Here is a 60948-nt window from a genome sequence, read left to right on the forward strand (position 1 = left end):
TTTATCTAACCTACTCTTAAATATCTCCAGAGATGGAGATTCCACAACTTCCCTAGGCAATCTATTCCAGTGTTTAACTACCCTGACAGTTAGGAACTTTTTCCTAATGTCCAACCTAAATCTCCCTTGCTGCAGTTTAAGCCCATTGCTTCTTGTTCTATCATTGGAGGCTAAGGTGAACAAGTTTTCTCCCTCCTCCTGATGACACCCTTTTAGATACCTGAAAACTGCTATCATGTCCCCTCTCAGTCTTCTCTTTTCCAAACTAAACAAACCCAATTCCTTCAGCCTTCCTTCATAGGTCATGTTCTCAAGACCTTTAATCATTCTTGTTGCTCTTCTCTGGACCCTCTCCAATTTCTCCACATCTTTCTTGAAATGCGGTGCCCAGAACTGGACACAATACTCCAGTTGAGGCCTAACCAGCGCAGAGTAAAGCGGAAGAATGACTTCTCGTGTCTTGTTTACAACACACCTGTTAATGCATCCCAGAATCACGTTTGCTTTTTTTGCAACAGTATCACACTGTTGACTCATATTAAGCTTGTGGTCCACTACGACCCCTAGATCTCTTTCTGCCATACTCCTTCCTAGACAGTCTCTTCCCATTCTGTATGTGTGAAACTGATTGTTCCTTCCTAAGTGGAGCACTTTGCATTTATCTTTATTGAACTTCATCCTGTTTACCTCAGACCATTTCTCCAACTTGTCCAGATCATTTTGAATTTTGACCCTGTCCTCCAAAGCAGTTGCAATCCCTCCCAGTTTGGTATCGTCCGCAAACTTAATAAGCGTACTTTCTATGCCAACATCTAAATCGTTGATGAAGATATTGAACAGAACCGGTCCCAAAACAGAACCCTGCGGAACCCCACTTGTTATACCTTTCCAGCAGGATTGGGAGCCATTAACAACTACTCTCTGAGTACGGTTATCCAGCCAGTTATGCACCCACCTTATAGTAGCCCCATCTAAATTGTACTTTCCTAGCTTATCTATAAGAATATCATGCGAGACCGTATCAAATGCCTTACTGAAGTCTAGATATATCACATCCACTGCTTCTCCCTTATCCACAAGGCTCGTTATCCTATCAAAGAACGTTATCAGATTAGTTTGACACGATTTGTTCTTTACAAATCCATGCTGGCTATTCCCTATCACCTTACCACCTTCCAAGTGTTTGCAGATGATTTCTTTGATTACCTGCTCCATTATCTTCCCTGGCACAGAAGTTAAACTAACTGGTCTGTAGTTTCCTGGGTTGTTTTTATTTCCCTTTTTATAGATGGGCACTATATTTGCCCCCTTCCAGTCTTCTGGAATCTCCCCCGTCTCCCATGATTTCCCAAAGATAATAGCTAGAGGCTCAGATACCTCTTCTATTAACTCCTTGAGTATTCTAGGATGCATTTCATCAGGCCCTGGTGACTTGCAGGCATCTAACTTTTCTAAGTGATATTTAACTTGCTCTTTCCTTATTTTCTCTTCTAAATCTACCCTCTTCCCGTAAGCATTCACTATACTAGACATTCCTTCAGACTTCTCAGTGAAGACCGAAACAAAGGTTTATGTTTATTTCTTTGCAACCTGTCTTATACAATTAGAGGTAGAATCAAATTGGGTATTTGGGTATTTTTTTGTGTAACTAAACTTGTGCCCAGGGAAACATCCTCTGTGTTTTGAATCTGTTGACTGTGAGAGTAGCTGGTATGCTAATCTCTCCCAGAGGGTTTTCTTTTACCTTTCTTTTCTTTAATTAAAAGCCTTTTTCTTAATATCTGATTGATTTTTCCTTGTTTTTAGATCCAAGGGGATTGGATCTGGACTCACCAGGGATTGGTGGGGGAAAGGATGGGGGATGGTTAATGTCTCCTTGTTTTAAGATCCAAGGGATTGGATCTGGACTCACCAGGGAATTGGTGAAGGAGTCTCTCAAGGCTACACAGGGAGGGGAAGATTTTGGGGGGAAAGGGAGTGATCCAGACACTGAAAATTCTGGATGGTGGCAGCGATACCAGATCTAAGCCAGTAATTAAGCTTAGAAGTGTCCATGCAGGTCCCCACATCTGTACTCTAAAGTTCAGAGTGGGGAAGGAACCTTGACATGGTGAGCAGCGGTGGGGGATTTTTAGGAACCAAAAGCCAGATTTTTTTTTCCTCCTTTGAGATGCTGGGGAAGCAGTGAAGGAAAGAGACCCTGAAGGCAAACAGATAAAGGTTTTTCTAACAAGGCTTTGTTAGAAAGGATTTCCAGCTGGGCTTAGCTGGAGGGTAATTAACAGTTTGCAAAAGACAAGTTACAAACCAGTTTTTCTGGTTTCTTCTCATTCTGAGAAGTCCAGTTAAAAACTGTCGGGTTTTTTTTTAACCTCATGAACCAAGATAGCTCAGGCAGAGGAAGGAAACATGTCAAGCAAGGGAAAAACAAACATACTGCAGGAGCTCGAACTAGCCAAACTCCAGGCTGAGGAGAACCAAAAGGAACATGACAGACAGATGGCCAGAGATGAAGCTGCCCACAAAAGAGCTATGGAGGAGAAACAAAAAGAGATGGAGGTGAGAGAAAGACAAGAGAAAGCCAAAGAGGCTGACCACCAGAGGGCTATGGGATCCAGAGGGAGGCCCACAAGCGTGCCCTGGAATTAGCAAGGGCTAAGCTGGAGTTACCAGTCAACGCTAACAACCCTTCTCCAGGTACTGTTTCCCATCCCAGGAAATTCCCCACCTACAAGGCAGGTGATGATACTGAGGCCTTCTTAGAAAATTTCGAAAGGGCCTGCCATGGGTACAACATCCCTATAGACCAGTACATGACAGATCTGAGGCCACAGCTCAGTGGACCCTTAGCAGAGATGGCGGCTGAAATGCCTAAGGAACACATGAAAAATTATAAACTTTTTCAAACCAAGTCCAGAATCAGAATGGGGCTAACACCTGAGCATGCCCGTTGGCGGTTCAGAGCCCTAAGGTGGAAACCAGATGTGTCATTTACCTGACACACCTACCACATTGGAAAGAATTGGGATGCCTGGATATCAGGAGCAAGTGCTAACTCTCTGAAAGAGTTGTCCTTCCTAATGCAAATGGAGCAGTTCTTAGAGGGTGTTCCTGAGGAAATAGAAAGATACATCTTAGATGGGAAGGCCAAAACTGCAACCGAGGTGGGGGAGATTGGAGTCAAATGGGTGGAAGTGGCAGAAAAGAAAAAAACTACCAGCAGTTGGAGCGAAATATCAGAGAGGGCAAACCGAAACTAAACCCTATCACCGGGGACAACCCACGGCCCCATCTACAACCCAAGGAAAGCCCCAGACCCCTTATTGTCCCACCTCACCAGTCTCCAGCAACCCACCTCGTCCCAGTGCCCAGTCAACTGGGTGATGTTTTAAATGTAATGAACTGGGACACATAAAGGCCCACTGCCCCAAGAACCCCAACCGATTACAGTTTATTACACCACAATCACACCAAAGATCTCCAGGCCCAGATGCCTCTCAAATACCCTCGAAGCGAAGGGAAACCTTGAGAGTGGGCAGAAAGAAGGTTATTGCATGGAGAGACACTGGAGCACAAGTGTCAGCTATCCACCAGTCCTTAGTGGATCCCAAATTCATCAACCTGGAGGCCCAAGTCACAATTCATCCATTCATGTCAAAATCGTTAAACTTGCCTACAGCTGAGTTGCCTGTCCAGTACAAGGGCTGGTCAGGAATGTGGACTTTTGCAGTCGATTACAATTATCCCATCCCCATGCTACTGGGGGAAGACTTGGCCAACCATGTGAAGCTGGCCAAGAGGGTGGGAATGGTCACACACATCCAGGCCAAGCAAGCTTCCACATCCATCCCTGTTCCTGAGCCGTCCACCAGTGCCCCGTTTGTGTTACCAGAGACCCAGACAGAAGTGGTGGAACCAGATCTTCTACCCATGAATGCTACAGCCATAGTGAATCCAGTCCCGGAACCGGAACTGGCAAAGAAACCAGCACCAGAACCGTTGCCAGCACTGATGCCAGCGCTTGCAAACCCATCTACAACTCCAAAGCCAGAGGGCACCAGCAGGCCTGAACTGGCAGAACCAGCGGACAACCCTACCCAAGAGACTCAGCCAGAGCCTGAAATATCACATAGTGCACCAGCGGAAAGCGGTTCACAATCAACGAAAACAACCCCATCACCTACACTGCTTCCAGAGGGACCAAGCCCAAGTCCACAGTCTAAGGAGGAACTGATGTATCCAGCCTCAAGGGAACAGTTCCAGGCTGAGCAGGAAGCAGATGACAGCCTTCAGAAAGCTTGGGGGCAGCACGGAGCACCCCACCGCCTCTCAGCTCTTCTAACCGATCCCAGTTTGTTGTAGAACAAGGTCCCGGTTTGTTGTAGAACTCTTATACAAGGAGACTCTTTCCGGTGGACACCAGGAAGACTGGCGTCCTTAAAGACAGTTGGTAGTTCCAACTAAGTACCAGGTAAAGCTCTTGAGCTTATCCCATGATCATCCTAGTGGTCATTGCGGGGTGAACAGAACCAAGGACTGGTTTGGGAAGTATTTCCACTGGGAGGGAAGGGCCAGGACGTTGCTAATTATGTCCGGTCTTGTGAGGTATGCCAACGAGTGGGAAAGCCCCAAGACCAGGTCAAAACCCCTCTCCAACCACTCCCCATAATTGAGGTCCCATTTCAGTGAGTAGCTGTGGTTATTCTGGGTCCTTTCCCAAAAAATACCCCCAGAGGAAAGCAGTACATACTGACTTTCATGGATTTTGCTACCCGATGGCTGGAAGCAGTAGCTCTAAGCAACACCAGGGCTAAAACTGTGTGCCAGGCCTTAGCAGACATTTTTGCCAGGGTAGGTTGGCTCTCCGACATTCTTACAGATTCGGGAACTAATTTCCTGGCAGAGATCATGAAAAATCTGTGGGAAGCTCTTGGTGAATCACTTGGTTGCCACCCCTTACCACCATCAAACCAATGGCCTAGTGGAGAGGTTTAATGGAACTTTGGGGGCCATGATACGTAAATTCGTAAATGAACACTCCAATGATTGGGACCTGGTGTTGCAGCAGTTGCTTTTTGCCTACAGGGCTGTACCACATCCCAGTTTAGGGTTTTCACCATTCGAACTTGTGTATGTCCACAAGGTTAAGGGGCCATTACAGTTGATGAAGCAGCAATGGGAGGGGTTTACGCCTTCTCCAGGAACTAACATTCTAGGCTTTGTAAGCAACCTACAAAGCACCCTCCGACACTCTTTAGCCCTTGCTAAAGAAAACCTAAAGGATGCTCAGGAAGAGCAAAAGGCCTGGTATGATAAACATACCAGAGAGCGTTCCTTCAAAGTAGGTGACCAGGTTATGGTCTTGAAGGCGCAGCAGGCCCATAAGATGGAAGCATCATGGGAAGTGACATTCACGGTCCAAGAGCGTCTGGGAGCTGTTAACTATCTCATAGCATTCCCCACCTCAACCCTAAAGCCTAAAGTGTAGCATGTTAATTCTCTCAAGCCCTTTTATTCCAGAGAATTAAAGATTTGTCAGTTTACAGCCCAGGGAGGAGATGACGCTGAGTGGCCTAAAGGTGTCTACTACGACGGAAAAAATGATGGTGGGGTGGAAGAGGTGAACCTCTCCGAGACCCTTGGACGTCTGCAGCAACAGCAGATCAAGAAGCTGTGCACTAGCTTTGCACCAATGTTCTCAGCCACCCCAGGACGGACTGAACGGGCATACCACTCCTTTGACACAGGTAATGCTCACTCAATTAGAACCCCGCCCTACCGGGTGTCTCCTCATGCCTAAGCTGCTATAGAATGGGAGATCCAAAGCATGCTACAGATGGGTTTAATCCACCCCTCTAACAGTGCATGGGCATCTCCAGTGGTTCTAGTTCCCAAACCAGATGGCGAAATACACTTTTGCGTAGACTGCCATAAGCTAAATGTTGTAACTTGTCCCGACAACTATCCAATGCCACGCACTGATGAGCTATTGGAAAAATTGGGACGTGCCCAGTTCATCTCTACATTAGACTTAACCAAGGGGTACTGGCAAGTACGACTAGATGAACCCGCCAAGGAAAGGTCAGCCTTCATCACCCATGCAGAGATGTATGAATTTAATGTGCTTCCCTTCAGGCTGTGAAATGTGCCCTCCACCTTCCAAAGACTTGTAGATGGTCTCCTAGCAGGATTGGGACAATCTGCAGTTGCCTACTTCGATGATGTGGCCATTTTTTCTGATTCATGGGTAGAACACCTGGAACACCTGGAAAAAGTCTTTGAGCGCATCAGGCAGGCCGGACTAACTGTTAAGGCTAAAAAGTGCCAAATAGGCCAAATCAGAGTGACTTACCTGGGACACCAGGTGGGTCGAGGAACCATAAACCCCCTACAGGACAAGGTGGATGCTATCCAAAAGTGGCCTGTCCCAAGGTCCAAGAAACAGGTCCAATCCTTCTTAGGCTTGGCCGGATATTACAGGCGATTTGTACCACACTACAGCCAAATCGCTGCCCCACTGACCGACCTGACCAGAAAGACACAGCCAAATGCAGTTAAGTGGATGATGAGTGTCAGAAGGCCTTTAACAAGCTTAAGGCAACACTCATGTCTGACCCTGTGCTAAGGGCCCCAGACTTTGACAAACCATTCCTAATAACCACAGATGCATCTGAGAATGGTGTAGGAACAGTCTTAATGCAGGAAGGACCAGATGAAGAATTTCATCCTGTCGTGTTTCTCAGCAAGAAACTGTCTGAGAGGGAAAGCCACTCATCAATCAGTGAAAAGGAATGCTATACCATTGTGTATGCCCTGGAAAAGCTACGCCCATACGTTTGGGGACGGTGTTTCCAGCTACAAACCGACCATGCTGCGCTAAAGCGGCTTCATACTGCCAAGGGGAACAACAAAAAACTTCTTCGATGGAGTTTAGCTCTCCAAGATTTTGATTTTGAAATTCAACACAAGCTTCAAACAAAGTAGCTGATGCACTCTCCCATGAAAGTTTCCTGGAGTTAACTGGTTAAATTGTCCTTGGAATATGAAAAATCTTGTAGTTTTACATAATTAGTAGTATATGTAAAGGTGCATGTGTTTTATTTATTTATTTTATTTATTTTTATCTGTTTATTCTAAAATTCTAGGAAGAAATCACCGCCAGTGTGGTTCCACACTGTCTGAGATTTGGGGGGCGTGTCATAAACAGATGGTTACGGGTTAATGCCTCTTTTATCTGTAAAGGGTTAAAAAGTTCACCTAGCCTAGCTAACACCTGACCAGAGGGACCAATGGGAGAACAAGATGTTTCAAAAGGAAGGAGGGAAGTTTTTCCTTTGTTTAGAGTTTTAGTTAAAGCCGGAGTGAAAAAGATCAAGGAACCAGCCTCTTATCAGAGTAGTAAGTTTTAGAAAGGGATAAATAGGTTTATGTTTATTTCTTTGCAACCTGTCTTATACAATTAGAGGTAGAATCAAATTGGGTATTTGGGTATTTTTTTGTGTAACTAAATTTGTGCCCAGGGAACATCCCCTGTGTTTTGAATCTGTTGACTGTGAGAGTAGCTGGTATGCTAATCTCTCCCAGAGGGTTTTCTTTTACCTTTCTTTTCTTTAATTAAAAGCCTTTTTCCTAATACCTGATTGATTTTTCTTTGTTTTTAGATTGGATTGGATCTGGACTCACCAGGGATTGGTGGGGGAAAGGAGGGAGGATGGTTAATGTCTCCTTGTTTTAAGATCCAAGGGATTGGATCTGGACTCACCAGGGAATTGGTGAAGGAGTCTCTCAAGGCTACACAGGGAGGGGAAGGTTTTGCGGGGAAAGGGAGTGATCCAGACACTGAAAATTCTGGATAGTGGCAGCGATACCAGATCTAAGCTAGTAATTAAGCTTAGAAGTGTCCATGAAGGTCCCCACATCTGTACCCTAAAGTTCAGAGTGGGGAAGGAACCTTGACACTGAACTAAATATTTTTATTATTATAATTAATTTTTACATAAGAATGGCCATACTGGGTCAGACCAATGGTCCATATAGCCCAGTATCCTGTCTTCTGACAGGGGTCAAGGCCAGGCACTTCAGAGGGAATGAACAGAACAGGTAATCATCAAGAGATCCATCCTCTGTTGCCCATTTCCAGCTTCTGGCAAACAGGCTAGGGACACTCAGAGCATAGCGGTGCATCCCTCCCCATCCTAGCTAATAGCCACTGACTGACCTATTCTCCAGTGAGCCCCTTAAAAAAAACACCTAGACCTTTGACCCATCTTGAGGCTCCCCTCCCACCCTACGCCGAATTCACCATGTTTAGGGCATTCGCCGAGCTCTGTGTTTGCCTAGGGACAGTGAGAAACAGATTCATATATAAAAAGGAGTGTATTTTACCATAATGATTTAATGCTATAAGTGCTCTCACAAACATGCTTCTGTTTATTGTTTCTTGTGCTTCTGCATATGTGACTTTCAGGGGAACCCCCTACACACCAGTGGAGAAGCTCCACCAGATAAGGACGCAACTGAGGAGGAGCAAGGAGGACATGTTTCGAGAGGTACTCCAGTCCTTGGAGGGCAATAAACAAGAATGTGGGGTGTGGAGAGAGACTTTAAGAGAAAATTATAAAATAGACAGGCAAGATGGAAAGAAGAGCCAGGAGTGAATTTTATTGGTCTAAGAGTGGATGATAAAAGTGACAGAGGACTATATGGAGATGTTAAAGTCCCTAATCACACTGTAGGCAGAATTTATGTGTGCTCCCTCCCACCCACCGTCCCTTCGAGCTGATACAGAACTTCTTACTATGCTCTCCCCAGACTCCTCCCACTCATTCCTTCCAGCCTCTCAGCCCATCTTGGTACCCTGTTAGCTCCACTCCTTTGGACAGCTTCCAAAATGATACCTGGACTTACACACAGCTATGAGAGTCTACCCTGCCCTTCACTGTTATCTCCCTTCCCACCAAGTCTTTTGTGTGCTTTGTTAATTGGTATTTAACAAAAATATACTTTCTGAAAGATAATCTTTATATGTCTTCTATACATGGTGGTTGCTGCTGAAATTAATACACAGTGGCGATTGGATCATTTGCAGATTACAAATCACAGTCAGGAATCATTAAAATTTTCATGCAAGGTGCCACGTTAAAACATGGCAGAGAGATGTACAGAAAGACACCATTACTGGTGGTCATTGTCAAAATGCTGCCTCAAGGCCTCTCTGATGCAAATAGTCCCCCATTGTACCCATCTAATAACCCTGGTATCTGACTGTTCAAAATCAGCCGCCAGGCGATCTGCCTCTGCGTTCCATGCCAGGGGAAACTTTTCACCTTTAGACACACAAATATTATGCAATGCACAGCAGCTGCTATGATCATTTAGGTCTAACCTGTCATAAAGGCAGTGCCAGCGCACTTTTAATCTGCCAAATGCACATTCTATAGTCATTCTGCACCTGCTCAGTCTATTGTCGAAGCACTCCTTGCTGCTGTTCAGGTTTTCCATGTAAGGCTTCATGAGCCATGGAAGTAAGGGGTACGCTGGGTCTCCTAGGATCACTATGGGCATTTCAACATCCTCCACTGGAATGTTCTGGTCTGGAAGGAAAGTCTCAGCCGCAGCTTTCTGAACAGGCCAGTGTTCCTGAAGGTGCATGCGTCATGCACCTTCCCTAACCACCTCGCGTTGATGTCAGTGAAATGCTCACAGTGATCCACAAGCATCTGCAATACCATAGAGAAGTACCCCTTTCTATTGATATACTCTGTCGCAAGATGGTCCAAGGCCAAAATTGGGAATTAAGGAATACCATTGCCGCAAAGCCATCTACTATTTTATGCACATTTCCAAGAGTCGCAGTCCTTCTTAGAAGAATGTGATTAATGGCCCTGTACACTTGCATTAACACAGCTCCAACAGTGCACTTCCCAACTCCAAACTGATTCATGCCCGATCAGTAACAGTCTGGAGTTGCCAGCTTCCACACTGTGATTGCCACATGCTTCTCCACTGAGAGGGCAACTCTCATTTGAGTGTCCCTGTGCCACAGGCTTGGGCAAGCTCAGCACACAGTTCCAGGAAGGTGGCTTTCTGCATCCAAAAATTCTGCAGCCACTGTGTGTCATCCCAGGGCTGCATAACTATACAAACACACCACTCAGTGCTTGTTTCCTGAGCCTAAAAGCGATGGTTCACCAAGTGTAGCTGCTCTGTGAATGCCAAAAGTAACATGGTGATGTTTCTTTCCATGGCATGCAGCAGGTCAGGCAACTCTGATTCCTGTTCATATTGGGTGTGCATGATATACTGCATGGCCAGCCGTGATGTGTTCATAACAGTGACCACAGCAGGGGAGAGCGCACAGTAAATAAGGGCCATTGAAAAATACTGTAAGAAACCCATGGAATGATAGGATGTAAAAAAATGCATCATGGGATGCTGAGCCCACACCCAAGATGCACTGCTATCCATTTTGCCTTCCCGCAAGTCCTAGCTACAGAAAATGGCAAGTTGCACAGTTGGATAGCTACTCACAGTGCACTGCTTTGACTTTCAATGCTAGAACACCAACTGTGGATGCACTCTACCAATAGAAAGAGCATTGTGCAAACCTGCACAAGTGATGTAATTTATAGCACTTTTTTATCGCTGGCATAAATAAAATTGACAAAACTCTGTAATGTAGACAGGCCTAGTATTTACTTTTGTTTCAAGAGGGACTGTTGTCAGATTAAACGCTGCCCTAAGACTTTAACCTCTTCCTAATGACTTAGTTTTACATGTGGGAAATTAGTTTCTTTCCATCGACTTCAGAAGTGTTTATCCAAATGATAATACGTTTACCCTTTCAGATGGGACTCTGGTTCTTGTTGATTTTTTGTTGTTGTTGTTGTTGTTTTTTAATGAATACAAAACCATTTTAGTTTGATCTGTTTTGTTTTCTTAATTTCTCTAAACTGGAAAAGCTGCCCTGGGCAAAGTCATTCACTGTCCATTAAGATTTTGTTTTCCTTTCTTTCATGCCCAGATAGATCATTTCTGTTCATCTTAAACTGAACACATTGTAATGCATTTATAAGTCATATCCTGCTTCTCTGTGTATCTTCACTGCAGAGTTAACCCAGTCTCTTATTCAGCTAGTGCTCCAACCTCGTTCCCAAAACCTCTCATCTGAATTTACTGATTCTTTCAGCCTGAGCTAGCTGGCCATCCTGGGGCATAGGCAAAGCCTTGGTTCAGCTTTCACATGGACTGGTAACCTGCACACTTTGCAGCAAAGATGCAGGCTAAACCGCTGAAGTGTTGATAGTCCTCCAGTGCCTGCCCACTATTTCCCCTGTGTCTCCTGCTTAATCCTAACCCCAGTCTCTTCATTGTGTTCCTGTGCCATACACTGAATGTGCCACTTCTCAGCTCCCTCCCCCATCTCAGCACTGTGGGCCTGTGCCATGTACTGAATATACCCATTCCCAGCTCCTCAGCCCAGTCTGAGCACTGTGTATCTCTATGCCGTACACCAAGCACGCCTGAACTCAGTGTCCAGCACAGACCTAGGCTATGGCTACACTTACATTTGTGCAGCGCTGGGAGTTACAGCTTTGTTCGTACAGCTGTGTAGGGCCAGCGCTGCAGTGTGGCCACACTGACAGCTACCAGCGCTGCAGTGTGGCCACATTTGCAGCATTTGCAGCGCTGTTGGGAGTGGTGCATTGTGGGCAGCTATCCCACAGAGCACCTCGTCCCATTTTGGCGCTGTGGCTTGTGGGAAGGGGACGGAAGGATGCGGGTCTTTCCGCTTCCTGTTCCAAAGCCCAATGGTGCTTTGCTACACATTCCAAGCTGTTTGGCAGCATTGTGAGTCTGCAGCGCGATTTCTGTTACAAATGGAGCCCGAGCTGCTGAGGACCTTGCTGATGAATGTTGCCAGCACATCACGCATGGCAGTGGAGCTATTCCTTCAGCTCCAAAGTGACAGTGAGGAGTCAGACGATGATATTGACGCTAAATTGCTTGTAGCAGTAGCAGTAACGGAAGTGCTCAGCACCGTGGAACGCCGCCTTTGGGCTCGGGAAACGAGCACTGAGTGGTGGGATCACATCGTCCTGCAAGCCTGGGATGACGAGCAGTGGCTGCAGAACTTTCGGATGAGAAAAGCCACTTTCATGGGACTGTGTGCTGAGCTCGCCCCTACCCTGTGGCGCAGGGACACGAGATTGAGAGCTGCCCTGCCAGTGGAGAAGCAGGTGGCTATTGCAATCTGGAAGCTGGCAACTCCAGACAGCTACCGATTGGTGGCGAACCAGTTTGGAGTGGGAAAGTCAACCGTTGGAATAGTGTTGATGCAAGTTTGCACAGCCATTAATCGCACCCTGCTAAGAAGAACTGTGACTCTGGGGAACATGCAGGACATTGTGGATGGCTTTGCACAAATGGGTTTCCCTAACTGTGGAGGGGCAATAGATGAGACGCATATTCCTATTCTGGCACCACCCCACCTGGCATCAGAGTACATTAATCACAAGAGGTATTTCTCTGTGGTTCTCCAAGCGCTTGTGGATCACCGTGGGTGTTTCACTGACATTTACTCAGGATGGCCTGGAAAGGTGCATGATGCACGCAGCTTTCGGAACAGTGCCCTGTTCAGGAAGCTGATGGCCGGGACTTTTTTTTCCCAGACAGCAAGATCACAGTAGGGGACGTCGAAATGCCCACTGTGATCCTTGGAGACCCCGCTTACCCCTTAATGCCATGGCTCATGAAACCGTATACAGGGAAGCTTGACAGGAGCAAGGACCGGTTCAACTACAGGCTGAGCCGGTGCAGAATGACTGTGGAGTGTGCTTTTGGCTGTTTAAAGGCGCGCTGGAGGTGTCTGTACGGGAAGCTAGATTTGGGGGAAAGCAGCATCTCCACTGTTATATCCGCGTACTGTACCCTCCATAATATTTGTGAAGGGAAGGGTGAAACATTCAGTGAGGAATGGGCCTCCGAGGTTCGACGCCTAGAGGCTGAATTTGCACAGCCAGAGAGCAGGGCTACTAGAGAGGCCCAGCAAAGGGCTTCAAGGATTAGGGATGCCTTAAGGGAGCAATTTGAGGCTGAAAGCCAACAGTAATGTTTGGTGCCTTTGCTGTGCCCGTTTTTCCCTTGGGGTACAGTATTTATCACTTTCTTCAATATAAAAAATGTTTTATAAGCCAAGAAATCATTTATTCAAAATACAGTACATAAAAGGGCAGGGGGGTAGGGTGGTGGACTGTACATTCAGAGGTATGAATATGTCCTGCTTGGATTGCTGTTCAATGCCTGCTGCACTTCAGGATTACTATGCTGCATCGTGATGGGGGTTGAGTGCATAGGGTAAGGGTTGCAGTTATCAGGGCTGGTTGAGGTACAGTATTTATCACTTTCTGCAATAATAAAAAATGTTTTAAAAGCCATGAAATCATTTATTCAAAATACAGTACATAAAAGGGCAGGGGGGTAGGGTGGTGGACTGTACATTCAGAGGTTTGAATATGTCCTGCTTGGATTGCTGTTCAATGCCTGCTGCACTTCAGGATTAATATGCTGCATCGTGATGGGGGTTGAGTGCATACGGTAAGGGTTGTAGTTATCAGGGCTGGTAGGTGATCGTACAGTGTTGGGGGCAGCTGGGGGTGGTAAGAAACAGGCTGCTGGAGAAAGGTGTTTTGTGCAAATACTGGGGAACAAGAGAGAGAGCTTTGGGAGGGGTGGGAGTTACCACGGTACTGATCTGCCTGCATGGCTATGAGAGACTGCATACAGTCAGTTTGGCGAGCCAGGAGGCTTATCAGCTGCTTCGTGCTTTTCTTGGTAGCCAATTCCTTTCTCCTGCTTTGTGTTTGCCTCCACTCATGCATTTTCTCTCTCCATTCCTGCATCTTCTTACTCTCTCTGGCGTACTGATTCATAACTGCTTTGATCAAATCTTCTTTTGATTTTCTAGGATTTTTCCTCAAGTTCTTTAACCGTCGGGCAGGCGGTGATAGTGCTGGATTATTCAAGGTCATTTAAAAAAACATAAATAGAAACATTTAATACAGAGGCTACATTGTTTATTATCACAGTGAAGGAGTTTGTAGACTTTTTGTAGCATCATTCCCACATACCCAACATAGCACAGAGAGGCCACGGCAGCGAAGGCATGGCGAGCAATGGGGTGAGTGTTTCTGCTGCGACTTCACCTGGGAAGAGGAACTGCCTGAGGGCTCACTGGGGTTTCTGCGCACTGGGGAAAGCAGAGAGCAGGGACCTGCACTGGGGAAAGCAGAGAGCAGGGACCTGGGGACCTCACTGGGGAAAGCAGACAGCAGGAACCTGCACTGGGGAAAGCAGAGAGCAGGGACCTGGGGACCTGCACTGGGGAAAGCAGAGAGCAGGGACCTGGGGACCTGCACTGGGGAAAGCAGAGAGCAGGGACCTGCACTGGGGAAAGAAGAGAGCAGGGACCTGCACTGAACACTATCCCTACATTCTCAACAGGATTTTCTACTGCCAGATAGATCACTGCTGCATGTTACCTGGCAAGAGAGGGAGGGTCTTCTACAGCAATGTGGATTCCACCCTGGTCCCTATGCAGCTTGCCTGTGTGCAGCAATGGTCCCCCCACCGCTCGCGGCACAGTGGCACGGACGAGTTAGCCTGACCGGGACAAGGACCACGGTGGCTCTCCCTATAAACTTGCGCAAGCACATTGCCCACGCTCTGGCTGCAACTTTTGAAGAGATTACCGAGGCCTATTACAGAGACGTGATAGACCAAATCAATGGGCTATTCCACATTTAGGCATGCATGCAGGCAGCCATAACCCCCACCCTCCTCTCCCAAAACATTTCCATCCTAAAAATAAAATCTGCTTACCGGGAAAATGCTCCTCTGCTTCTTCTTCACCAACAACTTCCAGCTGCTGCGACTGGCTAGCCTCCTCCTGGCTTGAGAAGAGCTCCTGGCTGCATGCCTCCTGGGACTTCGGGGTGTCTCCCTCCACCCCAGTAGTCTCACTCTCGGCTTCCTCTACACCCTCCCCCACTTCTCCCTGCTCTGAACTCTCCATCGTGCTCCTCGGATTGGCAGTGGGGTCACACCCAAGTATGGCATCCAGCTCTTTGTAAAAATGGCAGGTCGTGGGGCAGCTCCTGAGCGGCGATTTCCCTCACGGGCTTTGCAATAGGCACTGCGCAGCTCCTTTACTTTTACTCTGCACTGCAACACGTCCCGTTCATTGGCCCCTTAGCAGCAAGGACTTTGATATCTGCCCATAGATATCATAATTTCTACGGCTGGAGCACAGCTGTGATTGCACAGCTTCCTCACCCCAAACACTGATGAGGTCCTGCAGCTCGGAAGTGTTCCATGCTGGGGCTTCTTTGGGGCGTGGAGGCATGGTCACTGATTGATTAATCGATTAATTGCACTCCACACCTGGCTGAGCAAACAGGAAGGGGATTTTTAAAATTCCCGGAGCATTTAAAGGGCGGGTCACCTGAGCCCAGGGCAGTGGAGTGTGAAACGATGAGCAGAGTGGCTGAAAAGGTATGCTGGGATACCTCCTAATACCCTGGAGGCCAATAAAAGCGCTGTTGGTGTCCACACTTGATGACCAGCGCTGCATCACCAGCGCTGGAATCGCTACACCCGAGGCAGACCAGGTGTACAGCCAGCGCTGCAACCAGCGAGTTGCAGCACTGGCTGTGCTTTGCAAGCGTGGACACAAAGTGAGTTGCAGCGCTGTAACCCCATCACCAGCGCTGCAACTCTCCAGTGTAGCCATGGCCCTAGTTTATCATGCATATTGTTTCTTGGTAGTAGTTCAGCAAGCCTGTATCAGCAGAGAACTGATTGATGCTGTCTGGGACTCTTTCACTGGCCTTTCCGGTGCCATTTTCAATGTCGCAACTAGTCGCTCCCATATGTTCCCAGGCCCTCATCACCTTCTGGACTTCATATCCCTGACATAGTACTGCCCATCACACTGCTACGAGGCAGGGCTTGTATAGATGGCAGTGGGGGTGCATTTGTAGAGTGCTGAACTTCCTTAAATTGATCGTTAGGTCCCAGCCACAAAGCAAAAATGCCAGGTTGAGAGTGTTAATGTGTACAGCACGTAAACCACTTGAGTAGAGGATTTGAACTCATTGTTCTTGGCTTTTAGGAATAGCACTTTTTCCCTCAAACCAATTGAGTATATTGAATGTCATGCACAAAAGAAGTTCTGAGGAAGCAATAGCTCACACTGATATTTTATTGTCTGTAAGCAGAGGTACTAAAGCTTGTGTAGCACTATAACTTATGAAACATTTCTAAATTGGTCCTTGGTACCATTCAGTAGCTGATCTCTGGCGCAGTGTATGCTATAAATGTTATGATGGTCAGAGCTTTAGATTTTCCTTAACTCTGTACTAAAATAATGTTATTAGAATCTGAAAATATGATCAGCTCGTGTTAGGTGGCGTCAAGAAACGGTTGAACAAATGACCCAGTGACTTGCATTTCTTTACTCACAGCAGTCTTCTATAACTTTAGGAAGTCTGCAGCCTCCCAACCATTTCAGGCTGTGTTCTTGTTGGAATCGAGTCAGTCCCTCTGGAGTAGGTATGATCTTCTGCTTGTTTCCTGACTGACAGATGGTACCCCAGATGGAGGTCTCAGAGCCATAACTAGGTATTTTTGCAACCGAGGCAAGAAAATAAAATTTCGCCCTCCCCTAGGGCTGGCCCTTCAGTGGCAATTCAGTGGCGGGTCCCTCAGTCCCTCTCAGAGGGAAGGGCCTGCCGCCAAATTGCTGCTGAAGAATGAATAAAGGGGCGGTGGTAGAGCCTGTGATTTTGGGGGGTCAATGAATAATTTTTGACTGCTTGGGCTGGTCATGTTGCTTCCAAGATGGTCTTTGATTCCAGTCCAGAGAGGGACCTACAGGTTAAGAGAGAAGGGAGGTGCTGGATATCAGCAGTGGCCTACTAGGGATCAGCATGTGTCCTGCGAATGCTGGGAGTTCAGGTCTGCAGGGCAGGATCAGGGGTGGCAGGTTTGTAGATATTTTGGTGGTGCCCAGAACTTGCCCCCACCCAAACTCCACCCCTACCCACCCAAGGCTCTGGGAGGGAGTTTGGGTGAGGGAAGAGGTCTGGGGTGCAGGCCCTAGGCTGGGGCAGGGGATTGGGGTGCAGGCTTTGTGATGGAGTTTGGGGATGGGAAGGAGTGCAGTGGGAGGGGATGCAGGGGTAAGGGCTATGGGTTATGGCTGCAGATGAGGGGGTTGGAGTGTGGGAGGGGCTCAGGGCAAGAGTAGGAGTGTGTGGGTGAGGGCTCCGGCTGGGACTGGGGATAAAGTGTTTGGGGTGTTAGAGGGGCTCAGGGTGAGAGTAGGGGTGAAGGCTCTGTCTGGGACTGGTAAGGGAGGTTTGAGGTGTGGGAGGGGCTCAGGGCTGGGGCAGAGGGTCAGGGTGCAGCAGGATGAGGGCTCTGGCTGGGACTGGGGACAAGGTGTTTGGGGTGTTAGAGGGGCTCAGGGCTAGGGCAGAGGTTTGAGGGTGAGGTGGGGGGTGTGAAAGCTCTGGCTGGGGGTATGGGCTCTGGAGTGGGGCAGGGCTGGGGATGAGTTTGGGGTGCAGGCAGGCTGCTCCAGAACAGGGGTGAGAGAGAAGGACTTCCCCCAGCCCTTTCCCTGCTGGCAGCAGCAAGCTCTGGGGGAGGAGCCCCCCTTTCCTGCACCCCCAGCAGCACACTCAGTCCCACCACTGTCACTGCACATGCTCCTAGGGCCCCTCTCAGGTCCAGGAATCTCCCTTGCCTACCCCGTGGTGAGTGCTGCGGGGCGCTGCATGCACCTCCTTCCCTGCTGTTGCCCCTGACTGTAGCCTCACTGTGGGTGAGGGATGGGGCTGCCTCCTTGCCCAGCATGGGGCTGGAGTGGTGACTGCAGGCAGGGGGGGACCTGTGCTGCTGGAGGGTCCCATTGGAAAATGAAAGGGTCTAAGGGGGAAGGGCAGGCTCACAGTCAGTCTGCCCTGGCAGTGAAATGGGGACAGGGGGCACTAGGACCTTGCAGCAGCATTTGCTGCAGGGGAAAGACAGGGACTCTCTGCTCCTGGACCGGGGAAGGTCGGGGGGGGGGAGCAAGTCCCTGCCGGCAGACACTCGGGGGAGGCGCGGGGGCGGCAGGTGAGGGTGGGGAGAGGAAGTCACCTGGGTTATAAATATCTCCATGCCACCAGCAATTTTTTTTCCTCCACCTCTTTCTGCGCCCCCCGAGCTTTGTGTGCCTGAGGCAAGCACCTCACTCGCCTCGCCCTTGTTACGGCACTGGGAGGTCCCTTATGCAATCCGCCTCTCCCTCCAGAGGTGTAGCGAGCGCCCTCCGTACCCTCCGACCGGAGGGGGACCCACAAGGAAGGGGGCCCGTAAAAGTGGCAAAAAAAATGTAAGGTATAACTAGGTAAGTGACATTTATTGACGCTATTGCACAATCCAGGTCGGTTTTACTGACAAAACCGTGAAGTCATTATGATATATCATAATGCTATTGGCTACATTCGTTGTCTGTCAGTCAGTTTCGAATTTTAGTTGGACCCATTCAAAGAATGTGTATTTGCGTTCATAATGGCGGTCGGCGGATAAATGTTATTAATTTAGTTGTTTAGTTTTTTATCGTTTCCAACGCAGAAGCGTGCTTTGTGATGTCTAAGAGAATGTATAAGAGCGGAGTTAGTAAACGAAAGGCAGCAAAAGATGCCGAGAAGGAACTTGAGAAAATTCCAAAGTTGTCAACGTATTTTGCGCTGCAATCCAACATACAGGTACAGGCACATGAAACGGACAGTGCTAGCAGCGATGAATCGTATCCAGAAGTATCCAGAAGTGCTTCAAGTGAGGTCGAAGGTGAAGCCAGTTGTTCTACCAAACAAACTGTGACAGATATTCCAGCTGCTGCTGGGAAAGAAGTATCTGAATCTGAACCACTGACTGATGATCCAGGAGATTGGCCATCTATAATATCGGACAGGCAAGTGTGTGACATTGTTGCACGTGGCCCACTGCAGCAGAATGAAAGTTACGAATTTCCATTTAAAGAGGAAAGACGGAGGTTCACAAGTACTCATTTCTATCGAACCATGGCAAATGGCGAGAAAATAAGACGTTCATGGTTAACGTACTCAGTTCAGAAAGATGCCATTTTTTGTTTTTGTTGTAAATTATTTGGCACTGGCGACATACCGCTACGTCGTGGAACATCTGCTTGGAAAGCACTGTCAAAAAGACTTCAGCAGCATGAAACAGGCAAAGATCATCAAGACTGTATGGTGAAATGGTTTGACCTTCGGTCAGGCATAGTAAACCGTACATCTATTGACCAACTCGAATTGCAGGCTTTTCTGAAAGAAAGAGATTTCTGGAGAAATGTTGTCAAATGCATGGTTGATGTCGTTATTTTCTTGTCCGAAAGAAACGTGGCATTTCGAGGAAGTAATGAAAAGCTCGGCGATTCTTCGAATAAGAAGAGAATGTTTGATTATGAATGTGCTGATGATTCGAGTCGTCTTTCTGCCGAAGAAAAATTCAAATCGCAGTTCTTTCTTGTTCTCACTGATCAGGCCATATCTTCTGTTTCGTCGCGATTTGACCAACTCGTGGAGTGGTATAAGTTGTTTGGATTTCTGTACAACGCTAACAGCCTGAAGCAGTGTCACAGAGAAAATGAACTGGAGAATCGCAGCAAAAATTTTGAAAGAAAAATGGGAGACATTGTTGCCAACGAACTCATAATGGAATTGAATCGTTTTATTTATGTCATTGAGAAAGAGAAAGGACTTGTCACGGCAAACAACTTTTTAATGTACATATACAAGAACAGCCTTCAGGAGATATATCCGAATCTTTGCATTTGCATCAGAATTCTTCTGACCATACCAGTTACTGTCGCTGGTGCTGAAAGGAGCTTCAGCAGAATGAAACTGATCAAGAATATCTTGCGCTCAACCATGACAGATGACAGGCTTTCTGCGCTTGCAGTTATCTCAATCGAAAACAAGATTGCCAGATCTCTGGACTATGACGCATTGATTAACCAATTTGCGGAGAACAAGGCTCGAAAGAAGCGCTTTGCGTAAATACGGAATACATGTACACTGTAGACCTATGTATACATAATATGAACCCTGTATATTGTATAAAATAAATACCTCATTCCAGTTTCTGCATTGTAAGGGGCCCTGGACATATGTTCGGAGGGGGCCACGTTCTTTGTTGCTATGGCCCTGTCTCCCTCCAAACCTGTGCATCAAAATTCAGCAGGAGTGACAGGGGGAATGCACTATAGCAGCCTTGCTGCTGCTGCATTACTGGCAATCAGTCCTTAATTATTTAATACCCAACCATGCTGCTAATGGGAATCATTTATGGTAGGGAGAAGGCCTTTAAAAAGGAGTAAACTGCAGGCAGCTGTGAGTGAGTATCCTGAGCCGGAAATGATTGGTGTGATTCCTGAAGTCCTAGGAGGCTCTCCTATTCTGGAGATCTCCTTCTCTGACCCTATGAGGGATGCAGCAAACTCCCAGCATAAGCCTGGTGGAGTGAGCCTGATTCAGTGGCCCAGCCAGAAAGATGGCTAAAAAACCTCTAAGTGGACAACACTGAAGCAAGGAGGTATTGTTGAGTTTTTTCCCTTTCACTTGGTGCCAGGAATGAGTTATTATTGGGGTTCTGAGATACAGGAGTTTGTAATAGCAGGACCATTGGTGCCAATGGAGCACTGATATAGCAGAACAACTGTCTGCATTGACTGTATCCACCTCTAGTTATTTAAGTGCCGAAAAAAGGCACCTCTGCCACCTACATTTCCAAGTGTAGGTCAACCACCGCAGGACAGTAGTGGAAACTCCCTGTAGCATTCTCTAGGAAGCTAGAGGTTACCATCCAACACCTGCTTCCTTTACTAGTGCCTGCTCTTGCTAACTTACTCTCTCTCTGCTTTGGAGCTGCTCTATCTTCATCACGACTGCTAACTGAAACATCTGACAGTTGGCACTTCCCCGTCAGCTACCTATGTCTCACCTACCTATCCTGGACCTCTGCCTTGGTCACACCATAGGGCAGAAGGATCCTGGCTGTGCAAGACCAATTGAAGATCCCCATGCCACCACTGATTGCTTCTGTCTCTGCTTCATGCCACAAATAACAACTCTTTAACTCTTAATAAATTTCATGCAAGTTAGAAATGGTGCCTTAAAAGATTCCGGAATGTTGCCCAACTGTAAAATTTCTCTTTTAAAATATGTGTTCAGGTGAATCAGGCTGGCAAACCCACTTCTTGTTCTTAGATTTTCCTATCACTCAAGTCCAGCTGTTTATAAAATGTGCCTGCTCTCAAAATTCTCTTGACTCCTGGAGCCTTAAAACAAATAATGTCCACTAACCAATATTGGAAATGTAAAATAGAAGAGAGTGCATGATTCATACAGTAAATACAATGGGGAACAACAGAATAGTAACCTTATTCCAGAAATTACATTTAAAAAAAATAAACCTAATGCCAATTATATTACAAGCCATATCTATTTGTTTCTTTACTACACACAGTGTTGTTGTAGCTCTGGCAGCCCAGGATATTAAAGAGACAAGGTGGGTGAGGTAATAGTCTTTATTGCACCAACTTCTTTTGACAAGAGATACAAGCTTTCAAGATCTAAGTGAGCTTGAAAGCATGTCTCCCTCATCAGCAAAAGTTAGTCCAGTAAAAGATATTACCTCACACACTTTCTCTCTCGGCTCTCTTTACTGCACACCATTTTCATAAGCTCATCAATATTTTTTAGACAATGTTTCCAGCATAAATCTCATGAACAGCGGGGAAAGAAGAAATGCAAGTCAATCAGACCAAAAAACTTCATTACCAATAAGGAAATCCCCCATATTACCTGAAGTTTGGAATATGAGGAGAACATCTCATCTGTATTTCCCCAAACCCAAGTGCAAGCACACAGCAGATAGAGCATGTTTCTTTTTGTGAGACAAAATTTTCAGAAGAAAGCACTGATTGCGGATTAAGATTTCATTTAATGATTAAAGTTCTCCCCTTTTTGTTGTATTTCCAATATTTGTTGGTTTTATTCCAGTTCCAGTTTTGTAGCTGTAGCTACAACTTACTATATCTCCCATAACACCTTTAACCAAGGCTCCACTAAAAATTCTGCTATATCATTATTCAAGGTTGTTACACCATTAGGTTTAATAATGTATACACTGCTGTGCAAGTGAAGTGTCAAATAATTAAAGAGATTTACTATAGGTAAGGGATACTGAGCAGTGCAATTCATGAGTAAAAGTTCATAATTCATATATATTGAGATATATTTGGCTACATATATACACATTCAATATATTTTCACATGCAATTTTTAGAATGATCTTAAACTCAAATTTTCACAACTATGATTTATGGAATTATCATACTTTAAAATATTCATACAAGTATTTTATATATGACAAAAATTAGTAGATGTATATATTCATACTGTGTATATAATATATACACAAACATCTACTTCTCCTCCTCCCAAACAACTTTTCTGGTTAGTTTAAAATATAATCATTCCAAAAAGTACATTTGTGAAAGTTTGCATTTAAGCTTGTTACAAAAATGACAAAGCAGAAAGAATTCTACTTCACAGGGTAATTTTTGAGAAAGTTTAAAGTAATTGAAAATGGGGCGTTAAAATGAAGGTGGCCAGTCAACATTAATAATAGCATCATTACTGCAATACTGTACATATAAATGCATATGCATTATTATGCCTAACTAGTAGCTTAAGCTAGTAACTTTAATTAGGTCCTCTCTCCGCACTTGAGTTATGTCTTACTCCTTTAACCTTGAGTAACATTTAAACACTGCATATATATTTCAACAGAAATGCTTACTCATTTCCAAAATGTCCGTAGTTAACAGATAATACATTCACTCCAGTGCAGAAGGCTAGCACCGACCATATAACCACTTATGATCCATATTTACAGTTCAACATGAGTCTAAGTTGTGTGAGGCTATGTGAACTATTCCTTATGTAGCAGAAAGCCAGGCAGGAGTGAGCTGAAGGTTATATGAAAAAGCTTGACAGAGAAGCAGACAGAATAGCTTTAGGGTAAGTACAGTTTTCCTCATTTTAATAAAGCTTCTTGTTCAATGTCAGAAGGAGGATTGGTTGAACACTTAAAAAAAATTTTTGGGAATTTTACAAATTTCAAACACATTCTGTTAGTTTTTGAAATAGACCATATTTTCACTTTCTAAGTTTTTGTTGGATTTTTTAGATTTTTTTTTTTTTTTTTTACAAAATGGGTAGTTTTTTTTTTAATGAAATCTTACATTTTGATTTTGAAATTGAGTCAGTTCAGAAAGGGAAAATTTTAAAAATAAGAAGTTTTGACTTTGGAAAAAAAAATCTTTCCATAAAACTAAGTTGACCAAGCAAAACTACCATTGTCACAAAAAATCACCATATTTACCATTAATGGGTACCCTGGTTGGCTGTCTTTACTGAATGGGAATGGAGACAGAGCTACCTTTACATCCTTCTCATCAGGATTGAGCCTCATTGGTGAGGCAGCTTGGGAGAGCTAGCCCTGCCACAGCCTAAGCTGTATCTCTTCTGTGGATAAATAGGAATCTCTATTAACTTAAAAACAAAAACATTTTTTAAAGTGGAAAGGGTTAAAAAATGACTTTCTCAAGTTGAAATCTTGGAATAGACATTTTCAGAGAGGATACAAAGTACTCCAGAATTAGGAGTCCCTTTCAGTTTCAGAGGGGCCCAAGCAAGAGAAGCAGAATTATTTATTGACTCAGTAACCAGTGGATCATGAAGGGAAAGAAGTTTTTCAGAGCCATTGGCCCCACCAGTAGTTGATGTGGTATCATTCTCTCCCAACAACTTCTACTCCCATAGTTCCTTGAGTCCTTGCTCAGCAGCCACCAGAAGTTAGACCTCACCAATGGCCAACTGCCATTTCCCCAGAAAACCCTCTCTTTCCCTGCCAAAATTCAGCAGAGGATGAAACGACTTGCTCAGAAGTGGGGCCCAACCACTAGAGGTTTCTCGGAAAATCATTTTCAGAACAGATGTTCACAAAGACAGAATGCCAGGAGTTCCAATACATTTCCAAAAGCAAACTCCATATTTTTTTCCCATTTAGTGTGTTTATTTTATGTTTGTCTAAGGTCTCATGTACAGTACACAGTCTGCTGGCAAAAGCCTCCTTTTGCCAACAAAACAGGGGAGGTGTACATACTACAAAGATACTTTTGGCAACAAAACTCTGCTGTTTTGCTGACAAAATAAAACCACCTCAATGAGAGGCATAAGGCTTTTTTGAGGCAAAGTTAAAGCGACAAAGTGTCAATGTAGACACTGCGCTTTGCTTTCACCAGTATCCCACAATGCTTGCACACTGCTCTTCTCACTGTTATGATCTCTGTGCCCCTGCAAGCACTCGCCCCTCCCCTTTCAAGGCTCCTGGAAGTATCTGACAGCTGAGCTGCTGCTCCCAGTGGAGAACAAAGAGCAAATCATTAACGTGGAATGCTCCTGTTCTGCTCTGCACTAGGAACACAGCTGCCGGCAGACCCATTCCTCAGCATGGTTCGCTCACAGAGCTGCTCAGGGTGCCACTCCCAGCAGCTGAGGACATAGGCGGCGAGTTATATGGGCTCGAGGTGCCCAGGCTCCAAGAATATTCAGGGCCGGGGGCCCTGCTCCAGCAATATTTGGAGCTGGGTCTCTCCCCCGGCCCTGCCTGGAGCGGGTCCCGGCCTCCGCCTTCCACCCCTCCCCCTGCATCTCCGCTGCGTCCTTGCCTGCTCGCAGATCGGCTCCGGCAGAACTGCTGTCTGCTGCCCCAGGGTCCTAGTGCCTGCCATCTACTAATGGCAAGGCAGACTGCCCTTACCCTGCTCTTCTGCCCTAGCCCTGAGCCTCTCCAACGCCCCAAACCCTCATCCTCAGCCCCAACCCTCATCCCCTGCACCCTGATCCTCTGCCCCAGCCAGAGCCCTCATCCCCCTGCACCCTAATCCTCATCCCCAGCCAGAACCATCATCCCTCTGCACCCTAATCCTCAGCCCCAGCCAGAGCCCTCGTCCCCCTGCACCTTAATCCTCTGCCCCAGCCCTGAGCCCCCCCCCACAGCATGAACCCCTCATCTCCAGCCAGAGCCCTCATCCCCCTACACCCTAATCCTCAGCCCCAGCCAGAGCCCTCATCCCCCTACACCCTAATCCTCATCCCTGGCCAGAGCCCTCATCCCTCTGCACCCTAATCCTCATCCCCAGCCAGAACCATCATCTCTCTGCACCCTAATCCTCAGCCCCAGCCAGAGCCCTCGTCCCCCTGCACCTTAATCCTCTGCCCCAGCCCTGAGCCCCCCCCCCACAGCATGAACCCCTCATCTCCAGCCAGAGCCCTCATCCCTCTGTACCCTAATCCTCAGCCCCAGCCAGAGCCCTCGTCCCTCTGCACCCGAATCCTCAGCCCCAGCCAGAGCCCTCGTCCCCCTGCACCTTAATCCTCTGCCCCAGCCCTGAGCCCCCCCCCACAGCATGAACCCCTCATCTCCAGCCAGAGCCCTCATCCCTCTGTACCCTAATCCTCAGCCCCAGCCAGAGCCCTCATCCCCCTGCACCCTTATCCTCTGCCCCAGCCAGAGCCATCATCCCCCCGCGCCCTGAGCCTCTGCCCCAGCTCTGAGCCCCCCTGCATCATGAACCTCTCATCCTCAGCCCCAACCCTCATTCTCCTTCAGCCTGATCCTCTGCCCCAGCGTGCACCACCTCCACCTTCCTACACCCCCACCCCCAGCCGAGCCTGAACCCAAACTCCATCCCAAAACCTGCACCCCCACCCCCTCCTGCACACCCACCCCCTGCCCTAGCCCAGAGCCTGCACCCAGCACCCAAACTCCCTCCCAGAGCCTGCACCCCGCACCGCTTCCTACACCCCCACCACCAGCCCAGAGCCTGCACCCAAACTCCATCCCAAAGCTTGCAGCCCTCACCCCCTCCTGCACACCCATCCTGTGCCCCAGTCTGGAGCCTGCACCCAGCACCCAAACTCCTTCCCAATGCCTGCACCCCTCCTGCACCCTAATCCCCAGCCCAGGACCTGCACCTTAGACCTCCCCCCTGAAACCCCGCCCAGAGCCTTAGGCAGGTGGAGGCAGAGTTTGAGGGGGCAGAGTTGGGGGGGCAGAGTTGGGGGGGCGGGTTCTGGGCACCACCAAAATTTCTACAAACTTGCCTCCCATGGCTGAGGAGGCTGTGAGAAAACTCTGAGGGAATCACAGAACCATAGGCAGGCAGAGCGGGCTGTGCCGAGCAGAGCTGGGGGCTGACATGAGGGAGTGTCCCCCTGCCTCACGATTGGTTGGTCAGCCTGCTGTCTCCCCTACCCCAGACACACCACTTTCCTCTCCCTCACCCCAAACCAGTGGTGGGCAACCTGCAGCCCATGGGCCACATGCAGCCCATCAGGGTAATCTGATTGCGGGCTGTGAGACATTTTGCTGACATTGACCGTCTGCAGGCATGGCTCCCCGCAGTCTCCAGGGGCCACAGTCCGACGTTCCTGGCCAATGGAAGCTGTGGAAAGTAGCGGGCCACAGGGACATGCTTGCTGGCTGCCACTTCCTGCAGCTCCTAGTGACTAGAAACGGCAAACTGCAAACACTGGGAGCTACAGGGGGCCATGCCTGCGGACGGTCAATGTCAGCAAAAATTCTTGTGGCCCTCCAGTGGCTTACCCTGATGGGTCACATGTAGGCCACAGGTTGCCCACCACTTCCCCAAACACTTTAGTTGGAAAAATGGCTGACCATCTACTAGGTTGTACCTGGGACAGGTACAGCATCACATGATGCCCCTGGAAAAACCTGCATCATGTGATGCTGTACCTTTCCCATGAGTCTTTGCAAATCCTTCCCAAAGCACCCTGTGGCCAGTTGCACAGTGGGATAGATATGACAGTGCACTGCTCTCTGTTCATACAAGAGCTATTAGTGTGGATGCGCTTTGCCCACACAAGGAGCTACTGTGGACATGCAACAGCTGTTTTAATTAAAGCAGCATAACTTTTGCCATCCAAACTTTGTAGTGCAGCCAAGGTCTTAGATGGGTCTTTAAATGTTTGTATTAATGTCCTTTTAATGCAGTCCCAGTGGCAAAGCCCTGGACCAGTGGTGAAACCAAGAAGATCAAATGGGCACAGAAATAGCCGAATGCCGTTTTGGCTCCTTGTCTGTCTTCCGTTTCCCAAAAGTGATTTTTCTCTCTTCCTCAAGTCTCTGCACATCTGTGGGCTTAAAAAGCACTGGAGTCACTCATACGTGTCAGAGTCCTAATGCTCAGTGAACCTGAAGATTATGTGTGTTGGTGTTGTTGGAAGACGTGGTGTTGTGTTGTGAAGATTTCTTCTCAAGTGTTTTGGAGTTGTTTATTTTACATATTGGGCTGGTAGTGACATTTCGGACAGTCAGGGCTTTCCTGGGAACCATCATTTCTGATACTTTCCTTTTGTAAACTCTGATTCACCACTTCATCCTTAGACACAGGGAACTAAGAGAGAGCAGCAACTTTCCATCTTCACATAAATCAGAAATCTGTGGGCGTGGAGTTGAGGTTATATGTGGAAAATGACCCACTGTTTTTCATCTAGAGGTCCAAGTTGTGGTTAGATAGAGAACAATTGTTTTGGGTTTTTTCCTTTTGAAGTTGCATTATTTTATGCACGCAAATTATTGTTATGCTGGGTTTAATCAGAATAATTTAAATAGCTAGGGGTTGTTTGTCCTCTGCATTGAGTAGAGATCCTTTGAAGTTTCACATGGTTTTGATATCCTGGTCTGGAGAGGCCTACTAAAGCCCCATTTACACCAGACATTTTTCTAGAAGCATTTGTGCTGGTCTACATCTGCCAACATCGCAATTTCAGTAGAGCATATACACACTTGGCTGTCTTTGCCAGTGCGGCACATCATTACAGTGAGAAGTTGTATGTGCAAAAGATGCTCTGCACTGTGGGCAACATCCTTTGTGCCACCATTCAGCACGCTACCTTGTGGGATATTTTTGTAGGGCATTGTGGGATACCAGAATCTCTCTGAGGGAACTGTGGGAGTTCGAGGTCAAGATGTCACAATTGCCTGTGTTCCACTTCATAACCACCTCTTCTTGTGTCATTTTTTAAAATTCCCACAGTTCCTCCGTTACATCCCATAATCTGCTCTTCCTAATGCCAGTTCTCAGAATCTCTGACATCTCACTGACAGAAGCATGGATTCTGAACAGCTTACTGGAGTTCTTATGTCTGTTTTAGAGATAGTGTGCCTGGGTCTTCTGTATTTGCAGAACTTTAACTACCACAGCAGCTGCATTTGCGGCAGTGAAAATGAGACAACTGAGGTGGGGTGGATGATGCAGACAGTGAGTGAAGTTGCCAGGTGCTTCAGACATTCACTGACCAGCTACACATGATGGAGCAGTGCTTATGGGCTTGTGAAAAGAACACTAATTAGTGGGACCAGATCATGATGCAAATCCAGAACTACTAGCAGTGACTGAAGAACTTTTGGATGCAGAAGGCCACATCCCTTGGAGCTGTGTGCCGAGCTTCCCCCAGCCCTCCAGCACACACTCACCAAAATGAGAGCTACTCTGACAGTGTAAACATGGGTAGTGATAACATTTTGAAAGCTTGCAACCCCAAATTGCTATCAATCAGTGAAGAATCACTTTGGTGTTGCAAAAAATCTATCATGGGACCCACAGGCACTGACTTTCTCCTTTTTTCGGTGAGTGCTTCTTCCCCGCTCCACCCCAAGACCCTGTCCCCACTCCACCCCTTCCCCCAAGGCCTCACCCTCACTCCTCCTCTTCCCTCCCCACTCTGAGCCATCCCCAAAGCACTGCCCGCTGCCGAGCAGCTGATTGATGGGTGGTTGGTGGGTGCTGAGCACCTACTAATTTTTTTCCCTAAGTCCTCCAGTATGTGTACCTTCTGCTTCCTTGTTTCATGGGCCCTGAACTAAAAACTCTTTAGAAGATCAGAGAATATGTTCTCTCTTATCCATTTCTTCTTTTTCATTATCCAGGTCAGTCTGTCAGCAGCACCTGAAGGACTTCCCTTCCAAGATCCCTCATGATAATTAACAAGACAGACAGACATTGTTAGATAAATGGTTTGCAGACAGCAAAAGATTGAGAACTCACTAAAAATTTCCCATAAAGATTGTCTTAAAAATATGAAGTAAGACAGACTTGCTTCAGGGCCATTCAGCAGCTCCCAGCAAGGTAAGTATATGGGGACTATTTTCCAAGCCTGTGCAGGAGGGGCTGGTCCACCAAGTAATAATGGTAGGAATGGTGCAACTTATATTGTTAAATTTATTACAGACAGTGGTGTTTCTAACTGACCTATCACTCATGAGGGTGGCAGAGAAGGCAATGACTCAGGACTGCTTGAGTTTGCTTGGGCTCATATGCTGCTGGCCTTTTCACAGGCAGTGGTACTCCCAGAGCTCATTGCAGAGTGGCTTTGGAAGGTGTCCCACCGTAGCAGGAAAGAAAAAAGGCAGCTCTTCCTGGAAATCTCCAATCAAAGCATAAAGAATACCTGCTTAAAAACTGTCATTGAGATTGTGCCAGAGAATACAAGGGATGTCCATGCCAAGATAAACCTCAGAGGAGAGTGGTCACAGCTATTTCTGCAAATCAATTAAAAATCAAACTGCCATCTCTACCTCTCTCTAGCTCTGAATCTGAGCATAGCATTATACTAACTTGTTTTGAACCTGAACTCTCACGCTGGAAAACCAAACTATGTTTTCTCTGTTTACTTTACATGTTTACTTTATAATTTCATTCCTAATAATCAGATGGGCTGACTAAGCAATTACTGGATTACATGCACAATTATTTTAAATGTCCTATGCATTTTATTGCAAGGTGTTGATTTATGTTGCTAGATTTTCCATGTGCCTGTTCTGGAAAAAGTATGCATTTAGGAATGAGTTGGGGTGTATAGTATCATATCTCAATGTCTGTACTTTGACCCATCAACCTTTTACCTCCACTATGGGATATTGCAGATTATGTATTCCTTATGGCACCCAATCTTAAACCAAACTTTGCACCCTTGATAATCTGTATGTTATTCCCTGATAACTGGAAACTTCTATGCTTAAACTCTGTACTGTTCACTTTTTCTTATCATCTTAATAAAATTTTCTTTCATTTTTTGTCTGTGTGTCAGTGCATGATATTGAAGTAAGCCAGCTACCGCAAAAGGCAAGTCCTTTGTTCTCTGCCTATGTGCATTTGGCTGCTATTTGTTAGGGGTGGGTGGAATTTCATGGCCTGACCTCCCTTTCCCCAGTAAGTTCCATTTCTGGGTTCATCTGGATCTCAAAGAGCTCCTTGCTTTCTGCAGGGTCTGCATGCTCCGAGTCCCCCTTCTCAAGGAGCTTGTTGTTGCTATGCACTTCCAGGGTTCCTTCCACTCAGTGTTGTGAGGGGAGTGGATGCAGGGGGGCCCCCTGCCAAGGATAGCATCCACCTCTGCATAGTCATGACAGGAGTGAGAGGATAACTGTTTGTTTGTTTGCCTTTTAGTAGGGCTGCTGCAGTTCCTTTCTCTTTACCTTGTCATATCCCAATTTTTGCACATGCTTTGCAATGGAATAAACATATTTATTCATGCAGCAATTTCATAACTGGGCTTGCATTACTGCTCTTCCCCCTCCCAATCCCCGCAGGCTGAGGAAATCCAGGACTTCTTTCCTAACCCAGGTGGCAGCATGAGGCTTGCCTGAACTTTTCTGAGATACAGGCATGACACCAAATAAAGCTGCATGCTAAGGTGGCAAAAGTGTGCTCGCAAAGGTGGACTAGTCGGAAGAGAGGCATTTCCAAACCATTCTGGGGATCTTAAAGAGCAGCGGAGTTGAAAAATGTGACCAGACCAGTCACTGTTGCAGGGACAGAGGTGTTGTGAGATTGGTGCTGGAGGACTGCTTGCACCAATTCAGGTAAGGCAGCATCTGCATAGGCATTGATCTGATGGAACAGTGCTGATACAAAACTTATGCCATTCTGGGAGGTCGTTTAACCTGAATAGCATAAACTCAAAGATTTATCTACAGGACTCAAACCTGAGTGTAGATGCACGCAAGGATATGCCAACATAAAGCAAGTTTTACAGGTAAAACTCTGTAGCGTAAACCAGGCATTAGACACGCTACTGCATTTGCGGTGCCCCTTTCGTACCAATATGGAAAATTTGGAAGAAATGTGTTGTAACAAGCATGAGATATCAAGGCAGGAGGTGTTGCATTTTATTGATGATTAAGGCAGGTTTTAGGGAAGAGATGGGGAACCTTTTTTCTATCAGAGGCCACTGACCCACATTAAAAATAGTCACAGGCCACACACAGCCCTGCGGGGAGGGGCGAGACAGAGGCTCGGGGCTTTACCTCCCCCCCGTCCCGCCCTGCAGCAGGGCAAGATGGACTTGTGGCTCCAGCCCCACGGGGGGGGGGGGGGGAAGGGGTGTGAAGGCTTGAGGCTTCTGCTAGGCTCTGGGGTGAGGCCAGAAATGAGGGGGTTCAGGGTGCAGGAGGGGCCTCCAGGCTGCAGCAGGAGGTTGGGGTGCAGGAGGGGGTGAGGGCTCCAGCTGAAGGTGCAGGCTCTGGGGTGGGGCTGTAGATGAAGGGTTTGGCATGCAGGAGGGGGCTCTGGGCTGGGCCAAGGGGTTTGGAGTGTGGGTGGGTCTGTGGGGTCTCAAAGGGAGTTAAGGTGTTGGAGGGGGTTCCAACCTGGGACAGGAGGCTTGGGTGTGGGCTCTGGCCGGGCGGCACTTACCTCAAGTGGCTCCTGGTCAGCAGTGCAGAGGGGCTAAGGCAGGCTCCCTGCCTGCCCTGGCTCCGCACTGCTTCCAGAAGCAGCCAGCATGTCCGGCCCCTAGGCAGAGGGGCCAGGGGGCTCTGCACTGCGCATGCTGCCCATGCCCACAGGCACTGCACCCACAACTCCCATTGGCTATGGTTTCCAGCCAATGGGAGCTGCAGAGCCAGCACTGTGGGCAGCACGAGGAGCTTCCCTGATTGCCCCTGCTCCTACGGGTCGCAAGGATATGCCGATCACTTCCGGGTGCTGCGTGAAGCCAACCGGACTTTTAATGGCCTGGCAACCCTAGCTTCCCCCTGCAGCGGGGTGAGCTGGTGCTCATGGCTCCAGCCCTGCGGGGGGATGCCAAGGCTCGGGGCTTCCATCCTACTGCACGAACACTTGCCACAGGCCGGATGAAATTAAGCAGCAGGCCAAATGTGGCCCATGGGCCATAGGTTCCCCACCCCTGTTTTTGGGGAACTTATTTACTTAGGAAGTGAACAGAGCACTGACTACTGTAATCTAACCGGGATGGATTCTTTGTGTTACTCTCAGAGAGAGGTTCCTATAATAATCATTGGTCTATCACTTTCTCTTAAGACTTTTCACACCAATCAATCTGATGCTGCTGAAGCATGATTAGCTTTACTCTAATACAGGTGAAGACTGGTTAAATCACACTGCATTTTCACTAGCTGTTTAATGTTCACTTACTCTAACTTTTCAGGGTCTCTTTATTTCTAAAATATAGGAATTAAAACAAAACAAACTTTAAGATATAAACTATAAAAGTCACGTTAGCATGTATGAACTCTCTAACTTCAAATGGTCCCTCCAAATGAAGAATTAAATGTAATAGCAACAGAAATTGCACATTGTGCTAACAGCTCAATTATAAAGGCCAAGAATCAGAGGAAGTGATAGTTACTTTCACGTAAGGGAGATTCTTCCTTCAAAAGACTATGCACTAACTGTCGTCTTGAATTTTTATCTCTTCCTTCTATATGTTTAGGGCGATCACTTATAAAACTATATTTTGAAGAGGATCAGTCTTTAAAATGTGCCATTGTTTCCAGTTATCATTCTTAACATGGTAAATATTAATGTATTTTATTCTATTCACTTAAATTTATCCTATTCACTTGCAATATTTCTTCCCCATCACATCAGCATGTTTTACTCTCTGTAACCATTTTCAGCAGCTCTAACTTTATAAGATATCCAACTAATCTCAGTGCCACTTTACTGAATTTATTTCCTCTTAAATTGTTCAAATGAGAATTTTTTAACTTAAAGAAAAGAAGCAGTTTATATTAATCTTTCAAGGTGAAGACTATTTGAATGTACAATAGTGTCTGTCTATTGACTTTCTGTGGATCTTTGTCTCAAATGATAAATCTAACCAATGTATCCTGGTGGGGGCAGATAGAGTACTCTATAGTAAAGGCTGAATTCCAACTTCAATTTTAATGTCCATTTTTCAGTTGCTCATATGATGCAGTTGCAAAAAAGGCTAATATCATTCTGGGGTGTATTAATGGGAGTGCAACATGTAAGACATGGGAGGTAATTGTCCTGCTCCACTCAGCACTGGTGAAGCCTCAGCTGGAATACTGTGTCTAATTCTGGGTGCCACGATGTAGGAAAGATCTGGACAAATTGGAAAGAGTCTAGAGGAGAGTGACAAAAATGATGAAAGGTTTGCAAAACCTGACTTCTGAAGAAAGATTAAAGAAACTAGATACTTTTAGCCTTGAGAAAAGATTGTCGAAGGACCTGATAACAGTCTTCAAATTGTTAACGGCAGTTATAAAAAGAACAGTGACCAATTGTTCTCTATGTCCACTGAAAGATAGGACAAGAAGTAATGGGCTCAGTAGTTTAAGTTATGAGCATTTGAAGTAGCCAGTTTGTCATACAAACACCAGATGATTTTTCTACCCCTTTTCTGTACTTTTGTTAAGGTTGTCCAAGTCTGCAAGACATTTGCCAAATTTAAAGACTTTTGCCAAATTCTTAATTTTAAAATGATTGAATTGAATTTGAACACAGTTTATTATTCATTTTCAGTAGCATCATAATCTGCTATGCATTATACAAACAAAGGAAAATATACAAGCGTACGATCTTACAGTCTAAAAAAGTTTGACAAAAAGTACAAAGAGTAGGGAAAACAGTACAACATACAAGTAAAGTGGCTAAGGTGATCATTGGCCACAAACTGATAATACAATATATTGACAATAGATTTTAAATAGATCTATGTGTACATCTATATACTAGTACTGTCAAACAATTACACCTCTACCCCGATATAACATGACCTGATATAACACGAATTTGGATATAATGCGGTAAAGCAGCACTCTGGGGAGGCGGGGCTGCGCATTCCGGCGGATCAAAGCAAGTTTGATATAACGCAGTTTCACCTATAACGTAGTAAGATTTTTTGGCTCCTGAGGACAGCGTTATATCACGGTACAGGTGTACCAAAAAAAAAATCACAAATTAATTGCAAGATTTAAAAAAAGTCACGGTTAATTGCATTTTTAATCACACAATGCTGAAAGGCGGCTGCTGCTGGCCACATTCTGGTGTGAACCCTGGCAGAAATCTGGAGATGGAGGCATCTGACCCTACGTGTCCCTCAACGTCTTGCCTTGGGAAGACGCAGCATCAGGTACCAGGAGAGGCAGGTCCATCCTGGGTCCAGCCAGGCATGGAGGGCAGAGAGCACTGGACAGGGAGAGTTGGGTCTGTTGGCCACCCTCCATGTGTGAGAGAGGTGCATGGGAGTTCGTGTATGTCACCTCTCCCTGTGTGAACCCTAAAGCTTTAAAGATAAGAAGGTAAATAAAAAGAATCCTACTACGTAGTATTTCTTTTTAATGGGCTCAGTCAACTAGATGTTAATTAGAATATTTGTACTGCATAATTCTGATTGATTGCCATTGAACTCACTTGAATATTAGTAATTTTACCAGGTGTCCCATATTCAGCATAGGGAAATATGGTCATCCCATGTATAATTAAATGTATTAACCTTATATTGGGATATTGCAAATTATGTACTATATGTATTTAATGACTTTTAAACAAACTTTGTACTTTTGGATAACGTAAACATTATACCCAAATGTATAGACACTCTTTCCTTAACCTGTGTATTAGATAATTTTAACATTAGCTTTAATATAAGTACCTTCAATTGTCCCTGAATCTAGCTATTATTAGTCAGCAAATGTATTGATGCTTACATCTCAACAAGGATATATACAGTGAGTAAGGCTAAGCTTTAGTCATAGGTATTTTTAGTAAATGTCATAGACAGGTCTCGGGCAACTAACAAAAATTCATGGTTGTGACCTGTCCATGACTTTTACTATAAATATCCCTGACTAAATCTTAGATGCTCCTGGGGGTGTGGCGGGAGGCCTGGGGTTGCATGAGCAGCAGCCAGTGTGGCTGGCCCTGGGGCAGCCCTGGTCCAGCTGCTCAGGCGGCTCTGGGGTGAGCCACACTGGCCACTGCAGTTGCGGAAGTCACGGAGGTCCCAGAAAGTCATGGAATCTGTGACTTCCGTGACAGCCTTAACAATAAGTCCCACTTCCTGAGATATCTCCTCCTAACCCTGTTCTCTCCCATGAGCATCTTTTATGGCAACTCCCTCTTGCATCCTTCCTACAGTAAGGGTCAAGTCTTGAAGTCTGATAATGAAATACTGTTCCCCTTGAAGTCAATGATAAATATTCTACTTGACTTCAGTGGAGTCTAAGACTTTTGCCTGATTAAGGATTGAATAAGGACTTCAAGGTTACTCCCTAAATTAATTATTTTCTAGTCACTAGGCCTGAACTTGCTTTCTCTTTGTTTTGTGAAAAGTTATGTAAACACTTAAATCTGACATCACAGGGCTTTCCTACATTGTGTACGGTGAATCAGGAATAAATATAAACTATACAGATTACTCATACACAGTCACTGCAAAACAAAGCCACAAATCACCACCTATTTTCCTCTCTGTTTTTAAAGATTGCACCATCACAAATACTAATCTTCCAGTTAATATTAGTCCATATCAATCTGACCAGTAGCTGCATTAGTCAAAGCGATACCTTGGTCTCTCATTTGTCATTGGATGTCTCTATTATTGCTAAGACTAAGATTTTATCATGGATATTTTTAGTAAAAGTCAGGGACAGGCCATGGGCAATAATGCAAAATGTAGCTGTTGTGTTGTGGTTATAAGCTTCTTTTGATGCTACTTTGCAGTCCATCACTAGAGCTATATTTTAGGCTCCTTTTCAATTATCTCAAGCTCTAGCTTTTCATCAGTCACACATAGTTAAAGTATTTACGTTAAGTGCTACAATACAAAATCATCTTTGTTTTTTACATTTCTCTTGCATGATTAAGGTAATATTGTTACAATGAATTTGACATTGGGAATAGGGTTAGAACCCTATTAAATAGGGATGCAACCACAATGTTCTTATCTCACTTACAAACCTGTGATTTTTGGTTCAGTCAAATGACACAACGAAACTCAGGAAGAGGGTAAGGTTAAATAAAGATGCTCCGTTATGGTCAGATGTGGACATGTGATTGTAGCGCTGTTCCATCAGGTCGAAGTTAGTACTGTCTCTTGGACAGGTGGAAACACTCATGCTTGGGGAGATTCGGGTCAGGCTGATGGCTGGGGAGCTGGCAGTTGACTGGCAAAGTCACCCTCTCTTTTCCAGAAGCTGGATCTATTAAAGCAGTATAAAATAGGGTGACCAGATAGCAAGTGTAAAAAATCGGGACGGGGGTGGGAGGTAATAGGTACTTATATAAGAAAATGCCCCCAAAATCAGGACTGTCCCTATAAAATTGGGACATCTGGTCACCCTAAAAATAAAATAAGTAGGCAGGGACCATATCCAGGATGGCTAGTATATATTGTCAAAACCTGACAGTCACCAGGGCCTGAAGTTCATGTGGTCTGGGGACTCCCCATCAAGAGATTAGAACCCTTACATTGTCATATTAAAAATCACATCCACGAGAAGCATGGGTTAATTGGGTCCAAGATAATCAAATGATATTTTGCACAGAAAAGTTATTTAAAGTACCATAACTGATGCCAAGAAATACTGGCAACTGTATGCATAGTTGTTAATGTGAAAGAGCAGGACATCATTTTAAAATAACTCCCAGAAATAGGAGCTAAAATTTTTTACCTACTGATAGAGCCAGTGTTCAGGTTACCCTGAAACTAAAGCCAACAACCCAATGTTTATGCTGTCCCTTATACATATAGACCCATATAAATGCAAAGACCTACAATGAGCAAGACCGTTCCCACATTTCTTTGGACAAGAAAGTTATAGTTACAGGAGTGAAGGTAAAAGCACATACAAGCCTGCCAATAAAATAAATACATTTTAAAAAACACATGCCCTACTTGACAGCCTCAGCTAAAAGAGAAAAACTAAAGAATAAAAGTTCAGAAAAATAGCTTAGAGAAACTAAATTGTTGAAAGGTGGACCAAGAGCTGTGGTCAGAAAACCCTGGGAGAAGGGTATGTGTCTATGACTTACCACTAAGACAAAAAAGCAACTTTTTAAACCCATGATTTCTAATCAAAGGATAAAGGGAGCAAAAAAGTCTTATCCAGCAAATATTTTAATATAATGAATGAAGGTTAAGATGAAGTTTGTTTAAACAGGTTTGTTTAAAGGCTAGAAAGTGGAATTCAGGAAATCTTCCACTCAATTCTTTAGAGGAAAGTCCCACAGATTCTTGAGAAATGTGTGCTAAAAAATTCCATGTAGGAAATTTAAAATTACTGAGTCACACAATACACTTCTGTAAAAGTTGGAAATCTAGCTTCAGTAGGTACATTTTTTTTTGCCTGCTTTATGGTAAAGTTATAGGGGACAAATCCATGCATTTGGTTTTATGCTGGTTACCCATGTGATCCTCCATGAACACCTTCATGTTAGAATCCCCCCCCCACATATATGACAAGTGGTGACAAGTGGTGTCTGAGGTAGGTACTCACATAGCTGAAAGAGTTATGAGTTTTCCTCACCTGGACCTTTCAGTTGAAGCACTAAGGCTACTTCTGTAGTTTTATATCCATTTTCACTTTTAAAGGTTTGGTTTAGGAGTTTCTTAGGAGGCAGCTGCCTCCTATGGTCTTTGGAATAAACTTATCAATTGGATGTAAAGTCACTTGCTTAATTGAAAGTTTCATAGTTTTGAATTGAAAAACTTTAACAAAGTAATCCCATCTTAAATAGCAGAAGAGGTAGATACAAAATGGAAGGATTTTTAACAGGGTGGCTTGCCCATGAGCTGGAGAGCCTGGGGCTAAACCAGCCTTGATTACAGGATGAGCCTCACCTTGTTTGAATCAAGTGACACTCCCCTGCATGTGCATCCCTCCCCCCCTGCCCCCACACACTCCAGGAAACAGCAGGGAATAAGAGGGCACTGTGTCTGTCGCAGTAGAAATTGATGACTGAAGAAGCACAAGCACAGTCTGTGAGGAAGTTTTCCAGGCAAGCCTGGGAGAGACTTTAAAGGGCAGCTAGGTGAGCAAATATGTGAGTTTGTGTTTTGTGCTCTTTTGGGTTGAGAGGGAGAGACTGAAGTGGGCTTGGAGCCTAAAGGGCCTGTATGCACTGGAGGACTCCATAAGTTGAACCCCCAGAAGTGACGGTTTGAACTATTGTTGAAGTGAGTATAGGGTGACCAGATGTCCTAATTTTATAGGGACAGTCATGATTTTTTAGGTCTTTTTTCTTATATAGGCTCCTATTACCCTCTGTCCTGATCTTCCACACTTGCTGTCTGGTCACCCTAACTGAGTGAGTTTATAAAGGTCCAGAAGAGGCACAAACAGAGGCTGGGCACTGCAGAGGCCCCCTTAGCCATCAGGGGGTGCTGTGGGGGCAGCAGGTTCCTGTGCTGCAGATTTTCATCCTCTTGTTAATATTAAAGTTTGAAAGGCCTCTAAAAAGGGAGATCTGTATCTCCCAATAATCTATAAACTGCCCATGTTACAGTAAACAATTTTAGATATCTATTGTAGTAATCTGAAACAGATGACAAGATCATAACCACAATCTGTTGTAAAATGGCAGATGCCATATCTGGAGATTTTATGAATGAAAGTGATTTAAAATATGTAATTCAAAGCCTAAAAGTCTGTAAGGCATTAAAGTACTTGGAACACTTGCAGTACAGCTGTATGGAATGTGGAAGACGCATGCTAACACATCCTAGTAATTTAAAAGATAAAGGAAATATTCCAAATGTGAAAGTTTTTCTTTTAATCTGAATGATCCAGATTTCAGAGATAAAAATGGAATCAAATTATATCAATTTGCCATCAACTATTACATAAGTTAGCCACGTGACTGGAAACAGGAACTATTTACAATTTCCCTGTTAGCTGCAATAACACTTTTTCAGTTCCTTGAACATTTGGTAAAGTAATAACAGAGAGGCCTGGTCCACACTACGCAGTTAAATCGATTTAACGCTGTACCCGTCCACACTACAATGCACTTTATATCGATTTAAAGGGCTCTTTAAATCGATTTCTGTACTCCTCCCCAACGAGAGGAGTAACGCTATTAACATATCGATTTAGGGTTAGTGTAGCCGCAAATTGAAGTTATTGGCCTCCGGGCGGTATCCCACAGTGCACCACTGGCTGCTCTGGACAGGAATCTGAACTCTAATGCACTGCGAACTTTTGAATTGCATTTCCTGTTTGGCCAGCGTGGAGCTCTCATCAGCACAGGTGACCACGCAGAGCTCATCAGCACAGATAACAATGCAGTCTCCTGAGAATAGAAAAAGAGCTCCAGCATGGACCGCACGAGAGGTACTGGATCTTATCACTATATGGGGAGAGGATTCAGTGCTAACAGAACTCCGTTCCAAAAGACGAAATGAAAAAATATTTGAAAAAATTTCCAAGGCTATGATGGGAAAAGGCCACACCAGGGACTCAGTGCAGTGCAGAGTGAAAGTTAAGGAGCTCAGACAAGCCTACCAGAAAACCAAAGCAGCAAACGGAAGATCCGGGTCAGGGCCAAAAACATGCCGCTTCTACGCTGAGCTGCATGCAATTTTAGGGGGCTGCGCCACCACTACCCCCTCCCTTGTCCGTGGATTCCGAGGTGGGGGTTATAATCTCAACCCTGGCTGAGGATTCAGCGGAGGGAGAAGATGAGGAGGAAGAGGAGGACAACCTTGCAGCAAGCACACAGCACTCCGTTAGCCCCAACAGCCAGGAGCTTTTTGTGACCCAGATGAAATTACCCTCCCAAGCCACTAGCCCAGACAGTGAAGCCATGGAAGCGACCTCTGGTGAGTGTACCTTTGTAAATATAAAACATGCTTTAAAAGCAAGCGTTTTTTAATGATTGATTTGCCATGAGGGCTTGGCATGCATTAGCAGGCAGTAAAGTTACTGGAAAAGTTTGTTAACGTGTCTGGGGATGGAGCGGAAATCCTCCAGGGACATCTCCACGAAGCACTCCTGGAGGTACTCCAAAAGCCTTTGCAGAAGGTTTCTGGGCAAGGCAGCCTTGTTCCGTCCACCATGGTAGGACACTTTACCACGCCATGCATGTAGCAAGTAATCGGGTATCATTGCATGACAAAGCCTAGCTGCGTATGGTCCCAGTGATTGCAGGCATACAAGAAACATCCGTTTTTTATCTCGCTCTGTTATCCTCAGCAGAGTGATATCGTTCATGGTAACCTGGTTGAAATTAAGGAATTTAAGTAAGGGGACAGAGAGACGGGGGAGGGGAGAAAGGATAACGCTGAGCTTTTTAGCGTTTGGCCAGCAGGAATCTTCCCAGCTACCAGCCACGCGGTGGGGGTGGGGGCAGGAGAAAGGGGCATGATTAGCAGTGATCTTCCATGATACCAGCCATGCAGTGGGGGGAGGGGTAAAGCAATTCTAGAGAATTGGATTGGGGATGGGAGGGGTTGGCGTCTGCTGCTCCTTGTTAAGAGGAAAGAAGCAGCACAGGGAGAAGCTATATGCCTTACCACGACAGCATGCAAGCTGAATTGTGATGCCCGGACCTGCATCTGTGTTGATCTGTTACACCAGAGCCGCAGGCACTCAATACTAAAAGAATCAAATGCAACCTTGTAGTGAAATCACATGTGCTATGTAAGGTGAATAGTGTTGTTCATTGTGAAAGAGTATAACCATTGTTCTGTGAAATGTATCTTTTATAATCCTTCTCTCACTATTTTCCCCCACTCATGCAGCTGCACATTTTTCAAGCCTCCCTACTCCATCCCGAAGGCTAGCTCAGATAAGGCGGAGGAAGAAGAGGACACGAGATGAAATGTTCTCAGAAATCATGGAAGTAACCCGCAATGAAAGAGCTCATCTGAGGGAGTGGAAGGACGTGGTAGCAAAATACAGGAAAGATGCCAGTGAACATGAGGATAGGAGAGACGCTCGAGATGAGAGGTGGAGGCGGGAAGATCAGAGGTGTAGGCAGGAAGATCAGCGGTGGCGGGATGCAACGCTGGAGCTGCTGCGTGATCAAACTGACATCCTCCGACATCTGGTGGATCTTCAGGAGGAGCAGTGGGGTCACAGAGTGCCGCTGCAGCCCATGTTTAACCACCCTCAGTACTCCCCATGTTCCATATCTTCCTCACCCAGATGTGTAAGAACGCGTGGGGAAAGGCTTTGTGCACCAGCCCACTCCACCCCTGTGGACAGTCCAACCAAAAGGCTGTCATTACATTGAAATGTGCTTAATGGCCTTTTCCTTCCCTCCTATCCTCCTCCCAAACCACTCCCGGGATACCTTGTTATTTCTCTTCCTCTTTTTATAATGACATGCTTTTTAAACAAAGGGGGAGGGTGGGTTGCTTACAGGGAATGACTTTTAATAAAGAATACATGCTTTTTAAACAATAGTAACTTTATTTCCATAAGCAAGCTGTAATCGAAGGGGGAGGGTGGGTTGCTTACAGGAGGAGTCAATAAAGGGGGAAAGGTTCATGAAAGGGAAACAAACACAGTAGTCACACCGTACCCTGGCCTGTGATGAAACTCGTTTTCAAGGCTTCTCTGATGCGCACCGCTTCCTGGTGAGCTCTTCTAATCGCCCTGGTGTCAGGCTGTGCGTAATCAGCGGCCAGGTGATTTGCCTCAGCCTCCCACCCCGCTATAAAGGTCTCCCCCTTACTTTCACAGAGATTGTGAAGCACACAGCAAACAGCAATAACAAAGGGGACATTGATTTGGCTGAGGTCTGAGCGGGCTAACGTTCGCCAGCGGGCTTTTAAACGGCCAAATGCACATTCTACCACCATCCTACACTTGCTCAGCCTGTAGTTGAACAGCTCCTGACCACTGTCCAGGCTGCCTGTATGGCTTCATGAGCCATGGCATCAAGGGGTAGGCTGGGTCACCCAGGATAACGACAGGCATTTCAACATCCCCAACTGTTATTTTCTGGTCCAGGAAGTAAGTCCCTTGCTGCAGCCGTTTAAACAGAACAGTGCTTCTGAAGACGCGAGCGTCATGAACACTTCCTGGCCATCCCACGTGGATGTTGGTGAAATGTCCCTTGTAATCCACCAGTGCTTGCAGCACCATTGAAAAGTACCCCTTGTGGTTTATGTACTGGGTGCCCTGGTGCTCCAGTGCCAAGATAGGGATATGGGTTCCATCTATCGCGCCACCCCCCCCACACACAGTTAGGGAATCCCATTGCAGCAATGCCATCCACTATGACCTGCACGTTTCCCAGAGTCACAACCTTTCGTAGCAGCAGCTTAACGATTGCTTTGGCTACTTGCAACACAGCAGCCCCCACAGTAGATTTTCCCACTCCAAATTGATTCCCGACTGACCGGTAGCTGTCTGGCGTTGCAAGCTTCCAGAGGGCTATTGCCACTCGCTTCTCCACGGTGAGGGCTGCTCTCATCTTGGTATTATGGCGTTTCAGGGCAGAGGAAAGCAAGTCACAAAGTTCAAAGAAAGTGCTCTTACGCATTCGAAAGTTTCGCAGCCACTGCGAATCATCCCACACCTGCAAAACTATGCGGTCCCACCAGTCTGTGCTTGTTTCCCGGGCCCAAAATTGGCGTTCAATGGGTAGAACCTCCCCCATTACCAGCAGGAGCTCCAAAGCGCGGGGGCCTGCGGTTAGGGAGAAATCAGTGTCCATGTCCTCATCACTCTCGTCGCCGCACTGCCGTAGCTGCCTCCTCCTCGCCTGCCTTTGCAGTTCATGGTTCACCATAGACTGCATGAGAATGCGCGAGGTGTTTACAACGTCCACGATTGCGCTATTGATCTGAGCAGGGTCCATGCTTGCTGTGCTATGGCGTTTGCTTTCAGTTCACCCAGGAAAAAAGGCGCGAAATGGTTGTCTGCTGCTTTCAGGAAGGGAGGGGTGAGGCTGTACCCAGAACCACCCGCGACAATGATTTTTGCCCCATCAGGCACTGGGATCTCAACACAGAATTCCAAGGGGCAGGGGAGACTGCAGGAACTGTGGGATAGCTATGGAATAGCTACCCACAGTGCAACGCTCTGGAAATCGATGCTGGCCTCGGACCATGGACGCACACCGCCGAATTAATGTGCCTAGTGTGGACGCGTGCAATCGACTTTATAATATCTGTTTTATAAAACCGGTTTAAGTTAATTCTAAATTACCCTGTAGTGTAGACGTACCCAGAGAGTGAAGATTCACCATGACTGGTGAGGAATGAATAAATAAGGAATGTATGTAAGCTTGCAGTCATAGGGTGGCATTTTCAAAAATGCCTCAGTGACTTTGGAGCACAATTCCGTGATTCTATAAATTGGGTAAAAATAGAACAAATCCATTAGCCCACCTTTAAGCAGCATGACAGAAATTATTTCTGTATTAGACTGAGGGTAGAGGGAAGCAGAAGAGGAAAGGGAGATAGAAGCACAGGAGCCTGTCATAGGAGGACTATATAGGCACAGAGCGGGACGGGGCGTTGGGGGGGTTGGATAGGAGCAGGTGAGTCAAGAGCTGGTTTGGGGAGATAGGAGGTGGGAGCTTAGATAGAAGAAGGAGGAGGGGGCTGAAGCTGGGATAGGGAGTGGATATGAGAGGGAGCAAGACCCAGAAAAGTCTAGCCACTAAAACACACTCCCAGATTTAAAAAAAAAAATGTCTGACCATGAACACATGCAAAGGACTATTTAGGAATGAAATATTACCCTATGGGGTAAATGGTGTTGTCTTTTATTTGGATGACAGTCATAACTGGGAAGAATTCAAAGGAACATCTAAAAAACCTAGAAGAGATTCTAAAGAGACTCCAACAATACAGTTTTAAAATTTACCAAGATTAGCATGGGGTTCATTTGGTTTCCTTTGCTTTAACTAAATCAGGTTACTGAGTTGGGGCATTGTACAGATACATGAGGGGGTGCACCTGTTAAGAGAAGACAAAAGCAATTGAGAATGCACCAGTAGCACAACAGAAATGCTCTGAGATGGCCATGTTAAACTATCCTGGAAGAACCATTCCAAACATTCAGCATTTATCAGCCCAAAGTCTGCCTTGTTATGTAAAAATATTATGTGGATTTGGACAGAAAAAGAAAATAAGGCTTTTGAGGAAAACAAAAGTTCCAACATATTGGTATATTTTAATCCAGAGTTTCCTAAGACACTAGTTTGTAACACTACCCCTATGGAATTTGGGGCTTTCATTGCACGTTTGTAAAGATGAGAGAGAGAAACCCATATCATTTGCTTCAAGAATATTGGGTATGTCTACACTACAAAAACTATATCAGCCCAGTGGACCTAGCCCCATAGTGTAGACACAGCCTACACTGATGGAAGAGGCTTTCCTGTCCATGTAGGAACACCACCTTCCTGAACAACATTAGCTTGTTGATGGAAGCCCTCATTCACACCCCTGACCAACATAGTTAATGCTGATATAACTTTTCACTGTAGACCACATGTAACAGGGTGCTGGCCAGGAGATCCTAAGCCAGCCCGTTAGCCCAGCTCCAATTAAGAAGCATTAACTGGGGTTGGTGGGGTATGCCACACCTAATTGATAGAGGGGAAGCATCTGCTGGCCTTATTAGCCAGGGGGCTATATAGGACTGGCAAGAAGGAGCAGGGGAGGGGGGTGAACAGAGAAAGGAAAGGGAGGAGCCAAGGGTTGTGTGTTCCGGCTTGCTGAAGAAGCTAGCTGTCCCCCACGTTGCTAGTTTGGAGCGGTTTGTAAATAGAAGGCATGTGAGCTGTAAATAAAAGGCACTGGTGATTGCACCCAGAAGAGGTCTCTGGCTGATTTGTGGGCACAGGGGTCCCATAGAGTGAGGGGGAAATAGAGGCCCTCGTTATATGTGGGGGCTTGTCTGGGATCCGAGAGCCAGCGAACATGGTTGGCGGCCTGGATATGGAGGAGACTCTGCAATGGCTGGTCAAACAGCAGGAGCAGATACAGCAGGCCCTGCAAAGTTTTCAGCAGTCCCACCAGGCCGAGAGACAGGCCTTACTGACCTGGCAAGCAGAGCAGTACCAGAGTCTGCAAAGAGTGGTGAGTTCTACGGGACAGGATGGTACCTGGTCACTGGGCTGGGGACTCTGTAAGATGAGCCTGGCAGATGATCTGGATGCCTTTCTTGGGACCTTTGAGCAGGTAGCCAAGGGCAGTGGGAGAGGGCAACCTGGGCCCTCTGACTGGCTCCATACTTGACGGGAGAGGTTCAAGCAGCCTATATGGCCTTGAGCAATGTTCAAGCCCAGAACTATGAGGTGGTGATGGCAGCCATTCTAGACCAGCCTGTCAATGGAGTAGTACTGCCAAAAGTTCTGGGCAGTCCGATGGATGGTGGAGGTGCAGCCTTGGGTGTAGGCCAGAGACCCTTGGACTGGGCCACCCCCTGGCTGAGGCTACAGACACACACGGTGGATGAAATGATGGACACACTGGTCCTAGAAGAATTGCTGCAGAGCCTCCCTGAGAACATCCACATCTGGATGAGGTGTCACCAGCCTGTCACCGTCGAGGCAGTGGTCAGGTTGACAGAGGAATATATTGAGGCAGAGGGTCCCCAGAGGGAGGGTCAACTCCATAAAGACAAGGAGTCGGGGAAGAAAGAGGCAGAACCTTTTTTCTGGGAAAGACCTGAAGAGAAAGGGGGAGCCCTGAGGAACGCCCAAGAGGCCCACCAAGCTTGTTTGCTGGCAGTGTGGGAGACCTGGACACACACAACGTGACTGCCCTGATATAGAGTGTGCGTGGGCTGAATTTTGTGGCTGGACTCAAGTTGGGGAGTGGAAAGGGGGGGAGCAGAAACTGTCCACCATCCTGGTGAGGATTGGGAAGAAACCCCAAATAGGCCTGATAGATAACATGTCAGCCTGTTCACTTGTACAGAGCAAGCTGGTGAAGCTGCACTGGCTGATCACAGCGGAAAAGATGGCCCTCGAGTGTATCCATGGGGACAAGAGGTCCTGCCCAGGTGCCCCTCAAAGTGAGGGGCCGCTTCAGATGGAAGTGGGTTGGGTACTATAGCTGGTGGTGTTAGGTAGGGACTGGGGCCCACTACCTAGGAAAAAAGGGAGAGGGGCCCTGAAGAGGGGGGCAGATATCCCTAGACCAAGGATCTCAAGTGGGAAAGATGAGCAAAGTCCCAGAAATAGCAAAGAAGAGAACCCTAGACAACAGAGCCCAGAGCAAGTAGACCTACGGGAAGGGTGTATGGGGGAGCTGGCCAGCCTGAGCCCCTTGGAAAGGGAGAGGGGACAATTAGAGCACCCCACAACACTGTGCTCTGGGGAGGGGACTCAGAACCTACTGGGTGGTGCGGGGGAAACTGAGGCACAGAGGGTCCCACACAATGGTGGAATGGATCCTGACACTCCCACCACCACCAAAAGTGAAGGCAGTACAGGAGACAGGAGGCCTGCAGGGATGCAACTGGTGTGACAACCTGCGGGCAGAGGCAGAACTATGGGGGCAACCACCCTCCGAGCAATGTACGTTTTGTGGGTGGGGGAGGAAAAAAACCCTAGGAGAGGATGCTAGGGATCGCCTGGCCAAGAGCAGGGAACTTCCCTGGAGGAGCCACTCGGGGCAGAGGGTGGAGGGGCTGAGGTCAGCCGGACCTGGTGGCTCACAAGGGGGGAGGCATGTAATAGGGTGCTGGCCAGGAGGTCCTGAGCCAGCCCCTGTTAGCCCAGCTCCAATTAAGAAGAATTAATTTGGGCTGGTGAAGTATGCCACGCGTAATTGATAGAAGGGAAGCACCTGCAGGCCTTATTAGCCGGGGGCTATATAGGGCTGGCAGGAAGGGGGGGTAGAGAAAGTAAAAGGAGGAGCTAAGGGCTGTGTGTGTCTGCTTGTTGGAGAAGCTAGCTGTCCCCCAAGGTAGCTAGTTTGGAGTGGTCTGTAAATAGAAGGCAGTGGGAGTTGACACTGTAAATAAAAAGTGCTGGTGATTGCATCCAGAAGAGGTTTCTGGATGATTTGTGGGCATGGGGTTCCGATAGAGGGGAACTGGAGGCCATCATTATGCCAGGCCATTATCAAGGAACTGAGAGAAGCTACTTACATGTAGAAAAAGAGGCTTTAGGCATCATTTTTGGGGTTGTTATATTCCATGAGTACCTGTTTGGGGGAAAAAAAATCATCCTCACCACTGATCTCAAATATTCCACTGTTAGCAGCAGGTAGTCTGTAGAGATAGGCTTTGATCTTAGCTGCCTAGCAGTAGGACATTTCTTATAGCCCATCAGAAAACCATGCTAATGCAGATACATTGTCCCATTTGGTTCTTTACATGGGAAAATAGAGAGAGGAAAACTGTATGTACAGAGTCTCTTTTCTAGATCACCTTCCTATTACAGCTAAGGAAATTGCTCTGGAAATAGGAAAAGACCCCATTTTGCTTAAGGTGATTCACTATATACTTTTCAAGGTAGCCAAATTATATAACCAATGAGCAACTGAGCCCTTAGTATTTCATGCAACTGGACTCATATCCTTGGAGAATGGGTGTTTGCTGTGAGCACCATGAATACTAAAACATTTACAGAAAGAGATGCTAGTGGAATTACAGGAGCAGCACCAAGGAGTAGTAAAAATGGAAGGATTAGCCATCTTTAGAGCAAAATATAGAAATGGAAAGTAGCCAGTATCCTGTAACAGCCATATAAACATGCCAAAAACAGCAATGGATACACGCTGACTTTGCAGAAAAAAATAAGGAAACTTCCTTAGCAAGTTTACTTAGCAGCTTATTTTCGGTGGCCAAAGAATGTTCACATGGCAACAACCTCTTCTGTGAAAGAGTTGAAGGGTTTCACAATATGATCGCCACCTCTGGGTTACCTGAGGAGCTCATTTCAGATAGCGATCCACAATTTTTTTCTGAAGATTTTCAGACATTTCTATGGCAAAATTCAGTGAAACCTATTTAGGTTGGCAGAATTTGATTTTTATTTTTGTAGAACAATGACTGATAGTATCAAAGTTTACCTTTGAGCTTTTTAAAGAAGATTTTTATCAATTTAAATGTTCACATTTGCAGGAAATTATAGGGGGCAGACAAGAATTATTTAATGACTGTAGACACTGAGATTCAAAAAGTTAGAGCTTTGTAACTGTTAAATATAAAAATTGTCAACATCACATGTTAAAATATATAAAATATATAAATAATATTCTCCAATCAAACTAAGCTCTCAAACAGCATTTTTCTTACTTTGCCTATGTTTAAATTTCAGTTGCTATTGATGGAAATATTTTTCATCATTTCATACATGTATGGCAGTTACCAACATTTACCAATAACAATCTAATCCCACCAAGCCTAAATATATTAGATCAACTCCCTATCATATAGCATCAACTGGATTGGCAGTGTTTTGTGCAGTCACTGAAATAAGCATTAGACAAAAATGATGGGAGACCACTGCCACGCTGTAAATACCATTTTTGTATGTCTACCACATTGTCACTCAGTAGACTCCAGGAGTGTTGTTTTTAAGACACTAGTTACATTCTAGATTTGATTTACTTAGACCAGTCTTACTGAGAGCACTTGATGAAAGACAAACAGTGAAAACCCCACAACATGAACCTCCCAGATTTTTCTGGCTATGGCAGGGGTGTTGGTACAAAGTTACAGGGAGAAAATGAAGTGATAAATAAGGTGAGGTAAAGCAGATATTGGTACAGGTGATATGTTTGGTAGCGGTAAAAGGGGAGGTAATGAAGAGGCACATCGATCAACTTTTACCATATAACAGCTCAGTAGGGTTACAGGATAAAGCCCCTGAAGCTAGTAAAGATGGTTGTAGTTTTTGTTGGCCAGAGGAGGAGGTGGAGTTGGTGCCAGAAGATGGTGACCAAGAGAGGTGATCCAAACAGTATAAATAAGGAACAGAACAAAGGCCAGGTGTCTTGTTGTCTCCCTGATAGGCATCATCAGCTGCAGCAAAACTGAAGCCCTTCCATAAGGTTAAACTTGATTTTTTTTTTATTATTTTATTTGGTAATTGAAGAATTTACAGGACAATTGTGTGATGTATTAAACTGTTAAAATTGTGATCTATCACTTTAAATTCTCTAGTGTTTTGCTGGTCTTTCTTGCATAGGGAAGCCGGTTCTCAGAGTCAGTCTGTAGACAGAGCCTAGAGTAAGATGGGGTGAATTGTTCCTCTCTGTTTTGGGGTTCTTGTGTGTTGTTCTCAATTGTAAGAAATTAAGTAGTGTTATGTTGCAACTTTCCAGGAGTATTTAATGTTTTTTATCCAACTTCTTTGTTTGAACACCAGGAAACCTAACAAAAGCAAGGGGTCTTCTTCTGCACCATACCAGGAGAACCCTCTTACCAATCATGGCACTGTCCTCGGTGACAGATCATTCCTGGGAAAGAGGGTGGATGATATGGAACAATTGCTGCTAACCCCTCTCTTCCCAAATAAAGTTTCTTACCAATCTGGGATGGCTGGGTGGATGGGTCAAAAAAAACCCAGCCCCATCTCAAATATCTTGGCTCTCTGAAAGCAGCAGTAGCTTATTCTGGTCTGTATGCCTGTCATCTAGGGGGGGGGAAATGGTCCAAGTGAATACAACAGTCAAATTAGTAAGCCATAATGTTAACAGTATGGACGGCAATTTGTTAGGAGACTTACAGAAGTCTTGTTGCCTTGGGATCTTCCCCTCATGCTAGTCATTCAAAACAATATCTCCTAAACAGATATCACCTCCTTCCTGAGAGATGCATGACATGGTGAAGAGTTGCTCTTCAGCTTCAGCTTCTAGTCACCATGTGGAGACTAGCCTTCACAGAGCAAGGGCAAACTCTTTTCTAGAAATGCACAGAATGTGGTGATGCTGCTCTCCTCTTCTGTGCTCCCTGCCTCATCTCCACTTGGTTTTGCTCCTCTCCTTCTCAGGATATCCTATGACCAATCCTGCTAGAACTTTGGAAAAAGCTTGAAGTTCCTAGTCAATACCAGGTCCTCAACATGGAAACTGGAAGATATCTTTCAAGATCCAGCTGGTCCTGGGGAATGGACAGATGTGTGGGACACACATATTGATGGCAGCTTGGCCCAACCTGTAGGAAAATTGAGTTTGCCTGCACAGATCTCCAGCTGTCCAAGGAAGACAGACTATCTGGGGATTCAATACTCAGAAGAATAGAAAGAACATTCTGCAAGGGACAGAGGGACCACAGGACAGAGTGCTGCCTTCCCAGAGCCAGGGCACAAGAGGTCACTCTAAGACTGAATTGGCTTCTGAAGCTGACAGGTAAGGATCCGTCAGTAATAGCTCATGTCGGCACCAATGATGCTGCGTTGTGAGATATCACAGACAGGTGATTTCAGGGAACTCAGAAGTGTGTGGAAGTATGTCCAAGTGATCTTCTCTGTGATCCTTCCAGTCCCATGAGCGAAGGAAAACAGAAAGGAGAAGATTCTGGAAGTAAGCCGCTGGCTAGATAAGTGGTATTGCATGGAAGGTTTTAGCTCTTCCATGGGAAGAATAGTCAGTGTAGATTAGGTGGCCTACACCTCATTATAAAGTGAATCTATCTCCCTGGGGAAAAGCTACCAAGAATAGTCAGGAAGGCATTAAACTAACAAAAGGGGAGGGTAAAAAGAGAAGATATGAGCATTTTTTAACGCAAAATCAACATGTTGAGAACAGAACTAATCAAGGCATGAAAGGACATGAAAAGAAAATTTCTAATTACCTATACATGAGAGCTAGCTGCCTCAGTAACAAATAAGGAAATAAAATTGCTCATTCATAAGCATAAATTTGATCTATTTGGTATTACTGAAACTTGGTGGAATGATTCACGTGGTTGGAATGTTAGATTATAATGATAGAGTTTAGGAAAGATCTAATGGGAAAGAGGAGTGGGAGTAGCACTCTGCTAAAACTAGCATTACCTGGTTCAGAGACATTGATAACTTGGAAGAAAATGATCTTGAATGCTTATGGATCAATGGCTAAACTAATAAAGTGCAAGATGGGGTATTAGATGGTGTCTGCTACAGATCACCAAATCACATAAAGGAATGGGTTGACTGCCTCTTTACACACCTATCTGTAAAGGGTAGGGGGAAAAGCTGCACGATCCTGGGGGACACATGCTGGAGGTCTCATGCTGCCAGCACTAAAACTTCTTTGGAATTTCTAAACATTATAGATGACAATATTCTAACTCAAAATGTGCTGCATCCAAGCTGGGGGAATACTATATTCAGGGGTGAAAGTAAGGCAGTACGGATCGGAACAGCGTACCGGTAAAACATGGCCTCCAGTACCAGCCCGTACAGCTGACTTTAAAATGCTGCCACAGCAGACCTTTAACGTTGCTGCCCCTTCTGCACCCCCCATTGGCAGCTCTGCTGGGTCCCTGCAGTGCTTTAACATTGTTTCCCCTACCCCCCCAACTGCAGACAGGGGTGGGGAAAAAGGAGCAGCTGCCCCAGGGCCAGCGGTCTAAAGGGGCACGGGGCTCTAGCAGCCAGAGCCCTGGGCCCTTTAAATCACTGCTGGAGCCCAGGCAGTGCAGGCCAGGCAGCGCGTATGGCCTGGCTCGGGGATGCTAACCCTCAGCCCTGCCCCTTTCACCCGAGGCCCCTCCCCTTCCCAGGGGGCTGGAGCCAGCCCCCATACTGGTAAGAGTTCAATTTTACTTTCACCCCTGACTATATTAGACCTAATCTTGACAGATAAAAAGGAACTGATCACAGAACTAAAAATTACTGGTCACTTGGGAACAAGTGATCCTGATTTGATTACATTTATAATGTGTAGAAGAACAAAGACCAGACCAGTAACATCTCTTGATGATTTAGAAGGGCCAGTTTCACAAAGCTGAAACAATTATGAGCCAACTCAACAGGGAAGAAGAATTTAATCAGAAAGATGTAGATGATTGGGAATTGTTTAAGAACACTGTACCAAAAAGATACAATCCTATAATCACAGTAGAAGACTGAATTGGTTTAAAAAACTGAACTGCTTTACACCTCTACTCCACTATAACACGACCCGATAGAACACAGATTTGCATATAGCACAGTAGCAGCAGGTCTCCGGCAGTGCTTTAAAGGGTCTGGGGCTCCGGCTGCTGCGGGGAGTCCCGGGCCCTTTAAATCACCGCTGGAGCCCTGCCGCCGCTACCCCGGGGCTGTAGCAGTGGGGCTCACTTGCGATTTAGAGGGCCCGGGCTCCCCGCAGCAGCTGGGGCCCGGAGCTCTTTAAATCACCGCCGGCGCCCTGCCACTCCTACCCCAATATAACAGGGTTTCAGCTATAACGCGGTAGGGATTTTTGGCTCCGCACAACCGTGTTATAGCGGGGTAGAGGCACCCACACCCCCCCAATGGAAGAAAGGAAAAGGAGATAGTAATGAATATAAATGAGAAGCTAGGAACTGTAGAAATTGATACAGAATGAAAAGGGACACAAGGAGAAATCTAGCACCAAGAAATATAAGGACAATAAAAAGTTATTTTAAAATATTTTAGGAATAAAGAGAATCCTAACAATGGTAGTGTTCCCATTACTAGAGGGAAATGCTAGAATCATCAAACATAATGCAGAAAAGGCAAAAGTATTCAATAAATATTTGTTTTTATTGGTTAAAAAAAAAACAGATGACTACATCATCTGATCTGGAAAAAAGGGTAAACAGTGAGGTGGCAAAATTTGCAGATAGTTAAGTCCAAAGCAGACAGAAGAGTTTCAAAGGGATCTCACAAAACTGGGTGACTGGGCAACAAAGTGGCAGATGAAATTCAATGTTGATAAATGCAAAGTAATGCACATTGGAAAACATAATCCTAACTATACATATGTGGTTTGAGCATTGGCCTGCTAAACCCAGCATTGTGAGTTCAATCCTTGAAGGGGCCACCCAGGATTCTGGGGCAAAATCAGTACTTGGTCCTGAAGGCAGAGGGCTAGACTCAATGACCTTTCAAGGTCCCTTCCTGTTCTAGGAGATAGGATATCTCTATTTATTTATTTAAATTAGCTGTCACCATTCAAGAAAGAGATCTTGGAGTCATTGTGGATAGTTTTCTGAACATAACCACTCAATGTGCAGTGGCAGTCAAAAAAGCAAACAGGATGTTGGGAATCATTAAGAAAGGGATTGATAATAAGACAGAAAATATCATATTGCCTCTATATAAATCATGGTATGCCCACATCTTGAATACTGCATGCAAATATGGTTGCCCCAGCTCAAAAAAAGATATATTGGAATTGGAAAAGGTACAGAAAAGGCAAGAAAAATTATTAGGGGTATGGAACAGCTTCCATATTAATAAAACTGTGATTTTTCAGATTGGAAAAGAGATGACTAATGGGAGATATGATAGAGAGCTATTCAATTGTGAGTGGTGTGGAGAAAGTAAATAAAGAAGTGTTGTTTACTCCTTCTCGTAACACAAGAACTAGGAGGTCACCAAATGAAATTAATAGGCAGCACGTTTAAAACAAACAAAAGGAAGTATTTCGTCACACAATGCACAGTGAACTTGTGGAACTCCTTGCCAGAGGATGTTGTGAAGGCCAAAACTATAACAGGGTTCAAAAAACAACTAGATAAATTCATGGAGGATAGGATGCTGGGAATGGGTGACAGGCTGGATCATTTGATGATTACCTGTTCTGTTCATTCCCTCTGAAGCACCTGGTATTGGCCACCATCGGAAGACCACATACTGGGCTGGATGGACCTTTGGTCTGACCCTGTATGGCCACTCTTATTTTCTTCTGTAGTCATATCAAACAATACCACTCCTTCCATTCCACTAGTATCTCAGGAGACTGTTAAACAGCTACAAAATTTAGGCCAATCAGCGGGTCCGGATAACTTGCATCCAAGACTTTTTAAAACAGCTGGCTGAAGAGCTTGTTGGACCGTTAATGTGGATTTTCAATAAGTCTTGGACCACTGGGGAAGTTCTAAAAGACTGGAAGAAAGCTAGTGTTATGTCAATATTTAAAAAGGGTAAGTGGGACAATCTCAGTAATTATAGGCTTGTCAGTATATCAATCCAAGATAATTGAGCAGTTGTGTGTTGGGATATACAAATCCCATATTGAGATGGAAGGGGTTAAAGAACAGTAGTGGGCCCAGCTTGCCCCGCCAACCCTGCAGCACATGCCCCAACTGGAGATGGGCTGCTCCTTTTTCGACCCTAACTCAGAAGCTGGGGAGGAATACAGATCTATCCTGAACACTCCTGACAAAAGGTGCTAGAGAGGCTTCCTTGTGTATGCCAAGTTGGTGGGCCTGCCCCACAACTGAGGGGATGCTAACCACTAGGCCTCCCAGCCCACTGAAGACCCTATTACAAGCTGATACAGGATTCCATTAATAAAAAATTAAAGGAGAGTAATATAATGAATGCCAGTCAACATGGGTTATGGAACATAGATCCTTGTTTGTTTTGTTTGTTTTTTAGATTACAAGTTTGGTTGATAAAAGTAATAGTGTTGACATAATGCTCAGACCTGTGTAAAACATTTTCATTAAAAAACTTTAACAGTATAAAATGAGCATGGCAAACAAACATTACATGGATGAAAAGCTAGCTAATGTGGAAGAAAACAAAATCATCACTGCTAAAGTTTGCAGATGGCCCAAAAATTGGGAGAGTGGTAAGTAATGTCCTGTGCTATACAGAAGGTCACACAAGATGATCACTGTGGTCCCCTTTGGCCTTGGAATCTGTTAAGAAAATTAATCCAAAAGTAACTTCACATTAATGTACATCTTTTTCAATGTATCTTTTAGTTCATTAAGGTTAACATTCAAATGTATTTTGGTAGGGTGGGGGGAATTAATTCTATACAATGCCGGTCATCTTTTTAATTTACTGGTAAATTTAAATTTAAATCATTTTAACTAAATAAAATACAAACTTTTTTTATTCCTTTACACTTTGGGCTGATGGTACTGTTATGCTAGGGAGTTGGAAGAAACCTCAGTGAAGCTGGTGGGCATAACTGCTGATACAGTGCAAAACAGAGCTGGGGCATTGATTGAGCTGAATGGGGGAGAGAAGCAGCAGAAACACAGAACAACACAAAAAAAAGGAGTAAAGAAGCCCAGATATAGCAAGAGAAACCTTGGTAACATGACCTTGAGGGGGAAAAACGCTAAGAGAGCACTTTTTGGATAAAGGCTGTCTGACAAGCTTGGAACTATGAGCAAAGAAACTCTCTCCTGTGGTTCAATTCCTACTTTGTTCAAGGAACCAAGCTTTGTAGGGTGTTAGTAAATAAACAGAATTGCATCAAAGGAATACCTGACTCTATAAATTCCTCCTCCCAATGGAAACAACTACTAGATGCTAGCAATTAGCTAACCATCTGGATCAAAAGGGATAACAATGTTGTCAGAAGACAGGACTGCATGACTTTTGCCAACAAGACGCGTGCTTGTGAAAATTAGAAGGTTTTTGGAGTGTTAGCTTTACACAGAAGATTAAACAGCTTGATTCCTTCTTTTTCTGGAGCTTGTTTTAGTATTTGCATATATATTTCTGGGAAAGGGAAAGAACACCAGACTGTGGTGAGAAGTTATTCATCATCCTCAGTAGTTGTTGGAGTCATAAGAGGAGGGAAATTTAAGCTAGATAACAGCAGAGTTTTTGGTGAGGCATAATTTGACTTTACAGGATATTTTCATATGTGAAAAAAGCAGTTGAAAGACCAGCAAGGTTAGTGTTTCTTCTTTTTTTAAAATGTACTGTCTTTTTCATTAAAAATGTGGGTTAATATTAATACATGGATTTTTCCCCATGTCCTTTTTATTCATTCCTAAAAATGATTTGATTTTATTGCTAATGTTGTTTGAAATGCTGGTCCATTGCTAATTTCAGTACCAGGAGTCTGATCCTGTTCCCTCAAATTTCTCCCCTCTATGCTCATGGACAATGGGTCCCAGCAGTACCTGCCAAGTGACCCTCACAAGCACCAGCCGTATAGGGGGAGAACTCCAAAGCCTCCATCTTCCTCAGATTCATTCATTCAAAGGCTCCAGGTTCTCTCCCCATTCCTCCTTCCTGATGTCAGAATCTGCACGCTACCAAGTTCAGCACCACCAGATAAGATCACAGACTCCTTCAGCAATAACTCACTGACTCACTTACTACCTGTCTATTCACTTGTCCTAGTCTCATTAATTGGTTTTGACCTCTCTGCCTGCTGCTTCACCATATCTCCTATTTCATTTTCCTAATCCTTGGTCCGTGCCCATTTCTTGCCAGGTCTCTCCCCTCTGCATGACCTCTTCAGCTTTCACACACCTTGTGACTACTACTCTCCTCACATCTCACCAAAGGAAACAGAGAGGGATAAATTTAAAAAAAACCTTTATTCTATAAATAATAATATATATTGTAAAAGGGGTGATGTACTGCATGTTACTGTAACAATGGAAGCCTCAAACCACTCACATAACCTTATTTTTGTAACCCTTACTATTCCTTGTCCAACTTTCCTCCACCTCCGCACTGGTATATTCATCTCATGTGTTGCATCTTGTCCTATATTTAGATTGTAAATATCTCAAGGCAGAGGATGTCTCTCTTTATTGTTGTTAGTATTGCCGGTAAAGCCCCTCCCCCCTACAGAGGTTGCTGTATTAATAAAAAGTCAATGGACAAATATCAGCAGGCAAAGGACTGGGCCCCAAAACTATGTTCTTGAACATTCCAAACTATATCCACACTTAATTGTAGGTCAGAAATAAAACCATCTGAACAATTGATAGAAATTTAGGAGAATTGGGGCCTGATCCTACTCACATTAAAATCAATCTGAGCTTTATCCTTTATTGTAACAGCTCAAAGAAATGTGTCATGTAGTAAGTCTCTATTTCATTCCAATATAAAATGTGTATCCACAGGATACACAATAAGACTTTAGTGCATCTGGTACACAAAATACTGAAATGGCCTGATCCTGCAGTCCTTACTCAGGCAAATCTCCCACTGAATGAATACAGGGGATTAGGAAATCCATGGATTCTAGTTCTAGCTCTTGTATGGACTTTGTGTTAAGCAAGTCATTTTACCCATGTGAGAGACTTTGTTTATACATCTGTAAAATTAGGATAATGAATTAAACTCCTTTGCAAGGGACATGTGAGCTTCAATTAATATTTGTAAAACATATTAACATCTTCAGATGCAATAAGCTACAAAAATGCAAAGGACAATGAATATGCCAGTTAAGAAAACCATCGTATATCCCAGCAAGGCCATAAGTTGATAATTCTTTAAGAAGTTATGTTCTTGGTAACCCTGGAAAACTGACAGTTATGAATGTCTTGACCAGTTGTGCTCTCTGTCATATGCAGTTTACTAAAGGACTAGGTAAATCATACATCTATATAAAATACGAATGTACTTGACATATAGAATCTTGTCTTTCAGACTCAACAATTCAGTTAACAGTATGTACTAGACTGGATAGCATTTCTCAAATTTTAAGACCTAACTTAGCACATTTAAAACTCAGATGTCTGTGGTGTACCTTTGTGGCAATTTCAACCAGTATAATAAGAATGGATTTTTATTCTGATACAGTACTCTAAACCAACCTTATTGCAGGTTCAATACCACACTCTGAGAACCCCTGATTTAGAGCCAAACATTAAGGTGCTGATGCTGCCCTGAGCCCTTCGTCAGGCAAACCTTCCCAAAGTGTACCATGCTGGGCTCTAAAATTAATGTCCAGTTGTGAAAATGTGAATGCTAATAAGCTGCCCAAGTTCATACAGGATGTCTGTGACAGAGGTACAAATAGGAAAGAAATCTCCTGAGTCCTCAGTCCTGTCCTTTAATCATCGAATACCAAAAGCATATAGTGCAGTGTAAGAAAAATTAAAGCATAAAGTGGGAGGAGTTTCAGTGACTTACTGACAACACTACTACAGACTCTTTATAGGAAACACTTTGTGTTTCTGCTCATACTATCAGGGCACTGTTAACAAGCCTTCCAAATCTCTGGATCATAACATTTGCAATATGGTCTGTTACTTTACTACTTTCTATTCATGGGCTGATTATAGTTTACAGCACACTGATTCAGCCTTTGTGTTCTTAGTCTAGCACACAGAGAATGTGAATGGTAAGTGCTTGTGATTTTGCTACATTTTATTAAGTGCTCCCACTGAGACCCCTAGTGCTGTGAATATTTCCTGCTCTTTTCTTAATACAAATTGGATTCTGAAACCAGGATGGCTCACAGTGTGAATGCTAGAAATAGTCCTGAATCACAAAGTCTGGGTACAGATCCAAGCTTTCTATACCTTGGAGATATCCAGAGCCAGAGTCTTGGTTTAATACCATAGAACTGGGAACTATAGTCATAAAATACTAGCTATGGCTCCAGATTTCCTGCTGGAGTTTGGCTCTAGCTATCTCTGTTATTATACATTAATTATTTTGTACTCTACGGTCTACAGTGTCCTATGGCATATTGCAACAGTAAATTAAGGATAGTATATTTTACATGCATTTTGTTTTTCAGTGCCTGCCCAAAGTTTTAGGAGGCTTACATATTAAATAAAAAACTTGTAACAACATTATAAAATCTACAGTATACTTGCTATCTGAACTTCCCATATAACAAAAGGGTCTCTTACAGTGATCCCCAGACTATCCTCAGCTTTGAACCCATCTTCTCCCTAAATGCCTGAGGAAGAAAAGGAAAAGAAAGAACAAGAAAAGAAGGTTGACTTTGCATGATGTCTGGTACAGTACTGCATGCCAAGAAAGACAGCCTTGTAACTCACCTCACTTAAAAACTACTTGCTTACAAAATCAGACATAAAAAAACAAAAGTGTCACAGTACACTATTACTGAAAAATTGCTTATTTATTTTTACTAGATAATTATAATTCAACTGAATGTTATATTGTACTTACATTTCTATGTATAGTATATACAGCAGAATAAACAAGACATTGTCAGTATGAAATTTTAGTTTGTACTGACTTTGCTTTTTATGTTACTGTTGTAAAACCAGACAAATATCTAGATGAGTTGGTGTACCCTCTGCAAGACCTCTGTGTACTCCCAGGATATGCATACCCCTGGTTGAGAACCACTGTTGTAAACAGGTCCTAGCCCATTTAAGGCTTTTTATTGGCTAAAAACATGTTAGGACTGTAGTTAGGCATCTTAGTGTTCAACATTATCAGAGAGTCCAGGTATCCTGGTGGTTAAAAAGGATTCCCCTCCTGAAGTGGGTTTTATTCAAAGGGAAACAAATGGGTATCCTCCAAGATAGTCTTCCTTACTTTATTTTTATTTACATTACAGACACATCTCCCCAAGGCAGTGCATCCAATATGGTGAATGAAGAAATGAGTGGTGAGCATAACTGTCAAAACAGAGGGCTGGTGTGAGGTTTTGATCTACCATTAATTGAAATGTCAAAAGCTGTACAGTAGGTGCCTGGCAGCCTAGTGAAAAAGCACTGTGCTTCTGCAGGAGATGTTAGGCCTTGTGGTAACCTACTAGGTAATCTCTTCTCCCCAACCCCTCTTCGGCCTGTTCTATCTAGCCCTGCAAGCTGCACTGGTCTGCACCCTTACATGTACAGTTGTCAAATCTCCAAGACTGTTGTCTCCAGGAATTAAAGATTAATCTTGAATTATAGGTTATGCCATGTGATGACAGCTGGAGGAATGTGTCAAACCAGAGCTGGCAGTCCTACTTACCAGGCCCTGCCGGCTGCATGAATTAGCAAGGGCAGGTTGTGCGGAGCCCTGCCCTGAAGGCTTTCGCAGACTCACAGAACTGGAGGGCTGCTAGGGACCCCAGAGGCCAGGAAGCCCAGCCCCCTACACAGAACCTCGAGCTCAGCTGAAGGCGGCTGTGCACTTCCGGGCCTGCCTGAGCTGCAGGCCTGTGCGGTTCCTCGCTGGGTGCCCGCTCTCTAGCAGTGTTTTCCGGGAGAGCGGAAACCCGCCCCAATGGCTCAGTCAGCCAGTAATAAACACGCCCGAGCCGGCTCTCAGCCTTCGCGCGCCTAGAGCAAATCTGGCACGCGCGCCAGCTGCCCACTCGGGCTTTCTGTAATGACTCACGTCTCCGAGTCATCTCCTAGGTGACTCCAACTTCCTCTGAAACACCGGGTCGCGCTGAGTTCTGAGCGGCGGCGGCGGCGCTCTGGCAGCCCCGCCGAGGTCAGCTTCCACAGCGCTTCCACAGCCCCTGCCTCTTCTCCCGGCGCACACGCGCTGGAGCCGGGGCCAGCTGCCAGCTCACTGCTGCCCGAGCAGCCCGGGCATTGCACGCCTACCTGTGTGTCTGGAGAGCTTTCCGGGACACTTCCAATAGCCCCAATCTTGGCACACACGCTTCAGTATCTTAGGAGGGCAGGGCTGGGGGTATCGTGGGGGAAAGGATGCTGGATGGGCACAAGGGGGGTTTGGGA

The 60948-nt window shown here is 45.3% G+C and overlaps 1 long non-coding RNA gene across 2 annotated transcripts; it reads right to left on the reverse strand.

Moving 5' to 3' along the window:
• Positions 1-33976: 33976 nt before the first annotated feature.
• Positions 33977-60564, reverse strand: LOC127047613 (uncharacterized). 2 transcript variants are annotated; one of them, XR_007773407.1, is made up of 4 exons: positions 60230-60564; positions 59149-59198; positions 47560-47615; positions 33977-36696 (listed from the first exon to the last, which is right to left on the reverse strand). It is a non-coding gene; the product is annotated as an uncharacterized LOC127047613 (long non-coding RNA). The 2 variants fall into 2 exon arrangements; XR_007773406.1 differs by lacking the exon at positions 47560-47615 and having other exon boundaries at positions 60230-60563.
• Between the last annotated feature and the right edge of the window lie 384 nt (positions 60565-60948).

The sequence above is a fragment of the Gopherus flavomarginatus genome, chromosome 3 (genome assembly GCF_025201925.1).
Source record: "Gopherus flavomarginatus isolate rGopFla2 chromosome 3, rGopFla2.mat.asm, whole genome shotgun sequence".
Taxonomy (NCBI): Eukaryota; Metazoa; Chordata; order Testudines; family Testudinidae; genus Gopherus; species Gopherus flavomarginatus.